Here is a 72089-nt window from a genome sequence, read left to right as displayed (position 1 = left end):
GGATTCATGAAAAAAACAATCAAAACCTCATTAAAAGCACTGGCCATAGGTGGAAGACCAGCAGATGGAGAGTCCCCTACCTTCAAGGCAAGAAAGAAATCATCCTCCAAGGCCTCAACCATAGGATTTGGTAGGGTATTGACGGCCATCATCCAGGAGGCAATAAGAGAGGTGTGAGGCAAAGAACAAGTTGGAGAGACACCTAACAGGTCATCGTTCCATGAGCATGAACAATCTAGTGAGAGAATGGTGAGTGAGAAAGGAGAACACGAGACACAGTCTAGCCAAGGAGGAGCTAGGAAGTAGCACAAGAGGACTCCCCAAAAGAAGGCTAAAGAAGAGAGAAGAAAGAAAGAAAAATCCAACTTCCTCAAGGCACAAAAGGAGTCCAAGAAGGCCAAAGAAGAGAGGAAAAGAAAGGTAGATGAAGAGGCTAAAGAGCTTAGGAGAAGAGAAGATGAGGACATGGCTAGGGCCATCCGCATGTCAATAGAGCAACGCTCCAAGGAGGAGGAGTTAGCTGCCATGAGACCTTTTAGAGAAGAAGGCCCAAGAACTAGTGTCCAAGTGCCAGACTTCATACCACCCCCGATGGCAGAAGGAAAGGGCAAGGGCTTGCTTCACCCAGTCTCCCCTGCTTTCATACCAACTACCCCGACTGGCTACCACAGCCACCCAAAGTACTATGCCCATGGTGTCTAGATGCTAGCAATCTCATAGCTTGGGTGCAGTTTCTAGTGGAGAGGGCATAGGAGACAACCCTGGATGTAAGTCCAAGAACCCGAGTGTTAATTGGAACCAAGAGACTGACAGCTGTTTGCAGACACTGAGTCGAGACAAGACTCCAAAAGGCAAAGGATAGAGGCATCCACCACTTCCATTTCCACTACCATGCCACTTTCCATAGGCTATGACGAATACATCAAAGATCTTCTCTCACAAATCGAGAAAGCAAAGGAGGATAAAAAACTAGCGATTTAGCCGAGTTGGAGGTTGAGAAGGAGATACTAGCATCCTACCAACTCGAGAAAGCATGCCAATTGGTGGGCTACCAGAAAGAGATAAGTGAGCTAAAGGTAGAGCTCAAGGCAAAATAAGGAGAAGAAAATAAGTGGTGAAAAGGGCTTGAGGAAGAGCATCAAGAACTAATCGACCTACAACGACAATACAAAATCCTCACTGTGCAAAATGAAGAGCTGACAAGGAAAAATGATAGAATCCAAGAGGCCATGGATTAGCTCGCAACAGAAGAAGTTGAGAAAGCTCAAGGAGAAAAACATCAAATACAGATAGATGAATTAATAGATAGGCTATTGATGGAGATGGAAGAGCAAGGGAGATTAGAGAGAGAGATCAAATGCTTGAAGAAGGAGAAGGAGAAAATACTAGAAAAGTGGAAAGAGCAAGAACCAACCATAGTGGCCTTAATGCAAAGATAGAATCAAATCTTAGAAGAAATGAAACGGAAAGTCGAGGAATGGGTGACGAACAGAAGCAAGGCAGAGGCCGCATACACAAGACTAGAAGCCCAACAATGTGCCTTCCTCAACATTATCTTGGATGTCACACGATCAGAAGAGGAGGAGGCCATTGAGACACTAAAGAAAAAACTAGAGATCGCCCACAAAGCCATAAGGCATGGGTTGTGTGCTCAACTGCAAGGAGAAGGGACCCCAGCCTAAGCCAACGGGATCAAAGAAATTATTTGCCAAGGGCAAGTCTAACAGTCCAAGATGTGGACCTGCGAGGCTTCAAGGAAGGAGAACCACAAGAGGCCATAAGAGAAGATAAAATGCAGAGGCCACTTCCAAAAGTAGGGTTGGAATTCAAAATGGGATAGCCAGACGAGGAGCTTGTCCTGCAACCCCCCTCTCCAACGAATAGAAACGCAACAAGAGGTGGACACCGATACTACTGAGCGAAAAGCAGAAATCAAGAAGAAGAGAATGAATATGTTGGAGTAGGCATTGAGAAGATTAAAAGCCCAACCAATAGTAGCCCCAAAAGCGCCCATTCCACCATGGGAAGATTGTTTCCCAGTGGATTGGAATGTGGAGCTCATAGTGTGGGAGCAAAAAGAAAACACCCGCCAACCCTTTGACTTCACTTTCCAATTCCCCTCCACCCTATGCAGAGTACTATCAACCAAAGTGGTAAAGGAGGTGATAAGCATGGGAGGAAGGCTTGGCAATAGGTGGAACCAAGAGAGGGAGAAGAATCCAATGCAGTAGGGAATGGAAGTACCTGATTACTAGGAAAACAAAGTCATGGAGGTGCCTAGGCAAGTGAAAGGCTAGGAGTCCCAACCAAAGTGGAGGAGGAGAATCTAGGCAGAAACATAGATGCATGGATGTCATTTTGCAACATACTACCCTTTGAGAGGAACAACCCTATGTACATGCCAAATCCAAGAAGGGTTGGGGTGGACTTCAACCCTGACATCCACAACATATATGATTTCTCGAAAGTATACAATGTAAATGCCACCAAGCCGGAGGATGCCCTACTAACCTTCACCGAGAATGACTTATGGGACTCGATCGTCCATCTTCTCAATGAGTTAACTTTTTTCCCGGATCGTGCCTTTATTATTACTTGTAACTATCTTAGATTACTTAGATTACTACTTAGACAGGATCCTACAGCTCAAGAGTACCACCTCCTACCCCTATTTTTTGATCTTAACGCTGGCATAGATAGCTATGCCATGGCTAGGTTGATGATGCAAGCTGCTCTCTTGCCATCTTTTGCATGGTCCTTTTAGAGGACATGAATGACATCTGCTTCACTAGGTGCAACCACTCATTTTTGTCTACAACTCCTCTCCAAGTTAGAATGAACCTAAAAGTATATATGCAGGGAAAAGCCTTCCTTAGCAAATCCCTTAAGCCCCCAACTTCTTCTCATGACCATGATGATGAAGATTAGTTCTTCGTTCATTTTTTTAAAAAAAAGGGAAACATAATAAAGCATAAGTAAATAGAGAAGAAAATCACACGAGAAAGTAAGAAACTCACTACATGAGCACCATAGTCATTGCACCTAGGGGTCCTCAAGTTAGGTGTGCCCGATGGCCTCAGTCGATCGGCTTCCTCCCTAACCCCCTAGCCCCTTTTCGATTCCCTAATTTTTGCTTAGGGTACATCAAGGGCAGGACATACCTAGGGAGGTCACACTCGCCTATGGTTAGATATGTCTCCCTAAGCTTCACCCATCACACCTCTATTATGCACAAACAAGGTCCTCAAGTGTGGGACAACACCCAGGCAACCGAGCTCCCAGTTCCACTAACATGAGCATATTACGCTACACGATAAGGTAGACACACCCCCTAGGCAATGCGCTTTTCTTTTCCTTTCAGGTAAAAACAAAGGTGGCCAACCACACTGACCTCGGAGGCCCCTTGACATACCCTCGGCCTCCACCACCTCAATCATTCAACAAGCTTCTCTCCCATGACCAATCCCCACAAGGCCCCATCATTGCAACCACCCTTCAACTCACCGATCCCTCATAAAAAAAGAACTGCAAGTGCCATGGGACTGGCACTCGACTAGGAGGGAGGTAATGTTAACCCCAGTGTCAGACAAGAAAAAATGAAAAGTAAGAATAAATCCTAGGAAATTCTGAAATGCGGACCCAATGAATTCAACAAGAAGGAGAAAAGAAAAAATGTGCAAAGGCAACCTTTAAAAAAATGCAAAAGATGGAATGTACGTTTTTTGAAAGATGCCCCTAAAACTTTGTAAAAGAGCATTAGGCTCCCTCCTATGCAAATAGTAAAATCTAGACGGGCATAGGTGAAGGGATAAGGTAAATAGAAGGAAATATGAAAAGAGGACCTTGGCAAGACGCCTGATCATGTAAAAAAGGGGATGGGTGCTTGTGCACAGATCGGATGCTGTATGCATGCATAGCGAGTGCCGGAATGTCCCCAAGAACAAAAGAACTCTACTTTTGCACAAAAAACAAGAGAAAAGACTTGCACGACATGAAGCAAAAGACTAATTGGGTAGAATCTCCCCCTGTGCCTTGTGTGAGAGCTCCACAAAGCATGTATCTGATATATTATTCATCTCCAAGCTCAAAAAATAGCCCAATTTACAATTAGCACGCTTTAGCTTTTGTGTTTGATTTTGTCCAACTAAAGAATCAAAGCAATTGGGTGCCCAAAGAGTCGGGCTGTGCCAAATACAATGTCCAATAACAAATATTTAAATTATACGTCCATACGCTTACAAAATAATAAATAAATGTCAAGCACTTCAATAAATAAGCACATCAAAATAAATATTGGCCCCATGCCTAAGATACGCATCCATCAAAATGATAATTTCTTCTAAATAACTTGAATACAGGTTATCGCCCAGTGCTTCCCAATGCCATCGTTGCCTACTCTACACATCAACTAAAGCATTCACAATTGTTAGAAAATAATAAAATTAAACTGACAAAAGTGAATACCTAACAGTCTTCAGCTACAAAATAAATAAAGTGGGTAGAACTCAAACCTAACCTTAATTTATTACGAGTGCGCACTCTAAACTCATAAACGTCCATTAATTTAAATATGTATTTTGCGGAATCACCCGCTATGGAATCACCCACTTGTACATTAAATTAACGAGACGCTCGAAAAGGACAGGCGTCCCCATCGACATTTCGCACAAGGAATCCACCTTGTGTATGAGCCCCGGCAACAAATATAATTTTACGAAATCCACTGCAAAACCTCACGGAATCCATCGCAGAATATGCCTCCTGGCATCATATCCCCGGGATGGGATAGCAATTGTCTTCAATTGCTATTAGCTCAATGTGGAGCCAACAGTGAGGGTAAGCACTTAGGTCTCGAGCATGCATCCATTGGGCCTCTTCAATAGGATGATTTTTAAACTTAACCAAATATCTAGAATATCTACAACCAGTTCTAGTGGTCATAAAGTTTGTATCTAGAATAGTTTCAGGTTCAAGGATTTTCGTTTCTTCTTCTAACAAAGGAGGGTTTTCATAGACAGGATGTACAAGTAATTGGCCTCTAAAAGGTCGTAATAAACTGATATGAAAAGTGTTGTGGATTTTCCAGTGTTGTGGTAATTCTAGTTTAAATGCATTGTCATTGATTTTGTGAATGATCTTGAAAGGTCCATAAAATCTAGGAGCTAACTTTACAATAGGGTGTTTGTCAACACTTTGTAATCTTCACTTTTCAATGCGTAACCAAACATAATCATCAACTTTGAAACTCATAGCTTTTCTTTTCTTGTTAGGTTGTTTTGTATATGATTGTTGGGCTTTCACAATCATATCTTTAACTTCATCAAAAATAGTAGCATGCATGTTAGCAATATCATCAGCAGTTTGAACTTTGTTTGACAATGATGTAACTGGTGTAGGTAATCTATATCCATAAATGATTTGAAATGGTGCTTTCTGTGTAGTTGTATGTGATGTGTTATTGTATGCAAACTGAAGTAAATGTAAATGTGTTTTCCATGTTTGTGGTTTTGAAATTGTGTATGCACGCAAAAGATCTAAAAGTGTACTATTAGTAGCTTCTGTTTGCCCATTTGTTTCAGGATGAAATGCAGATGAAAAATCAATCTTTGTTCCTAAATTAGCAAACAAAGTAATCCAAAAATTATTGCAGAATCTAGAATCACGGTAAGAAATAATAACTTTTGGCAAACCATGATTAGTGAAAATAATTTTCAAAAACAATTGAGCAGCTTGAGATGCAATTAATGTTTTTTTGCATGGAATGAAATATGCTTATTTGCTAAACCTATTGACAATAGTCCAAATCATATCATGATTAGCTTTAGTGTTAGGCAAACCAATGATAAAATCCATTCAAATCTATTCCCATGGTCGGTCTGGAATTGGTAAAGGCATTAATAAACCATACTATTTACCATGACGTCGTTTAACTCTTTGGCAAATTAAGCATTCAGATACAAAGTTAGATACATCAAATTCCATGTGTGGCCAATAAAAATCTTCAATCAGTGTACGCAAAGTAGAAATAATTTCTCTATGGCCTTGATATGGGGGAGAATGTATTTCATGCAATACAAATGATCGAAATGGAATAGTTACACATAATCTTTTTTCATAGAACATAAATTCATCAGTGTAAGACAATGAATCAATGGGAATCCAGTTATTTGCAACTAATTTATTCCAATCAGCTTGAAAACTAGGGTCTTGGTCATAAGTATTTTTCGTAGGGAGAAGAGATTCAAAAGATATAGAGATATTATGAATAGTCGGTCTTCTACTTAAAGCATCGGCAACAACATTCTCTTTTCCAGGTTGATATTGTATGAGTGGATGAAAACCTTGAATAAAAGCAACCCATTTAATGTGTCGGTCAGATATTTGTGGTTGACTAAGGAGATGTTTAATACTTTGTTGGTCAGTTTTGATCATGAATTTAGATCCCATTAAATAGTGTTTCCATTGACGTAAAGCTTGTACTACAGCTAGCAATTCCTTATCATAGATAGAATACTTAAGTTCAGAGGGTTTAAGTTTGCAGCTAGAGTAGGCTATGGGATAGGAATCTTGCATAAGGACTGCTCCTATTCTAGATCCACTAGCATCATTGACTACTAGAAAAAATAGTCTATTGAAGTCAGGTAATTGCAATACAGGAGCATGAGTTAAAGCATGTTTTAGTAAATCAAAGGACTTTTGTTGATTGTTAGACCAATGATACACAATGCCTTTCTTTAATAATTTTGTCAAAGGTAATGCAAGCAATGAAAAATTTCTCACAAATGTTCTGTAAAAGCTAGCAAGACCTAAGAAAGAACATAATTCGTATACATTTTTAGGTATCAGCCAATTCAAAATTGCTTCTATCCTTTTAGGATCAACTTTAATACCTTCAGATGAAACAATATGTCCTAGGTATTCAATTTATGTTTGGAAAATTTCACTCTTTTCAGGATTAGCATATAATTGATTCTCTTTCAATAATTTAAAAACCAAATAGAAATGTTCATAATGATCGTTTTCATTCTTACTGAAAACCAATATGTATTCAAAGAAAACAATGGCACAATATTGATGCTTCAAAAATATGTGCTTCATCATATGACTGAATGTGGCTGGTGCATTAGTTAAACCAAAAGGTATAACAAGGAATTCATAGTGACCAAATTGTGTTCTAAATGCAAATTTGAAAATATCAGATGTGTCCAGTGTACTTGATGGTATCCAGATTTAAGGTCTGTCTTGCTAAATATTGCAGACCCTTGTAGTTTGTCTATAAGATCGTCTACCCTAGGAATCAGATATCTATTCTTAACATTGGTCTTATTTAGGGCACGATAATCAATGCAGATCCTATATGTTTTGTTTTTCTTCTTCACTAATAGGACAGGTGCTAGGTCTAATGAGTCCTCGGGTTAACAATTCTTCAACTTGGGCTTAAATTTCTTTCTGTTCAATTTGGTTATGTCTATATGGTGCTTTACATGGTGGTTGTGATCCAGGAATTAGGTCTATTTTGTGATCTTCGGGACGTATAGGTGATAAGCTAGGTGGTAAGTCAGCAGCAAAATAATCTTGAAATTGTGAAAGAAATTATGTGTGCTTAGAATTCATCTAATTTTCTTTAACTTCAATCTCATTCACCCATATTAAGTAGGATTTGCTACCTTTTCGTAATGCACGTTTAGCTTGTGTATGACTAAGTAGTGGAAAATTATCGAAAGTGTGCATACCATGCAATTTCATTTGTTTTCCATTAGAATGAATCTTCATTGAATACGTGGAATAATCTATATCGAGATTATACTGATGACCCCAAGGCATTCCTAAGATAATATCACTAGATTGTAAAGGCACAACTAAGAAATTTCTACGTTCAACATAATCACCAATTTGTTGGGATTTGACTGGAAAGATGGATTAGGGTTTGGATTTATGTTTGATAGTAAAGCAGAACTAGTTGGAAATTGTTGTGGTCGCTTCTCTCATCCTCGAATTTTGTCTTCAACATCATGGGCCAAGGAAATTGCATCTTCGAGAGTCGTTGGCTTGAACATGTTCACCTTCGTATAAAAATGTCCAAGTAAGCTAGACATAAACTTGTGTTTATGGGTTGCCTCAGGTTCATCTTCGAGCATTCGAAGTTGCAATAAAGCATTCCAAAAACGCTTAGTATATTGTGAAACAGGCTCACGATCCCTTTGTTGCAGATGATCCCACTATTTGATTGCTTTTTCGTGGAATTGGGGTGGAAGAAAATTCTGCAAAAATTTCTCTTGGAAAGTATTCCAAGAAGTAGGACAACCAATGCTTTTGCAGACAACAATCCACCATAGAGATGCTCTGTCCACTAAATGATTAGTAACACACTTAATTTTTTCTTTCTCAGCATATTGTTCTTCATGGAAATAATCATCAAATTGACTAATAAAAACAAGTACAGTCTTTCCATTGCGTGACCCATTGAAAGTACGAAATTTGAAATTTCTTTTACTTATCTTTGTTTCTTTCCGAATAGATTGTGCTTCAAGTGTCGTATCGATCATACGTCGTATAAGATCTTCAGATTGCGGTCCATCTTGGTCGGTGGTAGATCATTGTAGATTGGCCAATTGAGCTTGCAAAGTTTGACGTGCTCTTTGTTCCTCTTGAAGCTACATCATAATTAGGTCGAGTTTTTGCTCCATTGTTGGTTCCGGTAAATCACCTTCAGCCATAAAATCTTCCATGGTTTGATCGGACATCCTGCAAAATTTCAAAAGACCTCACATACTTGAAATCTTGTTAGCGGGATGAGAGCAGCTCAAAGTCGAGTTTACAAGGCTTATTTCTCTTCTTCTTTTTAATGGCTTTTTGCAGTATTTCTTCTTTGTGGATGCTGAATTTGATATCATGGTCTTCTTCCAAGAGGATACTTCATGCGTGTAGTCTGCGTAGCAATCTGTTTGCTAGAATTGAACTCTATCAGACCCCAGGTGTGAACAGGGGTTGCAGATAAGTACGAAACTGGTTCGGGAGTGTTGCAGTGTGAACAACCTCTATAGTAAGTTTGGATTTGAATTTTTAAGCCTTTATAAAGCTTAAAATATTTAGGCTTTAAGTAATAAAAGTTTTAACTTAAATAGCTGATTTTTTAGGACATCGACAGCTTCTGAACGGCAACGGCGGCGATCAGTACATGCTAACGCCACCGATGGTGGAATTTTATGGCTAAATCTTTTTAAAGCTTTCTCTTTAAGCTTTCACACTTAATCTTTATAAAATTGCTTGCCTGTTTCTTTGAGAAGTAGAAGAGTTAACAAAGGAACTTCCCGGGTGGTCCTCCACCTGTAGAGGTTGGTCCTTCACAATCCAAGTGCGTAGCAGGGGGTTCTTTACTGCCAGGAACATGCTGGTATTGACGGATTACCGCGAGACTGACTGTAGAGCTCGATCGTTCCAGGAGCTCCACCTTCACACGAGATGGTAAGCGATTGGAAGCCCTCGATCTCAGCTTTGCTTTGATACCACTGGTGCATAGATTGGATGTTGTATGCCTACGTAGCGAGCGCCGGAAGGTCCCCAAGAACAAAAGAACTCTACTTTTGCACAAAAAATAAGAGAGAAGACTTACACGATATGAAGCAAAAGACTAATTGGGTACAATCTTCCCCAATGTCTTGTGTGAGCGCTCCACAAAGCATGTATTTGATATATTATTCATCTCCAAGCTCAAAAAATAGCCCAATTTACAATTAGCATGATTTAACTTTTGTGTTTGATTTTGTTCAACTAAAGAATTAAAGCGATTGGGTGTCCAAAGAGTCGGACTATGCCCAAATATAATGTCCAATAACAAATATTTAAATCGTGCATCCATGCGCATACAAAATAATAAATAAATTCAAGCGCTTCAATAAATAAACGCGTCAAAATAAATATTGGCGCTATGCCTAAGATGCGTACCCATCAAAATGATAATTTCTTCTAAATAACTTGAATACACGTTATCGCCCAATGCTTCCCAATGCCACCATTGCCTGCTCTACACATCAACTGAAGCATTCACAATTGTTAGAAAATAATAAAATTAAACCGACAAAAGTGAATACCTAGCAGTATTCAGCTACAAAATAAATAAATTGGTTAGAACTCAATCCTAAACTTAATTTATTATGAGTGCGCACTCTAAACTCATAAACGTCCATTAATTTAAATATGTATTTTGCAGAATCACCCACTTGTACATTAAATTAACGAGACGCCCGAAAAGGACAGGCATCCCCATCGACATTTCGCACAAGGAATCCACATTGTGTATGAGCCCCGGCAACAAATATAATTTTACGGAATCCACCACAAAACCTCACGGAATCCACCTTGGAATATGCCTCCTGGCATCATTGCCCAAGGGATTTAGGGCTTGTATATAAACTCGAAAAGTGAATGAGAGGCTCATTCTTGGTGTGTGGCAAAAGTAGCTCTCTTCTTCTTCTCTTCTCTTCCTATTGCTTGTGCTTGAGAGAGGGAGCGTGAGAGTGTGAGGGAGTGTGTGTGTGAGGGTGAGGGACCATGGTGGAGAAGCTCTCCATCTTCTCGTTTCTTCTTCTATTCCCTTCTCTCCTCTTGTCTCGTGCGTGTGGCTATGGTGGATGAAGCTTGACGATAGAGGGTTGAGCTTGCTTGAGCTCACATCACGGATCGTGGAGCTACCGAAGTGGTTGAGGGCGGAGGCTACTCATTTGGGCATCAAGGTAAGCTCGCTACACTCGTAAGATCAAAAGCACATCAGCTAGGTGAGAGATAGCCATTAGAGCTCACTTGAAATGCTTGAAATAATAAGCAATTCGTGGGTCTAGGCGGTCGAGCACGATCTCCCACTTCATAGAGGTTACGTTATCTCAACTTGTGGTCCTTGAGCTTCTCTCTTTGAGTAGGTCATCCACTCATATGTCTTTTTCAAAGACCCTAGCTTTGGAATTGCCCACGAAGGCCTTGTAAAGCTCTTCACTCCTAATTCCACTTATGAATACTCTAGAGACTACTTGCTCGTTAGATCGCTCTCTGCAGAGCAACTAGGATTCTCTTAAAGAGACTTCGCATGTGGGTGATGTAGTCTCGAATATCTTCTTTTCCTTTTGACTAATGTTCATCAATCGAACAATAAGGTTATGCAAGAACCCTACCTCAGAGAATCTCTTAATGAAGAGACTCTTGAGATTGTTGAAATTATTCCATTCGACATTGTCTAGACTAGTGTACCACATCCATCCTTTATCCCCAACGCAAAGACCAAAAGCTTGTGCATGTTGAGCAGGGTTTGTTAGGCCATTCGCCTTGCATACCTGCTCAAACTCCTCTACAAAACTATATGAGTCATTATCGGGCTGATACTTCTCAAGTTGCTTAACAACTACACGTATCTTCATTTGGCTTTTTGAATTCAGAGTAATACCTAGTCTTATTAGCAATGAAGTTCCTAGGGCTACTCCACTCTACTCCGCAATCGTGTTATCTATGAGTCACTTCACGAGAATGTCGCTCAATGTAAGGTCAACTTCAAGCACTCTTTCCCTCTCAACGTTGGGTTCTGTCCTATTTCTATTGGCAAGCGCTAAAACTCACTTGACCTCTCACATTTCTATCTCCTCCCTCAACCTCCGAGCTTGCTCTACAACATCAATATTCTAAACCCTATGTCTTCCACATCTGACTCGGTTAGTGACCAAATTTGGTAGGACTGTTTCTTAGGTGTAAAAGCTTAGTCTAGATGTGTCACTTACCATTAGAACCTCTCCCATTAATACTAGATTTGAAAATACCAAAGCCTCCCTAAACAGTCAATTGCAGCAACATGCTTCCATAACCTCCTCGTGGGTCAGACGGCCACATCATAATCATCCAGTAAGCCATACATACAAACCACACACTTTCTTTTGGTCCATACACTTTGCATATCATGCATAGCAACACACAAATACCACTAGGATCAAAAGTCCTCTTCATCTTCTTCCATAAGTCGACCTCATGAAAGCATTCACTTGGATCATAAACTTCCATGTATGTACCTTCCATAATCATGCATTCAATCCATCTATGATCATACACACAAATACATGGTTGTTTACTTTTTCTCATCCTGCTCTGCTTAGCTTGTATAGAGGAAAATCAATATCAAACACTTGTGCTCTACAAACTTCCTTTGGAGTTCAATGGAGTGGCCAAGCCTTTATAGGCATAGGACCCTCATAAGTTTTAATCGTATTCCCTCCATGTTACTTGAGCATGAGACATCCTTGCAGCTATAGGATAGGCTTCCATGTCAAGATGGAGACCAATAGGAGGCTTTTGCAGCTTTAGAAAGGAGTGATCGGAAGAATAGGATAATGAAGGCATGGTATTAACACTATGGTAAGAAGGGACATCTCTGCAAAGATTGCAAGGAACTAGCAGCATTGTGTAAGAAGAAGGAGAAGAAGAAGAAGTAGGATATGGACAACTCCAATGAGTTGTCATCCTCATCCCGATAGTGATTTAGACCCTCCAGCAAGGGTGAAGACCACGGGGCTCAAAAGAGCTTATCTTTTGTAGGGTAGGGGAAAGCCATCTTAGCCCCCTCTTTTGCCTTTTTATTTTGGTGATGGTGATCATCCCTCATGACTCTCTAGTGCCAAAGAGGGAGTGTGACAGGGTGGTGGTGAAGCTATTGAGCCTCATCCATATGCAAGTGCAAAGAACCCAGAGAGTGCCTTCCCTTACACATTGGCAAAGTCTTAAAAATTTGAAATCGTAGAGTTGGGATTTATATCTTGGTTCATGATGAGCTATTTTGTTGAACGGAGAGCAGACATTTGCTCCTAGTTTGAGTTTACATGAGGGGACACTTGGATAGTCTCAAGGAAGCCACAATCATGTATGCTACTATACAAGCATTATTGATAGACATAGAGAGTTGCTATGAATAGTTTCTATTTTTAAGGCTAGCATGATCGACATCGACATAAGGTTCTCTCTGAGGCACCTTGGTGGCAGCTCAATCATCCATTGGTTGGGTACCCATGGTCCTGTCAGAGTGTCATTGTTGTATGTACTATGATGAGTCATTATCATACATTGTACTAGATCGTCCATGATTTGAGAGAAATTGATGGCCAATCGGTTGCATTATTTGTGCCAGCTTTTTGTATTGCCAACCTACATTTATGAGATGCATTAGTGCTAGATGACCAGCTCATGTTTGGGGCCTATACTTAGGGAGAGTCTCCCTCCTCTTGATTGTTCAATCATCATCATTATACTTTATACCTTCAAGTCTTGTGGAGAGAGAGAACCAGTGTCGTAGCACCATCCATAAACTCCAACATTGTTGTCGCTACCCAATAGACTAATCGATGCCTGCCACATAAGCAAACACCATCGTTGCTGCCCAAATAGAGGACTCCGCGGCCGTTGTAGAAGCACACATAGCCTGCCATCACGTCCAGCTCACTCCGAATGAAACCACTGCCACTCGATTCACCCTGCTGCTCTTGTCTGTGGCCATCGCCTCACCCCCTCCTCTATGTTGCGGGCCGCCGCCTCCACCTCCTTATCGCTTCCTCCTCCCCTACCACCACCTCATTCTCCTCCACCTTCCTACACTCCCCCTTCACCACCCACCTTCTTCCCATCACCTTCCCTCCTCTCTCCCCATTGTCATCCCTAGCTACCACCCCTCTCACCCTCTGCTCCTGTCCCCCCCCCCCCTCCCCCTCCACCGCACCCTCATTCCCACCTAACACCCCACCAACCCAAAACACATAGTAAACCACTGCCCTTGTACCTCCACCTAAGCCCCTAATCATACCTACGTGAGACCCTCGCCTCCATCCCCAAACTGAAACTCGAAGGCACCCTGCAGACCCCACATGCCCCTGTTCTCATGTCGATTTTGGTGCTATTTGTACATGCCTTCTTGCATTGGATTTTTGTTAATCCTCGTTCATGCGCGAGGATGCATAGCCTTTTCCTTAATGTTCACGCACTAGAACGCGTGTGTGGTCTGATTGTACCGCAATGCTCATGTTCACATATTAGTACTCGAGTAGAAGTTGTGGAACCCATAAGTCATATGGTTTTCACATCTAAAAATTTACTTTAAAATACATTAAAAATAAAAAAATAATCTAAAATTTTAGAAATAATTTTCCAAAAAAAATGATAAATAACAAAAAAAACCATAAATTTTTGAAAAGAAAATCTACAAATACTATAAAAATTAACAAAAGTACTCAAAAAAATCCTACAAAAGTTTTGAAATTCCCATTTAGATACCCATCATCCTCCCCTTCCCTTTCAAAAATTTTAGAAATCCGATTGTTAAGAGAAATCACAAAGACAAGAAAATACACAAATAAAAACCAAGCCCAACCAAACAAATCCACAAAAAAGGAAAGAAAATTTAGCCATTTAGCCCATTTAGCCACACAAAAATTTAAATAAAAAAGTAACTAAAATTTTTAAAAAAGGGATATAAAATACCAACAACATTCATCATTCCACTAGCCATCATGTTTGCTTTATTTTTCATTATTAGCTCGAGTTATTTTGCTTGTTACTTTGTGGACATGTTCACCTTCATATTTTTTTATGCTGTCTGATCGTGCCAAGTGTCCCATATACCACTAGTTTCTTTTTCTTTTGTTCCTCCACATGCACTATAACACACATTTTAATTATAATGAAAAAACACACAATCATTGCACCACCTAATTAACATAATGCACCCCACAATTTTTAATTAAAATCATCTGAAAATTAATTTGTAAAAGAAACCCCAACATTGTAGGAGTACATTACACCATAATCCATATGATTTTTGTAAATTAAAATAAACCCGTGTTGTTCATACGTGCATGTGCAAACACACTACAAATACACTAATTTGTAACTAAAATTCACCCCCACCATAACATATGCATGCACTTTACACTAAATATCATGTAATTACAATAATGAATTGTGTTTGGAGAGCCCTTATTGATTCTAAGGATGGGCCGCACTAATTCCAATTCATTACGCATTAATGGGTTAGTTAAAAAAATAAACTAATTGATAATTTTCAATTGATCAAATGAATTTAGTTAGCTTGACCCAGTCACTACATTGCACCTTAGGCTATGTGTGCAAGGATGGGATCATTAGTCAAGTTTGGTCTTATCAATCATTTTCTGCCTTGTCTTCCAAACAGTGGTTTTGGTACGAGTTTATTTTGATCTGTATAGTCTGGTCTGTGTTTGGGCCTACTACTTTTTTTTTGAGTGTTTGACTATGGGGTTTAGGGTGATTATTTGTTTGCATAGCATGAAGCTTTCGATCGCATATGTCTGTAGGTCATGTCAATTTTTTAATGTAAGATGTGGGTTGTTTGGGGACGTCTAGTCTAGTCCTATCCATTGTCTCAATGGTGAATCTATTGAAGACTACTCAGCTAGCTGGCAGTTCATAGTGATAAAGCTTTCTTGGTTGATTACGTGCTAATATAAAGACAAATTAACTCTTATATCTTGTGATGGTTTGAGTTATTTGTTTGATTATTAATGGATTGGTTTATGGTAGTTTATGGTTTTCCTTTCAAATTTTTTTAGATCCCATCTATTTCTAAATATTTGATGGGATCATGGTTTTGTTTGAGCATGCTAATAGAGTGAAAATGCATACAAAATCAATAGTTGGTTATTTGAGCTATGTAGTTTTCTTTTTCCAAGGTCATAAAAAGATGCTTTCTAGTTAAGTGTGGGGATATGTTGATAGTTAAATGTGATTGATTTTTACTTATTTTTTGGATGTTGAATGGTTGATTTTATATTTGAATTATTGGGTTTGAGTTGTTTTAGAAGTATTTTATAGAGGTTTGGGATGGGTTAAATATGTTTGAGAAGCTGATGATGATTTCTAGTTGAGTTAGGATGTTTTGATAGGTTCTAATGTATGTCTGATTGGTTTTGATATGACTAATTTGTCTCTGTTTGAGTTTATTTTCTTTCTATTTGAGAGGTTGAGATTGTAAATGATTGGGTTTGAGTATGATTGAGTATATTTTGAATGGTTTTTTATGAGTCTAAATGGTTTTGGTTGAAGCTATGACATTTCATAATGTATTGTTGGCCTTCTTTACTAGGATATTGTTGAGCATTTGTATGTCTTTTGTTGGCTTTTGTTTACCTCTATGGGTGTTCTTTGGGATGAATGTTTAGTTTGGGGATGTGTTCTTGTCATTGGAAAGAAAATAATATAAGCTTAAAATTGGCTAACTTGAATGAAGATGTAGTTGATGAAGATTGGAGTAAAGAGTTAAAGTGATAGTGATGGTGATGGACTGTGAAGAGTCCCTATAGTGGCTCTTGTGCCTCTTCGGATCAGACATATCTTTTGGAGGGAAACTCCATGACCAAGAGAGGATTATTTAGGGTTATTATATGGTATTCTCATGTATTATTAAGTGAGAGTGTGTATGAGAGAGATCTTGTATGAGAGATAGCCCTTTTTTTTAATGAAGAAACATTGTATGCATGAGAGAGATTGAGAGACTGAGACAATATAATGGTAAATAATGAAGACTATCTAATGAATTCCATTCAATAATGAGTCTTGCTTTGTGTATTTCATTCTTGGTTTATGGTGGATATGAAGAATATGCTATGTTTTCTTGAAAAATCCATGAGAGATTCATTTTATGATGCTACAAGAAGATTTATTGTCCAGTGTTGTTTTCTTTCTTGTGGTTCCTTGAAGAATGAAAGATATGATTTTTGATGATACAAGATAGACTTTCTTATGGTATTTTCTATATTTTCTTAGTGTTATTTAGAGAGATCCACAAATGTTTAAGTGAGTGTGGATGTGACGGAGGATATGGTAGCCACAATAGGGAGTAAAATGGTTAGGAAGAGTAAAACCTTTTTCTACTTGGAGGAGCATGCACTTCCGTCTTCAAACAAGAGTGTTGTTGTTATTGGGGATTATATATTCATTTGAAAGTATTTTTCTAGTAGTACGAAGAATAACACATTTATACCAATACAAGATTAGATCATGTGAGTGAGACATTCTGAGAGGCAATATGTCAAGAAGGGCAAGATCACCAGTGTCATGGGCCTCTGGCTTTATATTTTTTGACCTTCTTTGTGGTGTCGTCCTTCATGGTGGTGAGCCATGTCCACCATGGGATAGACTATCAGAGGATCATGTGTGCTTCAGGATTGCCCTTGTTGCCTCCACATTGGTAAATTGTGTTGGTCAATTGTTATGGCATCATTTGTAGTATTTGTAAACCAAATGTGTATGTCATAGTTACAATAGATTGAATCAAATAATAATTTTTCTTACCTTGTCTGTTGTATTTTGTGTAGGGGAATTTATTAGTTGGGTGGAGAGGTACACTTTTATTTCTAATTTGGAGATATGTCATCAAGTGGTGGTTAACCGTGTGCTCCCTTTTGGGTGTTACAATGTTGGCAATTCCTAGGCTGAAGTTGACTAGGATTTTCCTTGTATATTTATGGATTCTTCAATATCCAATGTATATTTATATTCTATTCACCTTATATTCTTGTATTGTATGCTATTGATGTTGTTCATAGTACAATGTCATGGGATGGGCCCCAATGTATAAAGTAAAGAGCTTGCTACTTCTTGAGGCCCCTGCATGCATCCAACTGATAATGTCATGTACCACTATATGCCCACCATGGCAAGGACTAGGAGATTTGATGGTAGAGATTAGCAAGCAGGCATGGAGAGGATCCATGACTTGGAGCTTCCAAGGCAAACATATGCCTTGAGATGGATTGTGGCATTGCACACATTCTCGAGGCATGCATTAGAATTAGTTGTGTATGTGGATCCTTGGATGTGGAGAGTGATATCATTTCTTCATGTGCAAGCATTGTTAGTGCAAGTTGTGCAAGGGGAAAGTTTGGAGAAAGGTTATTTTGGGATTGGTGATGAGATGGATGAGAGAGTCGGTGAAAACCCCTATGGCTTGTGAGCATCTAATCTCTTTCATTGTTGAAGCGCATCTTTGTATATCTCTTTTTAAATGAATCTTCAGAAACTTCTTCTAGCATCTTTAACCGAAGAAGTAATATTTGTCAAAATATCTCTATATAAACCATTAGTGTATCACCATCTTGCTAAGAAAGATTGGCCCAACTGCACCTTGTGCATAAATGAAATTGAGGGGGCAAGAAAGATTCTTTCACTTTCTCTTGGAGCTAGTCCTAAATATTAGGATAGTTGGAGCTATACCAATGGACACTCCCCTAAAGTAAAGCCTTGTCTATCATGTAATTTGTTGCATGCTTCATTTTATACTTCTTCGATAATGGTTTCTTGATGAAGTATTTATCAAATTTTCTCAACCAAGATAAACAAGTTTTCCATCCATTTTTCCTTTAAGTTTATTGAATTGAAAGGACTTATGACTTATCTTTTGATCCTTCTTTAGGTGTTGAGTGTCGAACACTCTTTGTAGGATCCAACTAATGCAGTCGTATTCGAGTCAAGATGTTTGAGATTATTGTGTTCTTAAAACTCCCAAGTTAGTTCAACTAGATTTTGTTAGAGAAGTTTAATTTGTTGCTAAAGTCAGATCTTGTGTAATGAGATTTAGTGTTGGTATCATTTGTATAAGAAGGACCCGACATCTTGGAATGCATTGTAAAGCTTTAATTTTAGAATCTGCCAATTGTTGGAGCTGCTTAAAAGAGAATTTGTAGCCTAGAAGATAATGAATGTGACATTGAGGTGCTCCTTGGTAGTGGATGTGGCTTGTAGTGTGTTAAAAGAGAAGCTAGGAATGAGCTTTAATGGCTTAAAATAAAGCATAAGGAAAAGGGGCCTTCTTCGGTAGCTTAAAGCCAACTTTGAAGTTCTAAAATTTTCTCCTAAGTTTGTTTACTATTGCCAAAACTTTTGGTGGCCTATTCTTGGATCCCCCCCCCCCCCCCCCCGAAGCATATTTTAAGATGTACTTGTAAATACTTCATGATAGAAATATCAATAATATTATCTCACATTAAAATAAAGCCTAACGAAAGGCTTGTAGTTAAACCTTAATAAGGATTTTTAAAACATAGCTTGCTTCATTATCACAGAACCATCTATGTTATCATCTCTTAATTGGGGAGTGAGCAAAATGATAAGAAAGGAGACGAGAACTCATTTTGGAGCCTTTGAGGAGGCACCTACACATTTGAAATGGTAGTGAATGCCAAATTTGCATGTAAGAGAAAACCATCAACCATGAGGGACAAAACTGCTTTTTAAAGTGGTTTTTGATGGAATAACAAGTTTTCGACTACTTTGGACTTCAAAAGGAGGAATCCTTACACTAGACGAGCTAGAAAGAGGGGTATTTTTGAAGATTTTTACACTTTGTATCTCTTTTACCTAGTGGACAAAGGTGTGATGTGCAATTTTGATGTTGATGAATGTTAGAGCCTTTTCTGTATGTGGTGAAGCCTTCTCTTGATGTTGATGAGCTCTTCAATCACATGTGCTTTAGTACTAAGCTATCCTCTCTCACCATAGCTTAAATACAATCCATCAATTTGAGAAGAACAAACAAGAGAGCAAGAGATAAGAATGCATGACACAAGATTGGGTACAATCTCTCCCTATGCATGAGTGAGCATCTCCCTCATGCATATATTTAATGAATTGCATTGCCTTTTGTGCTCAAAATAGCAACATACATCCGTTTTGAACTTTTACTTTTGTTGTTTTGAATGCCATTATTTTTTAAAGATATTGTTAAGGCCCAAACAATGCATTCAACCTCACAAACATAAATATCTTTACGAAAAATAAATAGTCCCGCATATACAAATAATAACTACACTTATGAATAATAATCTACATATAAATGGTGGTAGAATAGTAATTTCCACACATCAAGGGTGTTCCACTAGTAATAAAAAAATCATTGCATCAACACTACTCTAGCTACTAGCAATCTAGTCAACAAAACCACAATAACACATCAAATCCCCATCTATCTTTGTGATATACTCAACCCTCAATGAAAAATCAGATCTCCGAATTCTCCCTCACCTTAAATGCACTCACAAACACAATTGATGTGCGCCTCTCCTTGATTTAGGACTTTTTCACACTTCTTGTGATTCCCGATTTTTCTTGGAGTGCCTTCATTATCCATTCTGCTTTTGCCTTTGCTTTGTCTTCAGCTTAAGATTTTCTGGATTTTCCACCTTGTTCGCTTGAGGGTTAACATTACCCCCCTCCTAGTTGAGTGCCAATCCCATGGCACTTGGTGGGTGATGAGTCAGACTTGTTGATGGAGTAGCCAAATGGATTTTTGATTTTGTGTACAACCCATGTTGGAAGGTGTGTTGGAGGGATTTATGGAACTATCAGGCCCTTGAGTATGGACTGAGCCCTGGTCGTGGAAAGAGGCTAGGGGACAGATCTGTTGTTGAAATTGAATACTGTGTTGGATGGATCCATCACCTGGCCCTCTGTAGTGATCTTCTTATGACTGTCCGAAATGAACTTCTTCATTCACTTTTCGATTGGGGTTGTTGCATCCACTCCTCGGTTTGGTAGGCCGGCATGATAGGGTGATTCATAAGATAGGGAGCACATTGCATGGATGATGGGGTCACTGAAGCTGGTGGTGGGCCCTTTGCTCGTACCTGGGAAGAAAAGAAAGGTGCATTACATGTGGGTGTGTGCCATTATCATGTGGTGCGTGTGTACATGCTAGAGGGATGGAGCTCAAGGTGATAGGTCACCACAGGTGACTGTTACCTCCCTGGGTGTGTCCTACCCTTGATGTGCCCAAAGCAGGAGGTGTGGGATCAGAATGAGGCTATGGGGTTAGGAATAGAGCCACTCGATCGGGGCCACTGGGCGCACCAAACTTGAGAACCCCTAAGGTGTAGTAACAATGATCGATCTACAACTTGCGTTTTTTTTTAAATAAACAATTTCTTGAATTTGGAGAAGTAATACAAGATGATAGATTCATTTTCTGGATTCATGGGCATGGGAAGGGGAAGTTGGGGGCTTTAATGATTTGTTAAGGAAGTTCCTGCTTTGCATATACATTTTCTGGCCTATTCTAATGTGGAGAGGTGTGGTAGACAAGAATGGATGTCTACATTTGGTAAATTGGCTGCCGTTCATGTCCTCAAGAAGGGCCATGCAAAAGGATGGGAGTAAAGCAACGCACAACATTAGTTAAGTCATGGCGCACCCATTGTCACTAAATTGATTGCTTATTACACATTCTCTATTTAATAAATTCATGTCAATAAATTAATGACTCGCTTTTCTTCAAGTGTTGATGATGATCTAGAATGGCCATGAGACCATTTAGAGATCAATATTCCTAGTGCATCACTTAATGGGGTGATCAGAGCACTATGACGGTGATATCTAGTACGGCAGTACAAGTTATGAAGGGGGAAAGAAGTGTTTGCCAAGTGTAAAAGTGTACACAAGAGCCAAGGAGTTACACATAAATGAAGATGTATTAAGTTCTAAGAAGAGGAAGTGCATTAGCATTGTGTATATGTATTTATGTGTGCATCTGAGGACGCCTAGGAACGTTTACTTGTGTGTAATGAGCATTGCATTTATTTGGGATCATCCTCTCCCTTACAAGTCAAGGTTTAAGGTCTTTTCTTTCATTAAGAAAGACAAGAGAGGTAATTCTCTCACTAAGAAAGACAAGAGACGTGATTCTCTGGATGTGAGGAGAGAAGTGATTTTCTCTTTCTAAGGTCTAAAAATACACAAGCTTTTGTGTGGAAGTCAATCTTAAGGTTGAGGCCCAAGGCAATTTAATGAACTCTCCTTAAGGTAGTTGCATAGACCACAAGTTAAGAGTATAGTTTGAGAAGCTGTTCTTTTTAAAAAAAGACGTGGTGAATCCTTTTTTAAAATATCTCACGATAAAAAGACAATCTCTAAAAATGGGCCACTTGGGTTATCAAAAACAACGAGATCTACAACTTTCGTGTCGGACGATTTTTTCATCCGAATAACGCACAGAGAGATATCTCAAAATTAGTGCTCCAGAGTGGGTCTTGGAACAACCACATCTTGCATGAAGATCAACTCAAGTCTCTCTTCAAGAAGAGAAGCTCTTGAAAGCCTATAAAAGAGGAGGCTCTCCTTGGGTATGAGGAGGTAAAGGAAGCATCACTTTGCATGCATCCAAGAGGAGAAGTGAAGGTGCAACTACTACGAAAGCTTTGTTGAAATCAAGTTCCAAGAGGAGAAGAGAAGGTGCAAGTGCTGCAGAAGCTCTGTTGAAATCAAGTTCCAAGAGGAGAAGAGAAGGTGCAAGTGTTGCAGAAGCTCTGCTGAAATCAAGCGCCAAGAGGAGAGCCCTACACATATTTTGTAGGAGAGAAGGAGACTCAAGCAAGATCAGAAGGTGCCAATTTCCAAGTTGTGCAAGTGTTAGCTAGTTGTATACCGTGTAAGGAACCGTGATCTTGTTTCCAAGATTTACAAGTAAGAACTAGCTTATGTGTAATGAAGGAGCTTGCTCCTTGTCAATAATATAACTCCATAAAGGGGGGGACTGGCCTGTTTTTCAAGAGCTTCGCAAGTATAGACTACAAGTCAATGCTAAGAAGAGTGAAATCTTCCTTTTGGAAATTCATTACTTGGGCCATATTCTTTCTCACAATTTGGTGAGAATGGATCCTGAGAAGATTCGAGCCATTATTGAATGGCCTACACCGACTTCTGTACATGAAGTTAGAAGTTTCTTGGGCCTATGTTCATGCTACAGAAGATTCATATGAGATTTTGCGTATGTTGCATCTCCTCTACATGACGTTACTAAGAAGCGAATGCCTTTTTGCTGGGGATCAAAGCAACTACAAGCCTTTGAAAGAATTAAGTTTCTTGTGACTCAAGAACCAGTTCTCATAGTTCCGGATCTTCAAAAACCTTTTGAAGTTCACTGCAATGCTTCTGGGGATTGCATTGGAGCTGTGCTTAACCAAGAGCATCATGTAGTAGCATTTGAGAGCCGACGTCTCAAGGATCATGAGCTACATGCTCCAGTATATGAGAAAGAGCTTATGGCAATGGTACATGCTCTTCAAATATGGAAACACTACTTACTTGGTACATATTTTGTTATTAAAATAGATCAACAAAGTCTAAGATACTTCCTCACTCAGAAGAAGCTCTCAGAGAAACAGATGCGCTGGGCAAATTTCTTGTCTATGTTTCATTTTCAAATCCTGCATACATCTAGAACTAAGAATGTGGTAGCAGATGCTCTATCACGGTGCCCTTGAGAGAATGAAATCACAATTGTTTATCATAACGAGTTCATGGATTTACCCAAAATGTATGTAATTAATTCCTACTTCTCAACCATATGGGATCAACTTAACTTAGGTCAGTCAATTACACCTTACTCAATTCGAGATGGTTATTTATATCATCATCAAGCAATTTGTATAGCATTACCATTGCAACACAAGGTAATGGATGAAGCACATGCATCTCCATATGCTGGATATAGGGGTATTCTACCCACCACTTAAGCATTGGAAAGATATTTCTTTTGGCCCACTCTTAGAGTTGACATTAAAAGATATGTCCGCGAGTGCAAGATATGTGAAAAAGTAAAGTATGACATGCATAAACCACCTAATCTACTGAATCCATTGCATATTCCCAATGAGCCTTGGGAAAGTATAGCCATGGACTTTATCATGGAGCTTCCTCGCACACAAGCAGGCAATGATGCAATCTAGACTATCATTGATAGATTAAGTAAGAAAGCTCACTTTATACCTATGTGAAAGACAATCAAAGCTGATCATATGGCTAAGCTATTCATTGCTCATATTTTCAAACATCATGGCATGCCTAAGTCCATTATAAGTGATTGAAATCCCTGCATGACCAACCTCTTTTGGCAAGCTCTCTTCAAGAACCTCGGGACAAAGTTAAATTTTTCATCCTCTTATCATCCTCAAATGGATGGGCAGAGTGAAAGTGCTAATTCTACTATTCTAGATCTTTTGAAATCCTATGTCTCTGATAATCAAAGAGACTGGGAAAATTATTTTCCTTTAGTAGAGTTTGCATACAATAATACGGTGCACTCTAGTACACGTAAGGCACCCTTTGAGATTATCTATGGTAAGCCTCATTTACCACCCATCCTTCTTACGAAGGATAAGATCTTTGCAAAAAGAATATGAGTTTGTTAGAGACATTGATACAGCTTTCACTCAAGTAAAAGTTGTTATCCAAAGAACATAAGAGAAGCAGAAATGCAAAGCTAATAACCATCATCATAAATTAGATCTCAATTTGGGACAACATGTTCTTCTTAAGTTTGAGAAGGCTCACTTAAAGAATTAGAAAGGTCAAAAGGGTAAAGTGGTTAAGCTTTCTAATCACTATTATGGCCCTTTCAAGATCACAGATAAGATAAACGATGTGACTTTTTGTTTGGATCTACCAAGTCATTGGAATATTCATAATGCTTTCCATTTAAGTTTGCTACGTCCCTCTATTGGAGAACCTCCAATGGAACCAATCAAGGAAGATTTACCTGATATAAAAGAAAAAGAAGAGTTCCTTGTGCCTGAAAGAATTTTACACCATCAAGACAATACTCTAAGGTCAGGTAAGGTATTACGAAAGTATCTGGTTAAGTTTAAGAATTATCCCCCATTGGATGCTCAGTTTATGATGACTGAGAAAGAACTACAAGACTTTCCAAATCTTCTTAAGGACTATGTATCCCCTTTACAGTTGAGGTCAACTGTTTAAAGGCCAGAGGGATGTCACTAAATTGATTGCTTATTACTCATCCTCTATTTAATAAATTCATGTCAATAAATTAATGGCTCACTTTTCTTCAAGTGTTGATAATGATCTAGCATGGCCATGAGACCATTTAGAGATCAATATTCCTAGTGCATCACTTAATGGGGTGATCAGAGCACTATGACGGTGATATCTGGTACAGGCAGTACAAGTTATGAAGGGGGAAAGATGTGTTTGCCAAGTGTAAGAGTGTACACAAGAGCCAAGGAGTTACACATAAATGAAGATGTATTAAGTTCTAAGAAGAGGAAGTGCATTAGCATTGTGTATATTTATTTATGTGTGCATCTGAGGACGCCTAGGAACGTTTACTTGTGTGTAATGAGCATTGCATTTATTTGGGATCATCCTCTCCCTTACAAGTCAAGGTTTAAGGTCTTTTCTTTCATTAAGAAAGACAAGAGAGGTAATTCTCTCACTAAGAAAGACAAGAGACGTGATCCTCTGGATGTGAGGAGAGAAGTGATTTTCTCTTTCTAAGGTCTAAAAAGACACAAGCTTTTGTGTGGAAGTCAATCTTAAGGTTGAGGCCCAAGGCAATTTAATGGACTCTCCTTAAGGTGGTTGCATAGACCACAAGTTAAGAGTATAGTTTGAGAAGCTGTTCTTTTTAAAAAAAGGCATGTGAATCTTTTTTTAAAATATATCACGATAAAAAGACGATCTCTAAAAATGGGCCACTTGGGTTATCGAAAACAGCGAAATCTACAACCTTCGTGTTGGACGTTTTTCATCCGAACAACGCACAGAGAGATATCTCGAAATTATTGCTGCATAGTAGGTCTTGGTACAACCACATCTTGCATGAAGATAAACTCAAGTCTCTCTCCAAGAAGAGAAGCTCTTGAAAGCCTATAAAAGAGGAGGCTCTCCTTGGGTGTGAGGAGGTAAAGGAAGCATCACTTTGCATGCATCCAAGAGGAGAAGAGAAGGTGCAACTGATGTAGAAGCTCTGCTAAAATCAAGTGTTGCGGAAGCTTTGCTGAAATCAAGTTCCATGGAAGTCAATCTTAAGGTTGAGGCCCAAGGAAATTTAATGAACTCTCCTTAAGGTGGTTGCATGGACCACAAGTTAAGAGTACAGTTTGAGAAGCTGTTCTTTTTTAAAAAAGACATGGTGAATCATTTTTTTAAATATCTCACGATTAAAAAATGATCTCTAAAAACAGGCCATGTGGTTATTAGAAACAACAAGATCTACAACTTTTGTGTTGGACATTTTTCATCCGAACAACGCACATAGAGATATCTCAAAATTAGTGCTCCATAGTAGGTCTTGGAACAGCCACATCTTGCATGAAGATCAACTCAAGTCTCTCTCCAAGAAGAGAAGCTCTTGAAAGCCTATAAAAGAGGAGGCTCTCCTTGGGTGTGAGGAGGTAAAGGAAGCATCACTTTGCATGCATCCAAGAGGAGAAGAGAAGGTGCAACTGATGTAGAAGCTCTGCTAAAATCAAGTGTTGCGGAAGCTTTGCTGAAATCAAGTTCCATGGAAGTCAATCTTAAGGTTGAGGCCCAAGGAAATTTAATGAACTCTCCTTAAGGTGGTTGCATGGACCACAAGTTAAGAGTACAGTTTGAGAAGCTGTTCTTTTTTAAAAAAGACATGGTGAATCATTTTTTTAAATATCTCACGATTAAAAAATGATCTCTAAAAACAGGCCATGTGGTTATTAGAAACAACAAGATCTACAACTTTTGTGTTGGACATTTTTCATCCGAACAACGCACATAGAGATATCTCAAAATTAGTGCTCCATAGTAGGTCTTGGAACAGCCACATCTTGCATGAAGATCAACTCAAGTCTCTCTCCAAGAAGAGAAGCTCTTGAAAGCCTATAAAAGAGGAGGCTCTCCTTGGGTGTGAGGAGGTAAAGGAAGCATCACTTTGCATGCATCCAAGAGGAGAAGAGAAGGTGCAACTGCTATAGAACCTCTCCTGAAATCAAGTGCTACAGAAGCTCTCATGAAATCAAGTTCCAAGAGGAGAAGAAAAGGTGCAAGTGCTGCGGAGCCTCTGCTGAAATCAAGCACCAAGAGGAGAGCCCTACACATATGGTGTACGAGAGAAGGAGACTTAAGAAGGATCAAAAGGTGCCAACTTCCAAGTTGTGCAAGTGTTAGCCGGTTGTATACCGTGAAATGAACCGTGATCTCATTTCTAAGATCTACAAGTAAGAACTGGCTTATGTGTAATAGAGGAGCTTGCTCCTTGTCAATAATATAACTCCACAAGGGGGGGGGGGGGACTGGCCCATCTTCCAGTACCTAGTGTGTTGCCTCAAGCATGTATCTTAGATCTTATAACACCCATCTATTCCCGCATTAATGCCAAAAAAGAGTGGCAGAAGATGGTATTTTGCTGATGTGGGGGGTTGCTTGAGGAGAGTCCTAAGCAATCTAATATAGTTACATGTTGTTACAAAGGCAGGGTTTGGGCAAGAGGAGAATTCCATTAGAAAATGGGCCCTGGATTTCCCATAGATCTTGTTTTTAGAAGGCGAGCACCTCCTCTGGTTTTGTGGCATTGACATTGTAGATCCTCGAGAAGTCGTATCGGCCATGGATGTCCGGGTCAAAATCTACTCCCACCCTTTGAGGATATAGTAGATAGGTCAAGTCATTCCGTTCAAAGGGAAGGGAGCCATAAAACGACATCCATGCATCCACATTGTTGTTCTAGACTCTTCTCCTCCACTTAGGTTGGGATTCATGGCCTTTCACCGTGTGGGGTACCTCCTCAACTTTGTTTTCCCAATAATACAGGGACTTTGTCCCCCCAGCTGTTGGATTTTTCTCTCTTTCAACAAGCCATCTTTCACCAAGCCTTTTTCCCATGGTGGTTACCTCTATTACTGCTTCGGTGGATAGTACTTTGCTCAAACCCGCTGGATATCAGAAGGTGAAGTCGAAGGGTTGGCGACGATTTTCCCACTACTCCCATACTGACAGTTGTTCAGAGGGAAGGGAGCCACAAAACGACATCCATGCATCCACATTGATGTTCTAGACTCTTCTCCTCCACTTAGGTTGGGATTCATGGCCTTTCACTGTGTGGGATACCTCCTCAACTTTGTTTTCCCAATAATACAGGGACTCTGTCCCCCCAGCTGTTGGATTTTTCTCTCTTTCAACAAGCCATCTTTCACCAAGCCTTTTTCCCATGGTGGTTACCTCTATTACTGCTTCGGTGGATAGTACTTTGCTCAAACCCGCTGGATATCAAAAGGTGAAGTCGAAGGGTTGGCGACAATTTTCCCACTGTTCCCATACTGACAGCTCTATATTCCAATTCATGGGTAAGTAGCCCCTTTCTAGTGGGATGGGCGGCTATGGAATTGCAAGTGGTTGTGCTTGAGTTGTTTTATGTGCTTGATCTAACATTCTAGCCCTCTTCTTTTTTGCTTCTGCCTTCTTGTTCCTGAGGGGGCTATGGTTGTGGTGAGGGGGGTGGTGGGATCCACTCCTCATCTTGTTGCTTTTCTTCTCACGGATTGACCTTACTCCTACCTCCTGGGTTTGTCGTTCTTGAAGTTCCAGGGCATCAATCTCCTCTGGTGTCAAGCCTGTTCCTAATCATTTCTCTTACTGGTCTTGACTAATCGGGTCGAGGCTTGCATCTTGGACCTAGGAGCACACCCCTTTTTTTATCACCTTCCGGGCTATTTCTAGTTTCCTTTTAAGCACATCAACTGCCTCCTCCTCCTCAGAGATTGTGACGCCTAAAATTGTGCTGAGGAAGGCACGTTGTTGGATTTCAAGGCTAGCTTGAGCGGTGCCTACCCTACCTTCTGCTAATATTCGGCCTCCCTCTGCCAAGGCCAAGCGGCTTGCTAGATCCTTCACTTGCTTCTCGCTCTTGGCTTCCCATTCCCTTACCTTCTTTCTCATTTCTTCTAGGCCCTCGCTTTGCCTTTTGACAGTGTCACTATCACCAACTCTTGCCTTTTCCATTTTTTTACAAGGTCCTCTTTTTCTTATGTTAGGAGCCCGATCTTCTCTTCTAGTATTTCTTATTCTTCCCTTTGTCGTTTGTTCCACGTTCTACTTCCTCTCTCTCTCTTTTCCATTCTTCCTGCTCTTATGCTCTCTCCGCTTCCAGCACGGTGAGCTCTTTCATGCACTCTTGAAGTTTTTTCACATGTGCTTCGAGCTCCATTTGTTGTAGAACTAGGAGCTTGTATTCCCTTTGCATTGTGACCAACTCCTAGTTCTCTTCCTCTAGTCTTTTTCGCCATTATTCTTCATCGTCTTCCTTGGCCCTTAGCTTTGCTTTCAATGCTTGGATTTCTTTGTGTTGCAAGACCACTTGGCGGGTCTTTTCTAGCTGGGAGGCATTTTCCATTTCCCTTTCCATTTCCAGTGTCGCCACTGCCACTCTCTTCTCCTCCTTTTCCCTTTCCAATTGAGCATAGAGCTCCCTGACATGCTCGTCCTGGTCTACGACTTGTGGCTCTGAGGTGGTAGCATCTACCTTTGGTCACTTGGGTCCCTGTTGCGACTCAGCATCTGCAGTAGCCGATCTTTTCACTCATGTGGTTGGGGTTCCTGCACTAGAGGTGGGCATTGGGGTATGGGCCTGATTGACTAAGAACTGCACCCATGCCATGAGGTTGTTGGCGTCCACTGTGGTTGGGGTGCCTGGCGTTGCTATAATGGTTGGGGTAGTGGGCAAGATGGTAGGCAGGGTTAGTAGAGTGTGGCTTTGCCCTTTCCTTCACGGACGGGTGGAGGCAAATCTTCTGCCACTTGGGCATTGGTTCCTGGCCTGTCCTCCTGCCTAGGTGGGCTCATTGCTGCTAGTTCCTCCTATCTGCATTGCTATTCAATGGACATGTGTACAGCTTGTGCTAGGTCCTCCTCTTCTTTCCTTCTCAACTCCTCTTCTTATTCCGCGGCTCTTTTTGACTCAGCCTTGGCTTTAAGTAGGTCTGCTTCTTCTTTTTTCTTTATCTCTTCTCCTCTTGCTTCTTCATTGTTGCCTTCTTTTTAGGCGTCTTCACCTTCTGTTTGTTGGATTGAGCTTCTTACTCTTCCTCTTTTTCACTAATCGTCCTCTCACTTGATGGTTCTTTGTTGTGACGAGGAGATGACTTCTTAGGTGTTTCATTTGATCCCTGTTCTTCGTCTTGTGCCTCTTTTATAGCCTCTCGGATAAGGGGAGTCAAGACTCCTCCATACCCTATGAATGTGGCCTTGGTCAAGGGCTTCTTCTTGTTAGTTCCCTTTGATGCTAGGGATTCTCCACCCACCGGTCTACTTTTGAGGTCGATCGTCTTGGCTTATTGGTCTATGGTTTTCCTAGCATAGCCATTCCAATCCACTTGTAATGAAAGCAATCAACCATGGAATGAAATCTAACTGAAATTGAAAATTAACTAAGCTACAACAAAGAATTAACAAATCTATTGCACCAAGACATCCTCATCATGTATTAATGGTTGGAGATTCAAGAATACATGACGGCCATGGCTGAGTGCTTCATAGGCTAGAAAGAAGCTAACTCCAAGAAAATGGTAAAGCCAAGATTATTGAATGATCAAAAGATGTCTTGCCTTTGGCCTCTAGTCCCTTTTATTCTAACCCTCTTTCAAACTTAAGGGCTGTTCACACATGTACATATAGGCTAAAGCTAAATTTACAAAGGCTGGAATTAATCCAAGGTGCAAATATTAATGTTGTATTTTTCCTTCATGACAAACCATCCCTTCCTGAAGATGGTTTTGTCCTCAAAACCAAAAAGTAAGGGCCTATATCCAAGTCAAGAATAATAGTAATCATGCCCATTCATCTTCCAAATGATAAGAAAGCACTGTCCATGAAAAGAAGACCTTTTGCATACCAAACTGTGAGAAAACTGGCTGCTGTCCAAATAGGGCTGATTCACTAAAACTGCCATAACTTTTGATATATTGGTCCAAATATGGCGTACGAGGTGTGGAAACGAAGTATACACTCCCAAGCATCACCCCATAACATCAGAATCAAATTTTGATGAAGTCAGGACAGTTTTATTGTCTGCAGAAATTTCATACAGCAAGCTGTCTCTGCACAGTCACTGCATACTGCATCATATATCATCCTGTAATAGCCAAGGAAAATTACTGACATAAGTGGATGGTTGCCAAGAAGACTCTTCAATGGGCAAATTCTTCCACTTAATAAGATACTCAATGAGAGTACGATTTCTGAGAACTTTCTCTCTCTTTCCAATAATGCTTTCAGGTTCATATATGATCAGTCCTGCCTCATCCAATGGTGGTAACTCTTCCAATACTTGTACATCGGGCCCAACATATTTCTTCAGCTGTGAAATATGGAATACATCATGTATTCTAGTGGAGGATGGTAGCTGAAGTTTATAAGCAAGCTCTCCAATTTTGTCTAGAATCAAATATGGTCCATAAAACCTATGAGCAAGCTTGTTATTCCCACCCTTTAGTGAAGCATAATGCGTCTTGGGCACTTTGAGAAATACCCAATCTCCAACCTTGAAGTCTAAATGTCTTCTTTTCTCATCAGCATAGACCTTCATTACGTCTTGTGCTTTCCTTATGCTGTCCTTGCATTGCCTCATGAGCAACTCCATTCTTTCCAACTCTTCCTTTGCTTGTGGGTTGATGTCTTCATGAAATAAAACTGATGGAAGTTGAACTTTATACCCATAAAGAGCTTCAAACGGAGACATCCCAATGCTCATGTGATGCGTGTTATTATAGCAAAATTCAGCAAGGTGGATCCAACGATCCCATGAAGCTTGTGTGTCATGACAATAATGCCTAAGGTACACTTCCACCCAATGATTGACTCTCTCCGTTTGCCCATCAGTCTGAGGGTGATAGGCCGTGCTAGGAGTGAGAAAAGTACCCATAGAAGAGAATAGACTTTTCCAAAAGTTGCCCATAAACTTCGAATCACGGTCTGATACTATTCTCATAGGCATACCATGTAGTTTGAACACAGCTTCCATAAATTGCTCGGCGACTTGTCTTGCTGAATATTGGACTTTAGTTGGGATAAAGTGGGCTGATTTGGTCAATCTATCAACTACCACATAGATACTATTCCATCCATGACTGGTAGTAGGCAATCCCGTTATGAAGTCCATGGAAATATCTGTCCATTTGCCCGTAGGTATAGGTAAAGGCTGAAGTAAGCCAGCTGGTAATAGAGTGGAATCCTTATTTTGCTGACACTCCAAGCATTGAGATACATACTCTTTAACATCTTTCCATAGACCTTTCCAATAAAAACTTTGATGAACTCTATCAAACGTCTTGAAAAGGCCCAAGTGACCAGCCATTGGCGATGAATGCATCTCTTGAAGCACCTTCAACTTGAATTTACTGCTGGGAATCAAGTACACTTTACCTTTAAACCATAAGAGGCCATTATGCACTTTAAAATTTGGAAATTCAGCATCACACCCTTGTTGTAATTTCTGTAAAATATGGGCAGCATGCTCATCAAGCACATATTCCTCTTGAATGTCTTCAATCCACTCCTTATAGATGGTGGACACAGTAGATAGACTGCATGCCCACATTCTTGATAACGCATCAGCCACCACATTATCCTTGCCAGCCATGTATGATATTTCAAAATCATATGATTGCAAAGTAGCCAACCATCTCTTTTGCTTGGGAGAAAGATTGGGCTGCGAGAGAAAATATCTCAAGACCCTATGATCGCTTTTGACTTTGAAGTGTGTCCCATAGAGGTAGTGGTGCCATTTCTTGATTGCATGTAAAATAGCAAGCATCTCCTGCTCATAAACATGCATCTCTCTCTCTTTGTCATCAAATTTTCTGCTCTCAAATGCAATGACACCATGCTCCTGTACCAAAACTGCTCCCAAACCTCTACCACTGGCATCTGCATAAATGGTAAAAGTCTTGGAGAAATCAGGGCAAACTAGTATGGGTGCTGAAACAAGCAATTCTTTCAGCTCATTAAAGCTCTTGTCCGGGATCTCATCCCAAAAGAAGGCCTCCTTTTTCAGCCGATCGGTAAGAGGAGCTGCAATATGAGCATAGTTTTTCATAAACCGTCGGTAAAAGGATGACAAACCAAGGAACCCTCTTAATGAAGTGGCACTGGTTGGTGTAGGCCATTCTTTGACGCACTGAACCTTCTTAGGATCCACTTTGATTCCATCTTCTCCCACTATATGACCCAAGTACTCCACTTCCTTTGTCATAAAAGAGCATTTAGTGGCCTTGGCAAACAGTTTGTGTATCCTCAATATGTCAAAGACCTCTTTTACATGCTGCAAATGGTCTTCTTTATTCTTGCTATAGATCAAAATGTCATCAAAGAATACCAAAACTGTTTTAAAGAGCAATGGCTGAAGTATCTTATTCATGAGAGACTGGAATGTGGCTGGAGCATTTGACAACCCAAAAGGCATAACCATAAACTGATAAAGACCCCTCTCCGTCCTGAAGGCTGTTTTGAATTCATCCCCTTCCTTCATGCGTATTTGATGATATCCCGATCTCAAGTCAATTTTTGAAAACACCTTGGCATCCTTCAATTCATCTAAGAGATCATCTATTCTAGGTATGGGATACCTATTCTTGATAGTGACCTTGTTGAGATCGCGGTAATCAATGCACATTCGAAAGGAGCCATCTTTCTTCTTCACAAGAAGGACTGGAGAAGCAAAAGGTGATTGGCTTGCCTTAATGAGACCCATTTCCAAAAGCTCTTTGACTTGGCGTTCTACCTCTTCTCTTTCCACTTTGGAGAGGCGATATGGTGGTTTGTTGATGGGCTTTGTATTGGGCAGCAAGTCAATGGGATGATCCACTTCTCTTTTGGAAGGAAGAGAGATAGGTGGCTGGAAAATATCATCATATTCTTTCAGCAAATTACAAAGACATGGGTCCATATTGTTGGTAGGAGAAGAGGGCTGATCCTCTTCAATCTTGGAAAGAAGAATGGTGAACATACATGCCTTTGCATTTATCTCTTTCTTAACCTTCTTGGGACTGATCATCTCCATTCTTTTCTTTTCAGCTCCATGTAGTGTTACTTGTTGTCCACACCATTTAAACTCCATTTCCATGTTGTTGAGATCCATGGTAAATCTGCCCAAAGATTTCAGCCAGTTGCAGCCAAGTATTATATCAATGGGACCCATTTCTAATGCAATTAGACTCACTGATGTAGTGCACAATGGAGAAAAGGTGATAGGTACATTTGGACAGCATTGATTGCTCATCTCAAAATTTCCATTTGCCACTTGGATTTTGAGTGATGTAGGCATTTCATGCGTATTCAATTTCAGCCCATTGAGTGACTTAGCATTAATGAAGCTATGTGTACTTCCCGTATCTATGAGTATATGAGCGGTCCTTCCCTTGATTTGACCTTTAAGGCGTAGGGTATTATCCCCTCTTGAACCACTCCATGCATCACTTGATATGGCACATAGCGATGGATGTAAATCAGTCCATGAATCATCCAAATAATGACCACCCGGATCGAAAGGAAACCCATCCATCGGATCATAGAACTCTTCATGGACATTCTCTTCATTTCCATGCGCCTCTTCTTGAGTTGTTGTGACATCAAGCTGAGCCAAGCTTCCTTCAATAGATTCACCATCGGAATCATCCTCGATGATCATGCTAATCTTCATATTTTTGGCCTTGCATTTGGACTTATGATCGGGTGACCATTTCTCTCCACATTTGTAGCATAGACCTTTAGCATACATATCTTTGAGCTTATCATTCGATACATGTTTGCCTTGAGTAGGAACTGAAGTTTTGGCATTTATATCAGTCCTCTTTCCATCAAATCTATTTTCAGCATTAGGTCTGAAATTACTGCTTTGTTTTGACCCAAACACAGTAGGAAAAGTGGGTATCTTGCTATAGGTATTGCTGTAAGTATTTGATGGCTTCCCAATATGCTGAAAATCAGTTTTAGCATGCCCATAATGGCCTGATGTCCTTGAGAACTGCGTAGGCTGAAAAGAATGCCCTGTTTTTGGCTGAAAACCCTTGTATTTCTGCCCATAACGTTCAGCCAATTGAATGGCAGCTTGTAGGGATGTAGGATTCATGGCTCCAACTTCAGAAGAAAGAATAGGTTCCAAACCAAATATGTATTTATTCAACTTGGCACTATCGGAGACCCCATGAACATACATCGAGAGGTTCAAAAACTGATTTGAGTACTCTCTAACCGAGAGACCACGTTGCTCAAGAGCATACCACTTTTTCTCTAACCTCTCTTTTTCAATAGGGGAAACAAAGACTTCAATCATAGCATTTTTCAATGCATCCCAAGACAAGAAGTCATGTCCCATCCTCGCCATATATCTCCACCAAGTGTGAGCATAGCCTTCTAGATGAAGGGCTGCGAATTTTACTTTGGCATTCTCGGGCCTTGGGTAAAGAGAAAAATACATCTCTAACTTGTCAAACCACTCCTCCAACTCCGTGGGTGAAGGATTCTCTCCCTTGAAGTTTGAGATAATTATTTTCTCCTTGTACTCTCTCTCGTATTGAGGAGGTTGTCCATTAGGGTGCTGCTGCCCACTATGGTTTTGTGGCCCAAAAGAATTGCCAAAAGGTCCTTGCCTAGGATATTCATTATTTCCATGCCCTTGTGCATAAGGAGTTTGCTGTCCATAATGCATACCATGACTTTGTGGCTGGAAACAATGTCCTTGAGGATGAAAGTATGTATTGCTCACATTGGGAGGTTGTCCATGCATCGGTGAATTGAAAGGTGGTTGCTACTCATTATTTTGCTGATTCCAACCATGATTTGACATGGGACTTGGCCTATTGGCCTGCACTTGAGGAGAGAAATTTTGTTGTGGCTGTCCAAAAGCATTTGGGGCTGAATTCACATGTCCATGTGGCTGCCCATAAGAGTTTGGGGTTGAATTAATATGGACTTGCTCATAACTACCAACATTTGCTTGAGGGTAAAATTGCTTGTAGAAAGAGTTGCACCCATGGATGTCTTCATCATGCTTTGAGTTTGTTTGCACTCTTTCTTGAAAATCCTGCCCATGTGGCTGAAAGTGACCCTTTTGTTGATGGAATGGTGGCTGAAGTGAAGTGGGATGAGCAAAATCCTTAGCTTTAGATGATTCTCCAACTTCAAATTGACCTACCACCTTAAGAGTAAGTGGTTTAGGTGGTTCTTCAGCCCTATGCGGGTGTGGGATATTAAGACCAGCTGTAGGCAACATTTTCTCACCAAGAAGTGCTACAAGCTTGTCAATACCCAACCTCATACCCTCGAAACCTGATTTCATATCCTTTATGTCATTTGACAATTGCTGAAAACTGTTTGAATTCATTGAGATATGAGACGTCTCTATGGGTTGATTGGTAGGGGAGTCAGTGGAGCTTGCATCGACTTCATCGTTCTCATAATGCATTCGATAAATGGCATCTTGAGAAGTGTCATGATGTTCACCCCTTTCCTGTTGATGTTCATCCCTATCCTGCTGATATTCCCTCAATTCTTCATTGATAGTATCCAAAACAGGGTCTCTCTTCTTATTTCTAGCCATGGGTTGATTTCTGTCCTGAATTTCTGTAGTAGAAAAACTTGATTATCTTTACTTCTAGAGCTCCAAATTACGAGGTCTCTGGCTCTGTTCAAATCTTGAAGAGCTCTCTATCCAATGATCTATCAAATGCAGAAAATGGATGAGTACAAAAATTTCTGTAAGGGATTTTCTGTTGCTGTCTGAAAATTCCTGCAGGCAGTGAATACCCTGTTCTAGTCAATTAATGGCTTGTACTATCAATACCCAGCATGTACCAACTTCATAACCTTGTAGGAGAGTCTCATACGTCTGCCCATACTGAAAATGACCTCAGTAACCAGTAAAATGGCTGTCTGACTCAAAGTAGACTGCAATCTTTAATGAGGGTATGTATACATACTCTGTTCCAATCTTTCAGACTGAACCATAGTGTCTTTACCATAGGATGTATACATTTTACTGTAGCCATATGTCTTCATACATTTGCCAATATCATAAGAACTCACTGTCCATACTCATGCTGTAGGCTGATTTCAAATGCCTTTGAGATTTGTACCTGCACCTAAACTTGAAAATACGTGGGATCCGAGACCCGAGGGGTTTGCAAAGTTCCCTCTCGGGCCGGGTTGCGCTCCCCTTCAGGGTCCTCGTCGGTAGGGGAGGGTCACCTCACTATTGTCCTACCGACTCGCCCGGCATCCACTTTTTCCTCGTGGGCAAGTACATGGCAAGTGAATTCTAGCTCTAAAAATCAGTATGATATGCATGGAATAGGAAGGAAATACAATTGCCTTTCATTTGCCCTTTTTCATGATATGCAAGATTGAAATTGAAAAGGCTGAAATGTAAATGAGAAGTGGAGAGGTATTTACCTCAGCAGTGACTCACTGCTTACAAAGTTTTTCTCACTTACCAATTGGGTAATGATTTTCTTATGATCAAGAGGCAAAATAGGCAATCAATTTCATGTCAGGGTTAGGCAATGAAAGATTGAGTAATGAAGCTCAAGAAATTACTGATTTCAGTTAATGGAAATAGATGGGTAATGCTCATTCATTATGGAAGAGTTTGAGACATTTAGAGATGGCCATTTCAGTAAAATTGAAGAGGTTTAGTAAAGACAATGACTGAGATAACCTATAGGCTTCATGTAATGCATTAAGCTATGAATGAAAGCTTCATTTAATCCTCTTATTTCTCTTCAGCAATTGGAAATGAGATCAGCAACAATTGGATGTAAAGAGAAATTAAGAGTGATTAGAGTACCTCATTTGATTGATTGGAGAAGAGCATTGTTGATGGAATGACCTTCAATCCATAATGCTTGACATAGGTGGGCTGAGCTTGATAATCCAACTAAAATCAGTCCAAGAGATCTTCAATATTCAAGGATAATCCCTTCCTTGATAAGCTTCAGCTCCATTAATCCCATGAAAGCTCCATGACTCCATGAATGATCCAAATGAGGGTTGATGAAGACCAATTACCTTCTCTACTTGAAGTAGCTTGCAATAGGTAATAGAGAGGGCTTCAATGTGTCCAAGAGATCCCGAAATTTGAGAGGGAATGCCAAAATTTAATGGCATAAAAGCTTCAGGCTGTCCATTGAACACCTAGACCTCCATTGGCTTCAATCACTTCAATGTCGGTCCAATGTTGATGGATTCTTGAGGGGGAATGGTTAAGGAAGCTTCAGAGATGCTTTGCCCACAAAAGCCCCTTGAATTGCTTTAAAAATTTCAGGAATCTTTAATGCTGTCCCAAACTGTTACACATAGAGTTTGCAATCTCCATATCCAAGCTCCAACAAAGCTTCAAGCTTCAAGATCAGTCAATGTTGGTACTAGGATGTATGCAGAGGCTTCAGGGAGTATAATAGAACAAAAACCCTTTGATCTTGATGAAGAAATCTGAGAAATTTGAGTGCTGTCCAGAACTGTCATAAAACTCCATAACCAGGGTTTTGAAGAAGAGGGAACACTCCAAACTAATAAGGATCTTGAAGAAATTAGTGAAAGATCACTTGCCAAAGGTTTGAAGATCAATAGCAAGGCTCAAGGGCATCATTACTCAAAATTTGATCACGCAGTATAAGAGTATGTGCTGGCAGCGCAGACAGCGTGAGTACATACTCATGTCCTGGAAATCAGCAAAGACACTAAGTAGCTACATAAGCTACTCTTCTTGAAGCTCTTGAGGCAGGGGAAAAGGTCATACAACCCATTCTCATGATAGAAGTGAGAAGAAGAAGATCTGATGTGGTCTTGGCCATGAATTCTTGTGGAAAGCTTGAGGAAATGAGGAAAGGGAAGAAGAAACCCTTTCTTCTCAAAAGTAACCACGGTTAAAATGTCCTGCAACCATTTGTTTATACACTTACCCCAAATTTTTGGCTCAATCTTGATCACGTCCTGCTATTTTGGCTGGAGCCTTCCATTTCTTCCCTTGGTAATGCCAAGAATCACCATCTTCATCCTTGTTTGTAGCAGACCTTCACATATAACTCCGGTTTGAAATCTTCATGTCCTGTCAAGTCCTGTCACTCAAATTCCTAACTATGGTTTGCTCTCTCTAGCCTAGGAAACTGAATCTAGTACTTGAAAATGACTTCTGCAAGGATCTAAGCTACAGCTCTGATACCAATGTAATGAAAGCAATCAACCATGGAATGAAATCTAACTGAAATTGAAAATTAACTAAGCTACAACAAAGAATTAACAAATCTATTGCACCAAGACATCCTCATCATGTATTAATGGTTGGAGATTCAAGAATACATGACGGCCATGGCTGAGTGCTTCATAGGCTAGAAAGAAGCTAACTCCAAGAAAATGGTAAAGCCAAGATTATTGAATGATCAAAAGATGTCTTGCCTTTGGCCTCTAGTCCCTTTTATTCTAACCCTCTTTCAAACTTAAGGGCTGTTCACACATGTACATATAGGCTAAAGCTAAATTTACAAAGGCTGGAATTAATCCAAGGTGCAAATATTAATGTTGTATTTTTCCTTCATGACACCACTTCATGCAACGAATGAGCTGCCACGTTCTCCAACACGGGCACACTGATTCTATGCATGAGAAAATTGTACCTTAGGCTAGAGAAGAGGGTGTGGATCGCATTTTCTTGCAATCTAATCTCCACGTCAGGGATGTCCTGGATGCTTATGCCATCATTCATTAAGACACTTTCCTTCTTTATCCCCAGCATGGCATAGACGTCTCTTTTGTGCCTCTTCTCCACCTTTGGTTCCAATCCTAGTGCTTTTTCCAATAACATCTTACTGAGCGGGACCTACACCTACTTAGTTTCTTCCCTGTTCGCCAAGGACGCTATCCCACTCTCCTTGTCAGGGTCATACCTCCTCAGGATTTTCACACACCTAGTGTGGTCAGGCTCTTATCCGAAATTTTTGATATATGTGGCGAGGTTGCACTGATCCACACCCCTAATAGCTTCTTCGTTGGCCACCACTCCTGTGATATTGTGGATGCTCCTAAACTTGAGCTAGTTATACGCTCGATTTTCAAGGGATAGGCCGTACTTTGCTCTTTGCTCTTCCGTGAAAGATAGCCAATGGGCTCGGTCTTGCTGTGACATCTTCAACTCCTGTCATAAGCCATGGTTTGCATTAGTGTTTTTCCACCTAGCTTTATCAAAAGACAAGACTTCATGTTAGGCAAATAAACATATTTTTAGTACATGATTAGACTTTTTCCTTCAACAGTCTAAGTCCATTGCTTTCAAGTTTTATTGCCAATTCCTCAATCACAAGTTACTTCATCCTACCATTGCTTTCAAGTTTTATTGCCAATTCCTCAATCACAAGTTACTTCATCCTACCATTGAGGTCCCTCATGTCCCGCATTTGTTATTTTCCTTTATGGTTCTTGTTATATGTTTTGGTTTATTTTACCATATCTCCCCCTCTTTGAATTGAGAAAAATCCTTCTTAGGATTAAAGGGTTAGAGGATGACAGCCGGTCAGCACCTAATGTGAGAGTTTCACCTTCACATGAGCCAGGTATAGAAATTCGGATTATACTTGAGATTAGCATAGATGTCCATGTCGAAAGGGAAAATGCCTACGTGCGTAATATAAGTGAGGACGTCAAGCAAGAAGTCACCAAAGTCCGTTTGACTAACGACATGCAATTTCTCCTCTGTGATGATGCAATCTAAAAACGGATGTCCCTCAATGTGCTCTTCTAGGGGTCAGTTACAAATAGAAGACAACACCCTATAGGAAGTTGGAGCAACATAGGTTGGGTCATATTCAAATGCCTTGACTGCGCATCGTTGTTTAGCATTGGTCATTATTTGGTATCCCACTTGCTCCCATTGCAATCGTAGAGCATACCATTTTTGTAAGAAGGAGGAGTTATGGTCGCCAAGCTGTTCCAACTCCATGATTTCTTGATTTGTGGCCAGGGTTGTAGTCTTGTTATATGACGTAATGAGACATTGCTTGATGGCTTGTTCGTGGGATATCTTCAGTTGCAATTAATTCCTGAGCTGCTTCAGAAGCCTTGACAAATACAAATTCTAACTCTTCCCAAGAGCAAGGGAGTGTTCGTACTTCCGTTGCTATAGGTTCGTCCAAGAGGCCTAAGTCTAGTCATTCGTAGCTTTTAACTAGGGTCATGAAAGTAGCGTCCAAGCGTCGTAGGCAAGAAACCAAGTCATCCTCCGTATTTTCAGCTAAGTCTGCGGTGGCCAAAGTTAAGATAATCATCGCTCATAAGAGGGTCAAAAGCCGGTGGGGGATTGAGGCTTAACACGACTAGAGAGTTCAACAGCCAATAGTTGCAGTTTGGGTTGTTCTATAGATTGGAGCTTGGCCTCACATTCGATGGGTTTAATGGGAGTTTGGTGCACAAATCGGATGTTGTATGCGTAGCTAGCGAGTGCTAGAAGGTCCCTAAGAATAAATAACTCTACTTTAAGCTCATATCAAGATAATAGACTTACACGACATGAGGCAAAAAGACCAATTCAGTTCAATATCCCCCATGAACACCATATTGGGGAATATGGAAATTTCCCATAAGTTTGGGACACGTGGTCAAATCTTTGGATTTGTCATAACTTGAACACTATAACTCCAAATTGAGGGCTCTATAGCTCAATAGATTCCATTTTTCATGTGCTTTCCAATAATAGGTCATATCATATGGTTTTAAGAAACTTATGGGCATGTTATCCGGGTGCCACCTTTTTGATATTCAAAAAATAAGAATTGGGAGATTCCCAAACTCACTAATATTGTGTTCATACCTTGTGTGAGTGCTTTACAAGGCATGTATTTATAAATTTATTCATCTCAAAGCTCAAAAATAGCCCAAATTTACAATTGGCATGCTTTAGTTTTTGTGTTTGCTTTTGTCCAAATAAAGAATAAATTGGTTGGGCAGTCCAAGAGTCGGGATGTGCCCAAATACAATGTCCAATAATGATTATTTAAACCGTGCACCCATGCGCATACAAAATAATAAATATATGTCAAGTGCTTCAATAAATAAGCACACCTAAATAAATATTAGTGCCACGCCTTTAATGATAATTTCTTCTAGGTAACTTGAATACACACTATCGCCCAGTGCTTCCCAATGCCAACGCTGCCTGCTCTACACATCAATTGAAGCATTCACAATTGTTAGAAAATAATAAAATTAAATCGACAAAAGTGAATACCTAGTAGTCTTCAGCTACAAAATAAATAAATAGGTTGGAACTCTGTCCTAACCTTAATTTAATATGAGTGCGCACTCTAAACTCGTAAGCATCCATTAATTTAAATATGCATTTTGTGAAATCACCCTCTTGCACATTAAATTAACGTGACACTCGAAAATGACATATGCCTCCCTCAACTTCTCGCACAAGGAATCCACCTTGTGTACGAGCCTCGACAAATAAATATAGTTTTATGGAATCTTCTGCAAAACCTTATGGAACCCATCGTGGAATAAAAACTCACGGAATCCACCGTGGTCTCACGAAATCCACCATGGATTATGCCTCTTGGCATCATACCCTCGGGGTGGGATAGCAATTGTCCTCAATTGCTATTAGCTCAATGTGGAGCGAGCAGTGAGGGGTAAGCACTTAGGTCACGAGCGTGCATCCATTGGGCCTCTTCAACATGATGATTTTTAAACTTTACCAAATATCTAAAATATCTACAGCCAGTTCTAGTGGTCATGAAGTCAGTGTCTAGAATAGTTTCGGGTTCAAGGATTTCAGTTTCTTCTTCTAACAAAGGAGAGTTTTCATAAACAGGGTGTACATGTAATTGGCCTTTAAAAGGTCGTAACAAACTGATATGAAAAGTATTGTGGATTTTCTAGTGTTGGGGTAATTCTAATTTAAATGCATTGTCATTGATTTTATGAATGATTTTAAAAGGTCCATAAATCTAGGAGCTAACTTTACAATAGGATGTTTCTCAACACTTTGTAATCTTCTCTTTTCAATGCGTAACCAAACATAATCATCAACTTTGAAACCCATAGCTTTTCTTTTCTTGTTAGCTTGTTTTGTGTATGATTTATGGGCTTTCACAATCATGTCTTTAACTTCAGTAAAAATAGTAGCATGCATATTGGCAATGTCATCAGGAGCTTTAACTTTGTTTGACAATAAGGTAATAGGTGTAGGTAATCTATATCCATAAATGATTTCAAATGGTGCTTTCTGTATAGCTATATGTGGTGTGTTATTGTATGCAAACTGAAGTAAATGCAAGTGTGTATCCCATGTTTGTGGCTTTGAAATTGTGTATGCACGCAAATGATCCAAAATTGTCTTGTTTGTAGCTTTTGTTTGTCCATTTGTTTTAGAATAAAATGCATATGAAAAATCAATCTTTGTACCTAAATTAGTAAACAAAGTAGTCCAAAAATTATTGCAGAATCTAGAATCACGATTAGAAATAATAACTTTTGGCAAACCATGGTTAGTGAAAATAGTTTTCAAAAATAATTGAGCAGTTTGAGATGCAGTTAACATTTTCTTGCATGGAATGAAATATGCTTGTTTGCTAAATCGATCTACAATGGTCCAAATCATATCATGATTAGCTTGGATGTTAGGCAACAAACCAATAATAAAATCTATTAAAATATGTTACCATGGTCGTTCTGGAATTGGTAAAGGCAGTAACAAACCATATTGCTTACCATAGTGTCGCTTAACTCTTTGACAAATTAAACATTCAGATACAAAGTTAGAAACATCAAATTCCATCTATGTCCAGTAAAATCTTCAACCAATGTATGTAAAGTGGGTGAAAATAATATCTCTATGGCCTTGATATGGGGGACAATGAATTTCGTGCAACACAAATGATCTAAATGGAATAGTTACACAACCTTTTCTCATAAAACATAAATCCATTAGCATAAGACAATGAATTTATTGGAATCCACTTATTTGCATCTAATTTATTTCAATCAGCTTGAAAACTAGGGTCTTGATCATAAGTATCTTGCATAGGGATAAGTGAATCAAAAGATATCACTGAGGTATTATGAATAGTTGGTCTTCTACTCAAGGCATCGACAACAACATTTTCTTTTTCGGATTGATATTGGATAAGTGGGTGGAAACTTTGAATAAAAGTGGCCCATTTAATATGACAGTCAAAGATTTATGGCTGACTAAGGAGATGTTTGATACTTTGTAGGTCATTTTTGATCATGAATTTAGATCCCATTAAATAGTGTTTCCATTGTCATAAAGCTTGTACTATTGCTACCAATTCCTTATCATAGGTAGAATACTTGAGTTCAAAGTACAAGAATGAAAACTTGCTTACTAAGTTGCTTAGAGTACAACTTGGGTACACTCTCCCACACTTGATAGTGACCCATAGGCTATTTATATAGCCTTTGCCAAGCTAGGGTTAGGGTTTTCCCTGCCCCTAGGGCTATTCACACTCATCTGCCCTTATACTCCCTTGCTTATAGTGGGTTCCTATGCCTGCCTTCTAACACCCCCCCTCAATGCCAAGGTGGCATTGGGTTACAAAGCATATAAGAGGTTCCCCCCCTTCTTGGGATGCCTTTATAAATCAGGCTTACAAGGTTGTTTTAGGTAGATGATTTAAATAGTCAAAACAACCGATCTTCAGATGGATTGGAGACATAGTTGGCCACCAATTCTTTGGGTATATCAGGAGTGTTGGGGCATTTACTAGTGATATGCCCTGTTTTCTTGCACTTGTTACATTTCATCTTCTCGGGATACTTCTTCCAGCAGTTGTTTACAAGATGTCTTTTTTCTTACAGAAAGAACATCTAGTGAGAGCTATATGAACCAATACTTGATCACGGGAATTTGAAGTTGCCTGATTGTTGCTACTTTCTTTGTGGTTCCTCTTTTCTTCATCCAAACATGATTGAATGGTACTTGCCAATGTAGGATCTGGAATGTTGGTGAGAGTGGTTATAAGAGTAGAAAACACCTGTTCTACAGCTTTTAGGAGAATAGCAATAGCATCTTCTTCATGTATTGGAGCTTGTACAGAGGCAAGCTATGCCATAAGTCCCTTCATATGAGAGATGAATTTTTCCAAATCTTCTCCTAAACGATATTCCAAGCTAAAGAATTCAATTTTAAGGAAGATTTTAGTATTTTTTCAAGTGGCTCCATAGAGCTTTTCAAGCTCATCCCATTTTTCTTTAGCAGTGTTTAGTTGATCAACATGGTGAATCAGGGATTCATCTAAGTGTAACATTATGATTGCTTGAGCACGTTGGTCATCCTCTATATCAACCAGATTTGTAGAGTTTACAGCTCTACTACCTTGAATGAGAGGCCAATACCCTCTCTCCATCATTTTGTATTTTATAAGTACTTGCCATGGGTGGAAATCTTTGCCATCAAACTTTCGAATTTGAGGACGGTGTTGTGGTCATTGGGAAGGTCTTACCACTTGTTAGGACAAGGGCAGTGTCTAGTCCCTTACAAACTTTCCACTGAATGCGGAAGCAAATCAGACAATTTGAAATCAAAGTTGCAATGAAGAGAAAGGCTGAAAATCATATAAACGTAATATTTCAAAGTATGACTATGGTGGTCCTTTCTTATGTGCAAACTTCTTCCGAGGTTTAATAGTTTTTTTAGGTTTTAATGAAGTAAACCTAGACTAGACTTCAGGCTCCTCCTTGTGGTATGGCTTAGTGGATGAAGCTTGTGTTGGACAAGGTTAGACTATGATCTCAATGCTTGTTGCTGATGATTTCGAGGAGAGTACAATGACACTCATGCTTTTGATTTCATTGACCAGTGTACTTGAAACAAAGTCACTCACGGTATGCAATACACTTCTAGTGTATGATGGTCTATGTGTTAATTGTATACATAACCTTACAACAATATACGAAGAGGAATAAAAAACTCACTGGATTTTAGTGAATGCCCAACAAGAAATGATTAGATGATTCATGATTAGTGTTTAGAAAACACTATTGTCAAGCTTAGTGAAGTGCTTGAATGGAACCCAGTTGAAAGTCGGCTTCCCAATGCTTAGTGATATCCATTAAGCATGCCCAAGAGCTTTAGAATCTGGAATAGGCTTCAGAGACTCTACTTCAGTTATTAGAATCACTGTTAATGAAGCTTAGAGTGAAAAAATGGCAAAATATCAAGCTTGGAGCTTGTTGGCTATGGCTGCCTCAAAATACACAATTAGGGTTTGGCAAAGATCTCTCTCTGTGAGAGGAATTTCTAGGAACCCTTGCAGATGAGGATAGCCCACTAGGGGGGCTATCAAAGCCCCAAGATAGTTGCTGGGATCGCGTCGCGTGCTACATGTACAGCAGCAAGAATTTTGCGCTGTCAAAAACTGCGCTTGTTTCTGGGAATCATGCAATGCCCGCCTCACACGTGGACAAAGTCGAGGTTAGACCTGACGAGGAGCTGCGCCTTGATGTGGAGAAGAGAACTCTAGAAGAAAGCACATGCTGATATGGCCTCCTTTGTCCTCCCCAAGTCCTTGAATGGAGGTAGGTCGCAGGCAGCTATGGAGGAAAGAAGGATAAGATATAGGAGGTAGAGGCTCATGTGCACTTAGTGATAGCTGAGGCTGAGGAAAGATGAGGAGATGAGAGATGGCTCTGATACCATGTTGAAAACCAGAGTTGCAGCATTGGAATGTGTGCATAAGAGGGAGAAGAGAGCTCAAAGTACAAGAATGAAATCTTGCTTACAAGTTGCTTAGAGTACAACTTGGGTACACTCTCCCACACTTGATAGTGACCCATATGCTGTTTATATAGCCTTTGCCAAGCTAGGGTTAGGGTTTCCCCTGCCCCTAGGGCTATTCACACTCATCTGCCCTTATACTCCCTTGCTTATAGTGGGTTCCTATGCCTGCCTTCTAACAAGGCTATGTGATGTGAATCTTGCATAAGGACAGCTCCTATTCCAGATCCACTAGCATCAGTGACTACTAGAAAGAATGGTTTATTAAAGTCAGGTAATTGCAATACAAGGCAAGTGTTAATGCGTGTTTCAATAAATCGAAAGACTTTTGTCGATTTTCAGAACAATGATACACAATACCTTTCGTTAATAATTTTGTCAAAGGTAATGCAAGCAATGAAAAATTTCTCACAGATTTTCTGTAAAAGCTAGCAAGACCTAGGAAAGAATGTAGTTCATGCACATTTTTAGGCATCGGCCAATTCAAAATTGCTTTTATCTTTTTAGGATCAACTTTAATATCGTCAGATGAAACAATATATCCTAAGTATTCAATGTGGGTTTGGAAGAATTCACTATTTTCAGGATTAGCATATAATTGATTATCTTTCAACAATTTGAAAACCAATGATAAATGTTCATAATGCTCTTTCTCATTCTTACTGAAAACCAATATGCCATCAAAGAAAACAATGACACAATGATGATGCTTCAAAAATATGTGATTCATCATACAACTGAATGTGGTTGGTGCATTAGTTAAACCAAAAGGCATAACAAGGAATTCTTAATGTCCAAATCGAGTCCTAAATGCAGTTTTGAAATTATCAGATGTATCCAGTCGTACTTGATGGTATCTAGATTTAAGATCTATCTTGCTAATTTTTGTACAGCCCCTTGTAGTTTATCCATGAGGTCGTCTAGCCTAGGGATCGGATGTCTATTCTTGACAGTGATCTTATGTAGGGTACGATAATCAATGCACACCCTATAGGTGTTATTTTTATTTTTAACTAATAGGACAGGTGCACCAAAAGGAGAACTACTGGGCCTAATGAGTCCTCGAGTTAATAAATCTTCAACTTGGGTTTGAATTTATTTTTGTTCAATTTGATTATGTCGATAAGGTGCTTTACATGGTGGTTGAGAACCTGGAATTAAGTCTATATTATGATCCTCAAGATGTGTAGATGGTAAGCCAGGTGATAAGTCAACACAGCAAAACAATCTTTAAATTGTGAAATAAATTGTGTGTGCCTAGGATGTATTTGATTTTCCTTAGCTTCAATTTCATTCACCCATACTAAATAAGATTTGCTACATTTTCTTAATACACATTTAGCATATGTGTGACTAAGCAATGGAAAATTATCAAGGGTGTGCATACCTGCAATGTGATTTGTTTCCCATTAAAATGAAACTTCATTGAATATGTGAAATAATCTATATTGGGATTATATTTATGACATCAAGACATTCCTAAGATAATGTCACTAGATTGCAAAGGCACAAGTAAGAAATTTTTGCACTCAACGTAATCACCAATTTTAATTTCTAAGTCATGCACTTCTTATGTTCCATTGTATCTAGTGCCTAAGAATGCAGCCTTGATGCGATAATGAATCAAAATAGTATGTAAATTTAGTTCTTTGACCAACTTTGCAGAAATAAAATCGTGTGTGCTTCCGTCATCATGTAAAACAATCTTTTCTTTACCATGCACAAGACATTTCGTTGTTAATAAAGAATGAGGATTTGGCATACCTAGTAAAGTATCTGAAGTAGTATCGATATCGTCATCATCTTCTATGAAATTTAGCATTTCTTCATGGTCTTCATCTTCAGTCGCTCCCAAGTTGTTGATGTGAACAGTTGGCTTTTTGGATTGACAATTCATTGCTAGATGTCCAAGTTGATGGCACTTGTAGCAGACTATGGGTTTGTCTTTGGAAACATTATTGGTGATAGCGAGGAGTTTAGGAATGTTGGGATTTGGTTGGAAAGATGGCTTAGAATTTGGATTTGTGTTTGTTCGTAAAGCAGGGGATCGTGTCCAAGATTTATGGAAAGAAGATGAAATAAAGCGGTTTTGATTGAATCTTCGAAAGTTAGAATTGAATTGCTTTGTATCGAAGTTACCATTAGTTGGGAATTGTTGTGATCACTTCTCTCGTCCTCGAATTTTGTCTTCTGCATCATGGGCCAAGGAAATCGCATCCTCGAGAGTCATTGGCTTGAATATGTTCACTTCTGCATAGAAGTGACCAAGCAAACCAGATATAAACTTGCACTTATGGATCGCCTCAGGTACATCTTCGAGCATTCAAAGTTGCAATAAGGCATTCTAGAAACGCTCGATATATTGTGAAATAGACTTGCGATCTCTTTGTTGCAAAAGATCCCACTGCTTTATTACTTTTTCATGGAATCGAGGTGGAAGAAAATTCTGCAAAAATTTCTTTTGAAAAGTCTCCTAAGTAGTAGGACAATCAATACTTTTGTGGACAATAGTCCACCATACCAATGCTCTGTCCAATAAGTGATTAGTGACACACTTGAGTTTATCTTTTTTGACATACTGTTCTTCATGGAAATAATCATCGAACTAATTGATAAAAGCGAGAACAGTCTTTCCATCATGTAACCCATTAAAAGTACAGAATTTGAAATTTCTTTTACTTATCTTGGCTTCTTTTCGGATAGTTTGTGCTTCGAGTGTCGCATTGATCGTGCGTCATATAACATCTTCAGATTGTGGTTCATCTTGATCAGTAGTAGATCGTTGAAGAGTGGCCAGTTGAGCTTGCAAAGTTTGACGTGCTCTTTGTTCCTCTTAAAGCTGCATCCTAATTAGGTCCAATTTTTGCTCCATCTTTGGTTCCGGTAAATCACCTTCGACCATAAAATCTTCCATATTTTAATCGATCATCCTGTAAAATTTCAAACAACCTCACTGTCAAGAATCGCGTAGTGGGGGAACTTGCTCAAGATGCTGCGCCGAACACACACAGAATGCACAAGGATAAGCTCACTCAAGAGACAAGAAGAGAGATGGAGGCCAAAACGTTTTCTTGCTGGTTTCTTCTTCTTCTTCCACACACTTTACAATATATACAAAGTATAGATAAGATACAACATAATTAGGTCCAATTTTTGCTCCATCGTTGGTTTCGGTAAATCACCTTCGACCATAAAATCTTCCATATTTTGATCGGTCATCCTACCAAATTTCAAACAACCTCACTGTCAAGAATCGCGTGGTGGAGGGACTTGCTCAAGATGCTGCGCTGAACACACACAAAATGCACAAGAAGAAGCTCACACAAGAGACAAGAAGAGAGATGGAGGCCAAAACGTTTTCTTGCTGGTTTCTTCTTCTTCTTCTTCCACACACTTTACAATGTACACAAAGTATAGATAAGATACAACATAAAGGAAAGTGGCCTATTAAGTCAAACAATGCATAACCGACTACACTAATCGACTGGCGCTATAACTATGCCAGATGTAAAGAGGTGTAACAACCTGAATATAATAAGTAATGAGTCAGTGGCCATGTGAGAGTCATAATGACCACCGACGTGCTAAGTGTAGATGTATGGACCCATCAAACTAGGCGGTCCATCATTAATGTCTGCATGTGTTGAGCTTGTCATCTCAACACTCCCCCTCAAGCTCAACTGCATCTCTGCAACTCCAAGTAAGCTTCGAAACTTTTAAAGCTTCTCTGTACCCAATGCCTTCGTGAAGATGTCAGCTATCTGATCCTATGTGCTGACATATACCAAGTCAATCTCACCTGCTAGTACCTTCTCTCTCACAAAGTGGTAGTATACCTCAATATGTTTTGTCCTGGCATGGAACACACGATTCCTAGCCAGCTGTATACTGCTCATGTTGTCAGAATAAATGACAACTGGACCTTTCACCTGCACATCTAAATCAGCCAATAACTTTTGCAGCCATACTACCTCACATGTTGCAATAGCAACACCTCTATACTCAGCCTCTGTACTCAATAAAACAACTGTAGATTGCTTTTTGCTGCTCCAAGTAAGTATTGCATTACCAAGAGAGAACATGTATCCACTGGTAGATCTTGTATCAGACATACTACCAGCCCAATCTGCATCTGTGTATCCAAACACTTGTACATCTGTACTTGCCTCATAGAAAAGTCCATAATGTAATGTGGACTTCACATATCTCAATATGCGTCTGACTGCATCCAAATGTGGCTTTCTAGGTACTTGCATAAACTGACTCACAAGACCAACAACGTAGCTCAAGTCTGGCCTTGTAATGGTCATGTAGATCAAACTCCCCACTATCCTCCTGAACATAGTAGGTTCTTCTATCTCATCCCCAACATCAACACTCAACTTTACATTCTACTCCAACAGGACTGAAAGTGGTTTGCATGCTGTCATACCATACTTGGACAACATATCCAAGCCATACTGTCTTTGGGTTAGCCATATACCATCATCACATTTGATCACCTCAATGCCAAGGAAGTACCTTAGCTCACCTAAATCCTTCATCTCAAACTTCTTCTTCAAAAAGTCCTTGACTTCATCAATCCCACGATCACTATCACCTGTAATAATCAAGTCATCCACATAGATGACTATGATGACCGAACCTGCATCTCCTTTGTCACACAAAGTGAGTGATCAGCATCAGAAACATAAAAGCCAATATTGACAAGATACTCTCTGATCTTGTCAGACCATGCTCTAGGTGCTTGCTTCAACCCATAGAGCGCCTTCTTCAACTTGCACACATACGTGGGACGCTCTAAATCTTCATAACCTGCTGGCTCATCCATATACACTTCTTTCTGCAAATCACCATGCAAGAAGGCATTCTTCACATCCATTTGCTGCAATCTCCAACCTTTGGCTGCTGCCAAAGCAATCACACATCTGACAGTTGCCATCCTAGCAATTAGATTGAAGGTTTCTTCATAATCTATGCCATATGTCTGGGCATAGCCTTTTGCAACCAGCCTAGCTTTGTACCTACTAATAGAACCATCTGCATTGTGCTTAATCTTATAAATCCACTCACATCCAATAGCTTTCTTGCCCTTTGGCAATGATGCTAGATCCCAAGTCTTATTGGCCTCTAATGCAGCCATCTCCTCTATGACCAACAACATCCTCAAAGCAAGTGGGCTCAACATCCTCAACTAGTTTCACCATATAAGCATAATGGTGAGCTGCATAACCTTCAAAACCAAATCTTTTAACAGGGTATTTGACCCTGCTAGATCTGTGTACCACCGGATCACTCAATGGAGCCTTTACATTACTATGAGCTCTCTGTACACCTGGTGTCCTGACAGAAGGAATACCAAGCTCATCATCCAAGCTCTTTAAGCCACTAGAGTCTCCATCAAGAACTTCATCAATGCTATCTGACACTTTATTCTTTCCTTTGTCTTTACCTGTAGTGCTACTAGATGCCTATAAAGATGTAGAGCTACTTCTTAGTCTCCCAGACCAAGAACTACCAGATGATGTCTCTGGTCCACTAAGAGTCCGTGATTCTTGCTTTTCAGCCTACACATGAGTGTCATGATCATCATCATCATCTAATGCATCATCACTAGATGCATACCAACTGCTCATTTCATCAAAGATGGCATCCCTGCTCACTCTGAACTTACATGTGACAAGGTTATAACACCGATACCCTTTCTGCTCTAAAGAGTATCCAATAAAGATACATTTTTCTGCCTTTGGATCAAGCTTCTTCCCTAGCTCATGTGGCACATGAACATATGCAACACAGCTAAATACCTTCAAGTGCGATACATCAGGCTTCTTGCCAGTAAAGCATTCTTCAGAAGTCATCCCATGAACTGCAGCTGTGGGAGCTCTGTTCATAATATAAACAGCAATATGAATAGTCTCAGACCAAAAATGCTTAGGCATATTCTTTTCAGCCATCAAGGCGCATGCAACTTCTGCAATATGCCTATTTTTCCTTTCTGCAATCCCATTTTGCTGTGGAGTATACCTGCATGTGAACTGTCTCTTTATCCCATGAGACCTCAGAAAATCACTGAACTCATTCGAGAGGTACTCTCCCACTCCATCTAACCTCAAACACTTTACTTTCAAGCATGCTTCTCTTTCAACTGCAGCCTTGAAAGTTCTAAAGTGCTCAAACGCTTCACTCTTTTCCTTCATAAAATATACTCACAGCTTTCTAGAACAATCATCAATGAATGTGACAAAGTATGAAGTGCCTCCAAGAGATACATTTTGTGTAGGCCCCCAAATATCTGTATGCACAACATCATGGATATTTCTGCTTACATCTCTATCTTGTGAAAAGGATTGTCTTGCCTACTTACCAAACTGACATGCTTCGCATACCTTATGAAATTCTGCAACTCTAAATGTAGGCAAACCTGTAACCAACCCTTTGGACTGCATTAATTTCAGCCTTTGTACATTTGCATGTCCAATGCATTTGTGCCAAATTTCAATATCTGCAATAACACCTTTTCCTTTAGCATACATAGCAGCATTCATAGTAGGAATTCCAGCATCCATATAAACATACGTCCAACTCTACTTTCCTTTGCAACCAACCTGCACTTGTCATTGAAGTCTTCTACAAAGCAGCCCTTTGCATTAAATTTGACTTGTAGCCCTTGCTCTACCATCTGACTGACTAACACCAAGTTCTTTGTATAGATGGCACATGTAATACATCTGAAAGACTCTTTGTCTTACCATCATGTAAGGACAAGGAAACTTTTCCAATGTGTGAAATTAGGTGGCATGAATCATCACCCGTCTGCACATAACCTGCATTTTGCAAATCTTGCATCTCTCCAAACCATTCTGCATGGCTGGTCATATGATTGGATGCACCTGAATCAATATACCAAACATCATCATGTGTTCCCTTTTTCTGTAATAGCATCCAGCATATGTTGCATAACAAACAGACGTTCATTTTTGTCTTCATTCTGTCATGAAGACAATGCATAGTTTCCTTGCTACAACTTACCACAGCGAATATCATCTTTCTTAGCATAACATTGGGCTGCAATATGACCTGTTTTTCCACATTAGTGACACACAATACCAGAGTTGTTAGAACCTCTGTTCTGCCATCCACCTCTTCCTCTAAAGTTCCCCCTGCCTCTAAAGTTACCAGACCTCCTGAAACTTGCATATCACCAAATTGCTGATTCAATCTATTTTGCTGGTTGTCACTACCATGTCCTGTACCACGGCCTCTTGAAGAGAACCTGCCACATCCCCTTCCTGAAATGGAGTAGAAAGCTTGGACCTATTCACCACTTTTTTCAGATATCTCACTCTGCATGTTGATCTCTTCAGTGATCATAAAGAAGACCAACTCATCGAAATCTGAAAATGGTTTTCTGACATATACGGAAGTTACAAAAGACTTCCAAGCCTTTTCATTGTTAAGTCCACCCAAGGTAGACGACACCAAATCATCATCATCGGGCATTGCATCAATCGCTGCCAAGGCATCTGCAATGCTCATTACCTTCAATGCATACTCATTGATAGACATCTTCCCTTTCTTCAATGTATTCAACTCTTACTTGAGTTGAATCTTTCGTGCCTTTGTATTTATGGAAAACATATTTTCAAGCATGGTCCAAGCTGCATATGAATTCTCTATATTTCTAATATATCCCAGCATATTATTGTCAGTTACTGCAGACAACCAATACATGACCTTTTTGTCTTTTGCATTCCATTCCTTTCGTGCCTTTGTCTCTTCTACAGTTGGAGGATCACTCACCTCCGGCTCCTTTTCTTCACCTGACACAAACTCGTAGAGGCCTTTTCCAATAAGGAAGTTCATGACACGGAACTTCCATGAAGGGTAGTTGTTCTTGTTAAGCTTCTCAATGATGGGGTTTCCACTGTTCTCTGCCATTATCACAAAACTAATACCAAACAGCAAGCAAATCTTCTGCAACCCTTGACTTGTAGTACACAGCAATACACCAGACAACCTTTTTCACTGTCTGCTCAACAATACATGCAATCTACAACTAGTTTGCAAATAAACCTTGTGTTTATTCACTATTAAACACCTTTGAACCTATAGATCTGAAATCTGTAACCTGGCACCCATTTTCAGTCAATATAGCCGGTCACAGTGTACCCTAAAACTGTTGTCCGCAACCTTGCAGCTCTAAAATGTTGGAATATCAAGCTCTTTCATGTGTGTTTGACTGACATGAGCTGGACATAGCTAGTCTAGCTAGATCAGTTAGGCACATTAAATAAGTCGGTTCTACTTCTGGTGTGAATAGTCTTCATTACCTTAGGTTGTATATGCACTAAAGTGTGTGTTGAATGAATAATGAGAAGAATGGAGAGAGGAAGCATATTGCTTCACTCTGGGTTGCTCTCTTTTTTGCATCCATGAAAGTGAACATGGTATCAGAGCCATGAATGGGCTCACTAGTGGAATGCACTAAAGAAGAAGACTTGAAGACTGACTTGAAGGGCTGGAAAAAGAAGAGGACTGACTGTCATTTCCATCAATGGTCACACAGAGGTATGCATTGTTGAGCATTGGATTCCTATTGCTTGAAGCAGGAGTTGTGGCTTGCTGAGGAGCCTTCCAAGACTTGATTGAGTATTAGTGTGGGCCCTATCATGATCATTATCATCGAATGGTGCTGTTGTACACTCCTGACAGACCTGCGTGTTTGTGCCTGATGAAGGCATGACTCCTGTTGAAGCCAAATCGACATGAGTGCTATATAAGAAGTCATCAAATGCTTGTGAGCATACATTGGAAGGTAGTTCAAGATTACAAGAAGCCATTGCTTGTGTTGGAGCTCTGTTATGAGCTAAAATTAGAGTACACAGACCTAGGATAGAAGGTTGAACTGATGTATACAGAGTATACATAGCATATGCAACACTTTGGAAGAACCTTGAAGTTCTCTGACATGCATTATGGACCTCATTAGAGCCTAGAAGCACTCTGGAAGACATATGTATCAGTTCTCATGCCTTTGAGCTGAAATTCCTTGAAGAATCTGTCTCAAAATAGTGGGTAGCAAGCATTAGCTTCCATTGAAGCATTACATAACACTTGGCTGGCATTTGTCATATGTATGACATGGGATATGTCTGCTGGAGGTTTTATGGATTGAGTTGTGCATTAAGTGATCATGGAAGTTGAAGTCCAAGGCTGGTAATTACTGCAGTGATATTGTCTTAGTGGTTGCAAGTAGTAAATGCAATCTATGACTTGGATTCATGAAGACAGGATGCCTATAGTTACCCGAATGCTCATGTATTGAACCTAACACTTCAAAGTGAATGTCTGACATGATTTGAGGCTATTTTGGCGCTAGATAGACTTTGGTTTACTGAGAAGTTACTGATTGCAATCTATAAGCAGAAGTTTTGACACTTATACCTGCTATCTATGCACTGACTTGTGCCCCATTGGTTATGCTTGGACTACTACATGTACTAGAAGATGTCTATGAAGGTTTGGGACATGTATGACATGTATATCACTCAGTTTTGGGCTTGAAATCACTGTTGGTCATTCACAGAATTACAGTTTTCAGACTACATGTATGTATCCTGGCAGTGAGGTTGGAAGAGTTTCAACTGAAGTAAATACATTGTATCTGTATTTGACTATTTTGCCTACAGGTTAGGCCACTTGGTTGTGGGCTATTTTGGATTGTCAGTGGGCTGAAATACCCTGTTTTTTTACTGCAATTAATTGCAGAAAACTGTCATAAACAGTTGCGGGTTGAAGTCAATCAAGTTGACTTATTGGTTTGCAGGTAGTCAGGTAGTGTCTATAAAATGGCAAATGCAGATAGAACTGATAACATAACCCAGATTGTGGGAGAAAAGTTTGATAGCAACAATTATGCAATATGGAAGTTCTGCATGGAGAACTTTCTGATAGGCAAGGGATACTGGGACTTAGTGATAGGTGTTGAGGCTGAACCTGAAGTTCCAGAAAGGAACCCTACAACTGATCAAAGACGAGGGCATCGAGCTTGGACGGAAAGAGCTCGCAGAGTTTTACATTGGCTGTCATTATGTATCTCAGATGCTATGGTGATGCAGATCATGAACTGTAAGAGCCCAGCAGATGCATGGAACATATTGGTCAAATACTATGGCACAACCACAAGTGCCAGGAAGATACAATTGAAGCAAAAATTCAACAACATGGAGAGAAAGAGCAGATCCATACAGGATTATGTCACAAAGGTTAAGACCATAGCAGATCACTTGGCATCTATTGGTTCACAGGTTGAAGATGAAGATATGGTTGCAATGACCTTAAATGGCTTGGGTCTTAAGTACAAGTCTTTTGACACTTCAGTGTCTGTGCGGGTTGAAATGCATGCCTTTAATGAGCTGGTTGCATTATTGATTCATGAAGAGGTGAAGCTTGGCTTAGCTACAGGGTCAAGCAGTTCAAAGAATAAGGATGCGGTTTTTTACTCAAATCAGCGCGGCCATGGCAGGGGTTATGGATCTGGCAGAGGAGGCCAGCATAATGCGTCCTATGGTAATAGCAATCAACAGTCATCAAATGCAAGAGGTGATGGAAATTTTCGAGGCAGGGGGAGATCTAACTCCCGTGGCAGAGACTCATGGCAGCAACACCGTCAGTCAGACAATCCAAATAAGGATAAGGATTTTCATTACTGTAGAAAGTATGGGCATATTGCAAAGTACTGCTGGAAGAAGTAGGGAAACCAAAAAGGTAAACAACATGGACACTATGCTACATCCAGTCAGGTAGATGACTCTAGTGATAGACTTTTTGCCATGCAATATGTCAAAGATAAGGCTGTTGAAAAATCATCTGATGATGCAGTGTGGTACATTGATTCAAGGGTATCGAACCACATGACCCCTCACGGTGACTGGTTCACTGATATGGTGGCTGAAAAGCATGGCTATGTATGCATAGGTGATGACAGGCAGCATAGCATTGAGCATAAAGGCAAAGTGCCTCTTGTGGTTCATGATGGCAAGAAGAAAAATTTGCATGATGTCTTGCATGTCCCTTCAATTACGAAGAACTTATTGTCTATCGGGTCAGATGACGGAGCAGAACTTACAGGTTAGATTCAATAAGCATGGCTGCTTTATTGAAGAGTTTGGCAATGGCTGCAAGTTGATAGCTCGTGGTCAAAGGAATGGCAGAATGTTTACTCTTGATGCTTCTTTGCCAGAGCTGAATTCAGCTATGTTTGCCCATATTTCTGGCACTATTAGGGATTTGGAAATAAGGCACAAGAGAGTGGGGCATGTCAATTTGCAAAGGCTACAAATTATGCAAAAGAAACAGCTGCTTACAGGTTTATCCAAGTTCCAATATTCAGATATTGGTCATGTATGCGAGGCTTGCCAGTTCGGTAAGCTGTCACGATTGCCGTTTGTCAGGCATGTAAGACAGAGTACACGTCCATTGCAGTTAGTGCACTCTGATGTTTGGGGACCAGCTCATAATGTATCTATGGGAGGTTCTAGATATTATGTATCTTTCATTGACAACTACAGTCGTTATACCTGGCTTTACATATTGAAAACAAAAGATGAGGTCTTTGCTGTTTTTCAGCAATTTAAAGCACAGATTGAGAAGGAGTTTGAATGCTACATCTCTTACTTGAGATCTGATAGTGGTGGGGAGTATTTATCAAATGAATTTGATGATTTCTTGGCTGAAAATGGCATTCGTAGGCAGCTCACCGCAGCTACACTCCATAGTAGAACGGAGTAGCTGAAAGGAAGAATAGGGTTCTGATGGAAGCTGCTAGGGCCATGATGAACGAAAAGCATATGCCGCTTTATTATTGGGAAGAGGCTATTACGACAGCCATATACATTCTGAACAGGACTCCCACTACAGGTATTCATGAGATGACGCCATTTGAGAGGCTATATGGCTATAAGTCGGATGTAAGTCACATGAAAGTCTTTGGCTGTCTTGCTTATGTGCATATCCCAGATGAGAAAAGGAAGAAGCTAGATCCAAAAGTGCATAAGTGTGTTTTCATTGGGTGTTCGCAAGAGAAGAAGGCATACAAATGCTATGATCCCTCTACCAGGGAGACTTTCAAGAGCAGGGATGTCATCTTTGATGAGATGGGCTCTTGGTATGGGTTACCAGTTGCAGTGCCATTGGATATGCCTTCCATTCATGTATCTACAGTTGATTTGCAGCAGAGCACTACTATGACAGGACCTAGTAGTCAAACAGTATCCCCATGGACAGGGAGATTGAGGAGCTCACCGTCCACTGACACCAGTATGTCAGTGAGGGGGAGACATAATGTCTTGGACAACAAAGGAAAAGAGAAAGCTACTGAGGATGCATCTAATATGATGACACCTGGCAGAATGGCCTATGGCTATGAGTCTCCTGATACTTTGGACAGCGAACTTGGTATTCCGACTGTCTATACACTTGGCACAAGGCAGAGCAGGTATATTCCGCCTCATGAGAGAGGGGAATCGAGTAGTGCACCACAGCAGATGCTCGCAGAGGGTCAGATACCCTGTTGACATACAGTGGCTACTATGCAAAGCATTATGCTTACATGACAAAAGTGATGGAGATTAAAAAACCAGGTACATATGCTGAAGCAGTGAAAGATGAGAACTGGTGTGTAGCCATGGACGAAGAAATGAATGCCTTGGCTGAAAATAAAACATGGGATTTAGTGCCACTACCTGAAGGGAAAAAGACCATTGGCTATAAATGGGTCTACAAAATCAAATGCAAGTTAGATGGCAGTGTGGAGAGATATAAAGCTAGGCTGGTCACAAAGGGGTATGCCCAATAGTATGGACTTGATTATGAGGAAACATTCAGCCATGTTGCCAAGATGGTGACCATACGCACTGTGATTGCCTTGGTTGCTGCTAAAGGCTGGAAATTGGAGCAGATGGACGTTAAGAATGCAATTCTTAATAGTGACCTAGCAGAGGATATCTATATGGTTCAGCCGGAAGGGTATATTCACCCTAATTTTCAGCATTATGTATGCAAGCTGAAAAAGGCATTGTACGGGTTGAAGCATGCTCCGAGAGCTTGGCATGCTAGGATCAGTAACTACTTACAGAGATTGGGTTTTGCTATTGGCAGGGATGATCAGAGCCTATTTACAAAGAAGACTGACAGTGGCTTGGTAGTGCTGGTCATATACGTTGATGATTTGATAATCACTAGTGACGATGACTTGGGCATACAGTATGTTATGAAGATGCTGAAATCTAAATTTGACATGAAAGACCTAGGAGAACTGAAGTATTTCTTGGGCATTGAGGTAGTTCCAGTTGAAAATGGTTTATGGCTGATTCAGAAGCACTATGCCATGGAGATGCTGAAGAAGTATGGCATGGCTGAATGCAAACTGTTGGATACACCTCTTGATCAGAATGTCAAGCTAGACATGAACACTGGGGCTGAAGTAGAGGATGTGACTATGTATAGGCAGATGGTTGGCAGCTTGATTTACCTGACCACCATCACTAGGCCTGACTTGAGCTATGCTGTAGGGCTCATAAGCCAGTTTATGCAGAAGCCTAGAAAGCCGCACTTGGATGTAGTTAGACGCATTATGAGATATGTTAAGTCCACTGTAGAGTATGGGCTGTTCTATGTCAGAGATAAGCCCTTGATATTGATTGGATACACGGATGTAGATTGGGCAGGTTGCTCATATGACCGTAGATCTACGAGTGGATTTGCATTTGTATTTGGTAGCAGCATGAATAGCTGGAGCAGCAAGAAGCAGCCTACGGTTGCTTTGTCGAGTACTGAGGCAGAGTACAGGGGTGTTGCATTGGCAGCATGCGAGATTTCATGGTTGCTCAAACTTATGGCTGATTTGGACATACAGGTAGATGCTCCAGTGAAGTTACTATGTGATAATCTGAGTAGTGTGCTCCTGGCTATGAATCTAGTCTATCATGCCATGACAAAACACATAGAGGTACACTACCATTTCATCAGAGAGATGGTTCTTACAGGATGAGTTGATCTTATGCATGTAAAGACAGATGACCAGGTTGCGAATATCTTTACCAAGTCCTTGGGTAAAGATAAGTTCTGTGGTTTTAGACAGCTGCTTGGAGTACAGATACTGTCTTGAGCTTGAGGGGGAGTGTTAGAATATCAAGCTCTTTCATGTGTGTTTGACCGCACACAGCTAGTCTGGCTAGATCAGTTAGGCACATTAAATAAGTTGATTCTACTTCTGGTGTGAATAGTCTTTATAACCTTAGGTTGTATATGCACTAAAGTGTGTGTTGAATGAATAATGAGAAGAATGGAGAGAGGAAGCATGTTGCTTCACTCTGGGTTGCTCTCTTTTCTGCATCCATGAAAGTGAATATATAACGGGGCCTGAAACGGCCTCAGATGCCCAAAATAACTGCAGGACAGCCCTAAAAGGTCTATCTGCAGAATACACAATGCTCTTCGCACACACCAAATCTCACTGCAATCTGAGATTTTTGCTCTGCCTTTCGGTGTCTCCACAGGCACTACCCAAGAGAGAGAGTGGAAGAATGGGAGAGCTTCTTACCCGTTGCTTGCTTGCTCGAACCTTGCTTCTTCTCCTTCACTTCAGCCTTCAAAATCAGCCTCTCTCAGTGGTGCAACTCTAATACCATGTCAAGAATTGCGTGGTGGGGGGACTTGCTCAAGATGCTGCGCCGAATACACACAAAATGCATAAGAAGACGCTCACTCAAGAGACAAGAAGAGAGGTGGAGGCCAAAACGTTTTCTCGCTGGTTTCTTCTTCTTCTTCCACACACTTTACAATGTACACAAAGTATAGATAAGATACAACATAAAGGAAAGTGGCCCACTAAGTCAAACAATGCATAACCAACTACACTAGTCAACTGGCGCTATAACTATACTAGCTGTAAATAGGTGTAACAATGTGAATATAATAAGTAATGAGTCAGTGGCCATGTGTGAGTCATAATGACCACCAACGTGCTAAGTGTAGATGTGTGGATCCATCTAACCAGACAGTCCATCATTAATATCTGCATGTGTTGAGCTTGTCATCTCAACACTCACACACTCGGAATCTTGTTAGCGGGATGAGCATAGCTCAAAGTTTGGTTTACAAGGCTTGTTTTTTTTTAAATGTCCTTTTTTATCTTTTTTTCTTTGCGGATACAGAAGTTGATGAAATCCTTCTTCAACAAATACTTGGCAATGTAGATTGTGTATAGCAATTTGCTAGAAATTATCTCTGTCACAGCACGGGTGTGAACAGAGGCTTGCAGGGAGGTTGGAAATGAGTTCAGAATTATCTCAGTGTGAACAGCTGAGAAGGAGATTAAAAAGTGAAATCTTTAAACTTTAGTAATGCTTAGTTTTAAGCTTTAGTAAGCTTAAAACTTTAAGCTTTTTTTAAAAAGCTTGATTTTTTTAAAAAAAATCAATCGCAGTATGTTGGCGGCATGGCCTGGATAACATCAATGACCTTAAGTTCATGCAGTCATCGCAGTCAATTGAACTTTTTAGCTTAAGCTTTCTTTTAAGCTTATTAAGCTTGGTAATCTCAAACTTAATGAACCTTTCTTATCTTTTTCTCTGAAGAAAAAAAACGTGTTGATGAAGAAGCTTCCCGGGTGGTCCTCCGTCAACAGAGACTGGTCCTTAGCGATCCAACAGCACATCAGGGGGTTCTTCATTGTCGGGAACATGCTGGTATTGATGGATCATCGCGAGACTGACTGTACATTCCATTCATTCCAGGAGCTTCGCCTTCGCACGAGATGGTAATCAATTAGAAGCCCTTGATCTCAGCTTCACTCTAATACCATTGGTGTGCAAATCGGATGTTGTATGCGTACGTAGCAAGCACCGAAAGGTCCCCAAGAATAAAGAACTCTACTTTAAGCTCAAATATCAAGAGAATAGACTTGCACGACATGAGGCAAAAAAACCAATTGGGTTCAATCTTCCCCCATGCCTTGTGTGAGAGCTTCACAAGGCATGTATTTATAATTTTATTCATCTCAAGGCTAAAAAATAGCCCAATTTTACAATTAGAATGCTTTAGCTTTTTTGTTTGCTTTTGTCCAAATAAAGAATAAAGCGGTCGGATGGCCCAAGAGTCGGACTATGCCCAAATACAATGTCCAATAATGAATATTTAAATCGTGTACCCATGCGCATACAAAATAATAAATATATGTCAAGCGCTTCAATAAATAAGCGTGCCTAAATAAATATTAGCACAACGCCCTTAATAATAAGACGTGCGTCCATAAAAAATGATACTTTCTTCTAGGTAACTTTAATACATGCTATCACCCAGTGCTTCCCAATACCAACACTGCCTACGCTACACATCAACTGAAGCATTCACAATTGTTAGAAAATAATAAAATTAAACCAACAAAATTAAATACCTAGCAGTCTTCAACTACAAAATAAATAAATAGGTTAGAACTTTGTCATAAACTTAACTTCATATGAGTGCGCACTCTAAACTCATAAACGTCCATTAATTTAAATATGTATTTTGCGGAATCACCTACTTACACATTAAATTAACATAACACCCGAAAAGGATAGGCGTCCCCATCAACTTCTCACACAAGGAATCTACCTTGTGTACAAGCCCCAGCAAATAAATATAGTTTTACGCAATCCACTACAAAACCTCATGGAACCCACTATGGAATAAAAACTCATGAAATCCACCTTGGTCTCACGAAATCCAACGTGGAATATGCCTCCTGGTATCAGAGTTGCGATTGTCGTGCGACTAGGTGTCTTCGAGATGTGAAAGGTATCGTAAGCGTTAGAGCTAGGAATTTTGCTAGTGGCAGGCTACGATTTTGGGTAGTAGATTGGTTTAGGTATTTTTGAGCTAGACTTTGGAGGTTCTACGGACTTAGCAGTCTGATTCTCTTATGTTGTGAGTGTCTCTAGCATGATGTTTTGTATGGTCAAGTTTGAGGGTGGTATTTGAGTAGGGCCTTTGGTCATTTTGGCTTTAGGTAGCCAAATCTAGGTGTTACCCGCATAGTAGCCTTGCACTTGCAATAAGGTCTTGGGGACCCATTGCGGTTTAACTGTGCGTCGACGTTTATGGGGCAAAGCCTTGGCTTCCTAGGTTTTGGGTGCGGATGATGAGCTTTGCTAGGCCATGGGTTTCTATTCCTAGGTGGCGCTCCCTATTTAGGTACCCATTTGAACCAGGTTTCATGGGCTTCAATGTGAGTTCTAATGGGTTGCTGGCCCCAAGGCTAGGTAGGCTGTGATGAGTCACGACCCCCTTCTTAGCCTTGCCGGTGGGTTTCTCTACCTGTGTCTTTGTGGAATTGGAAATGGTCACACCTCCCCTGCTAAAAGCTGTAACTATGCAGACATTACCCATGGCGAGGTGGATGTGCTACGACTCATAATCGACATTGCAACGAGGTTGCTTCTTAAAAGTTTATCCCAACAACAATTCTGTGCTTGCATTCTTAGTGTTGGGCAATGCATAGAAAATTATCTATATGCTTTCAGACTCAATAGAAACTAAAACCTTGCACTTTCCCAAAAGTTTGGAGGGTTGGCCTCCATAAAGAGTGAGACTAGCATTAGAGGGCTATTGCAATTGTGGTTTGCCAATTTGGGTCTAATGGTCATGAGTCAAGATATTAAAATCAGCTCCCTTATCGATCAGTGCACTAATGGTGCATGTGTGTTTGGTAGTGATCGTCATGCATAGGTAAGCTAGTGGTATTGCTTCCTCATCCTCACTATCCATCTCAGTGATAGTGGATACCCGTACGCTGACATATAGCATTGGCATTGGGGGCTCATGCAATGGGTGTTTGGGGGGAAAGAACTTCTTTATGTGGCTGCTATTGAAGAAGCCTATGCCTCACCCTCTAGGGTTTCAAGTTCTACATTGCCAGTTTAGCTAATGGTTTGGACCTTGAAAGGTCCTAGCCCTCGAAATTTCAGTTTTTGCTTATGTCCTTTGACTGAGTACAACAGTCACCTTGTTCAAAGTTGCACTGCTTGATATGCTTGTCGAACCAGCTTTTGGGTCTTGCCTTCTTGCATATGAGCGCATGGGTGGCTAAGCGTTTGAGTTCAATCAAGTGTTCAGTCCATGCCCCATTCCCATCCCATCTTTCTTGAAGGGAGATTCTAAGGCTAGGTATGAAGAATTCCAAGGGAAGGATTGCCTCTATGCCATATGTCAATCTAAAGGGGGTCTGTCCTACCACTGTCTTGTAAGCTGTGTGGTAGGCCCACAAGGGTGCCATCAATTTGTTATCCCAATCACCGAGTGATGCGGAGACGACCTTGGTCAGGACGTTCACTAGGATTTTATTTGTTGATTTAGCTTGACCATTTGCCTATGGGTAATATGGTGAAGATTTCCGATGAATGATTAGGAAGGAGGACAGGAGGTGAGCTATCACTTTGTTGATGAAGTGGGTGCCTTGGTCGCGAACTAGTTTGATGGGGCAACCGAATCGTCAAATCACCTGCTCCCACAGGAACTTAGCAGTGGTCCAAGCGTCATTCTTTCTTGTGGCTCGTGCTTCTGCCCGTTTGATTAGATAGTTGGTGGCCACAATGATGTATTTAGTCTGTGAATATTGTGCTGCAAGACTAATGGGACCGATGAAGTCAATCCCCCATTTCTCAAAAGGTTGTCGTGCGATAATTGGGGTTAGCTTCATGTGATCTTTACGGATAGGTACTATAGTTCATTGGTACTCATCACAATGCTTCATGAATCACATCGCATCTCGGAAGAGGGTAGGCCACCAAAGCTGGGACTGCAATACTTTGCGGGGTGTCGTGCCTCCGTTGAAATGTTCTCCTATGACTCTGTCATCTGCCTCTATTAGTATGTCATGCATCTCATTCTCGCACATGCATCTGCACAGTAACCCATCTTGTCCCACCTGTAAAGTTGGCCAACTATCAACTGATAAGGTTGGATTTTCAGGATAAGCCACCTAAGTCGGGCCTTTTCTATCGGTCGTTCCGGTAGTCTGTGTTCAAGCACTTGAACTATGCCATTTTCCCAATAAGGTATCATGTCAGCTTTAAACAAATCTTTTTCGTTGAACAAGAGGATTAGATGTGCGTCTGGCAATTCATCCACAATGCCTTGTCCAACAGCTGGCTCTCCCCATCCACAATGCCTTGTCCAACAGCAGCTGGCTCTCCCGTGGGGATGCGAGACAGATGGTCAACCATCTAATGTTGTTTCCCCTTACATGCGCACCGTCACGGAGAAATCAAACTCCAAGAGCAAAAGAAGCCATCAAGCAATGCCTTTTGTGGCACATTATTTATTGACCAAATACAACAAAGCTTGATGGTCAACAAAGAAACTAAAAGGCATAGCCAAAAGATAGTGCCGGAATTTCTTTACAACAAACACCATGGCCAAGCCCTCTCTCTCGGTTGTGGAGTAATTTGTTTCAATGTCTCAACGAGTTGTCTACTAGCAAAGCTCACTAGATAATCGAGGTTGTGCTCACCAGGTTGGCACAATACAGCTCCTACGGCGAATTTCGAAGCATCGATGTGCATGTGGAACGTGAGTGTCTAATCTGAGGCTCATAGTATTGGAGCAGCGGTTAGAGCCTTTTTTAGTTTCTCATACGCATGTTGGCATTCTGCGGTCCATTCGAATATGATCATCAGCTTGTATAGAGGCCTAGCAATCAATGCATAGTTTAATACAAGCCGTCGCTAGTACTCGGTATGTCCTAAGAAGCACTAAACACCCTTGTAATCAGCTGGGGGTGGAAGATTGACAATGACCTTGATCTTCGAGAAATCTATGGCAATGCCATTCTTTGACACCATGTATCCTAGGATACATCCATGCTTCACCCAAAACTAGTATTTCAAGGGGCTCAATGAGAGGCAATATAGCCAACATTGTTCAAAGATTGATTGGATCCTATTTAAGTATTCGTGCCAAAAAGCAGAGTGAATGCACAAGTCATCCACAAAGACTTCTAACTCCTTCCTCAACATTTCTTTGAATATTGTACACATCAATCGTTGGAAAGTGGCTAGTATGTTAGTCAATTCAAAAGGCGTGACAATGTAGGCAAAGACTCCCCATTCAGTGGCGAATGACATCTTATGCCTATTTTTAGGATACACTAGCACGTGATATTGTACCCAGAGAACCCGTCTAGAAAACTGTAGGCCTCCTTTGCCAACTACTCTCTCAAGCATGTGCTCTGTGTACGACAGTGGGTAAGAGCTCTTCGTAGTTGTGTTTACCTTCTTGTAATTGACACACACTCTAATCTTTCCATTATTCTTTAATACAATGATTGTGGGGGAAACCCAATTCATGTGTTCAATTTCGTAGATGAATCTTGCTCTCATTAGCTTGTCGATTTCTTCCTTGATAGCATGGGCATGCTTTGGATTCATGGGGTCACTGTTTGACCGATGTTGCATCAGGTGTCATGGGTATGTTGTGGGTCACCACGTTAGGGTCCACCCCTTTAAGTCCTTCTAGGGACCAAGAAAACACGTCTATATACTCTCGCAAGAGACTAATGAGAGCCTCATCTTTCTCAGCCAAATCATCGACTATAAAGGCAGGTCGTGGGATTTTTTCCTCCCTGGCTAAGTTGACCTCCTTGACCTTGGCAGATCCCTCGATTGGTTCACTTACTTTCCCCTTCCATTTGGCTCCGAGCAAGATCACCACCCTATCTCCCTTCTTGAACTTTGCAAATCGTTTCGGTAGGTCTTGTGATTTTCGTTGTTCGTCCATCCGCATTTCTTTGCTCGTTGCATATCGTTCCTCCTTTAACCATCAATGTTGTAGGTGGACGGGTAGGTCCCCCTTAGTGCATGTGGTCTTGGGAGGCTAGGGTATTTTTGGGTCACTATCTGAGCCAAATTCTGATTCGAAATCAAACTCTCCGTCTTCGCTAGAAGAGGGGATCTCCCCTCGTGGTTCTAGCTCAGAAGGTAAGTTTGTTCACAGGAGAAGGTGAGTCTGTTCACAGCAGTGGTGCATCATGTGGCGGAGCTAGGCCTTCCTGCTCATAGTCAAATGTACTCGTATGCTCCAACCAAGCTCGATCACAACCCTTGTGTCTGACTCCTTTCTCCGCTCTAAATGCACCTTGTTTGCATGGTCTGGGGTCTACTTGTATTTGTTCAATGATGTGCTCCCCCCCCCCCCCCCCCGGTGTCGTACTCTAGGATATCGACTTCCTTTTTGCTTTCTTCACTGAAGGAACATCAATCCTCATATTCGTCATCTAAGTTGTCTCTATATGGTCACTCGTCATTTTCATGATCCTAAGAATTCCCTTCTTGTTGGTCGAGAAGTAAGGCCCAATTGTACTTCAAGTTCAAATCGTGCACCTTGGACCATCACCATTCAGGCTCATCCAAGAGATCTTGGAGTGGCTTAAGGTTCATTGGATTGCCAATCAACTTATTGGTTAAGTATCCTAGGATCTCCTAGAGCTTGCGTCTATTACTTGGGACTTTGAATGCAACCTGAGTGGGTCTCCCACATAGATTCTTAGTCATCATGCAGACTAGCACTGAAGGCGTGTCCTTGAACATGTTAGTTACCTTGATAGTCTGTTTGTACTCCTCAGTATCTAAGAACACTAGGTCAACAGTATCAAGAATGTGCATCTAGTCTCGCTCGTCCTCAGGGCACGGGATATACTTGGTAAGATCTCCATAGGATCCCCTGGTCTGTCCATCACCCTTCAGCATGGTGAAGATGGCATCTAGGTCAACTGGCGTAGTTTTCCAAGTGTCCATCTCTACTCTCATAGCTTCTATTCGATTGCCTAAGAAGATAAGACTGTTTACCCAGTCTTCTATGACTCTCGTGTTATGCATCCAAGGTCGGCCTAGCAGGATGTCGTAGTCTACTCCCTTCATGACTATGAGATCTATAGAGAACTGAATCCCTACGATCTTCACTGGCCAATGTTTCAACACTCCAAATGGCTTCACCTTCATTCCATTTGCTAGTGTAACGTTAAATCTAGCAGTCTCGATCAGTGGGTTGCCCCAAGTTTGGAGTACTGCATGACTTAGCACACTCACTCTTGCCCATGTGTCCAAGATTCCCCTCCTGTGACGTCCCCTAGTGCTAAGACTGGTAGGACTGCATGCATTTTCATGCCTTCCCAAAAGGCATTAACATATAGGGATTTGGGCATGGAGTGCAGCGTCAGACTCGGTATTTAATTTTTTGCATCGTGCTCAGGTAAATCTGTGGTAATTGGCTCATTTGGTTCTTCGACCCACTGCTTAAGCTCCTGCCATAGCATTGGGTGCTACCTAACCAGGTCACCTAGGCTCAGAGTTACTAGAGTGGTCTCACCAGTGTATTAAGAAGCTTGCTAGTCACTCACCTCTCTTCTAGGTCTATGGTTCTTGGCCAATGGCCTTGATTAATTTACCGGCTTGGGGTAGTTAGACTTTGTCCAGGTGGTCCAGCTTGTGGTTTCCTCATCTCTCTTGGTTTTGGTTGTAGGAGAGAGATTGGGGTGCCTATGCTTGAGAGATTGATGATCTCATCCTCCAATATGGGCTCAACATCTTTTAGGTGCTCCTGGGCCTCCCTCACCCATTCTTTTACCTTCTTGATGGCTTTGAGTTGGCACTTCAGGTTGGGGTACTCCCCAACCTTAACACTTCCCTTCTCAATCATCTAAGGCAATGACATCTCTTCTTCTATGTCAATGGCTTTCCCTCCAACTGACAAAGTCATGGCACTTTCGATTTTGAGGGTGACCTTAGCATTTGGTCTCTTCTTCCTTGGTCTCCGATTGTTTTTTCCAACTGAGGTTGCGTCAAGGTTGCTAGGCCTTGGCAACGATATGCCAACCTGCTTCATTTGTGCATGGCTCATGACATGCAACGGGATAGGTGTAGCCTCCCCGTCGTCGAGTGTCTTGACACCAAACAATCCCAATGGAACCGATGGCTCGTTTGCTGAACTAGAGGATGGTCTCCACCTAGGGCAATTGACAAAGAGATGAGTGATTCCACACTTAGCGCATCTCAGGTCAGCCTTATCTCTGTTTGCCTACTCCCTCTTGGGATAGTGTGAAGAAATATGTCCTGGGTGACCGCAAGTGGCTCTTGGGCTTGCCCTCCTAGGCCCTTGCCTCTCCCTCGTCCCAATGCCATCACCAGTATTGGTCTATAGTCCATGAGGATAGCATTTCCTTCCTCATTGTATGACACGTATGGGCTTACATACGGCTCATCATTGATTGGCTCGTCCACATAGTGGACTAGAGTATCACTCGGTGGATGGGTCATGTAGGGTCCAGGTAGTCTAGGGATACCCGTAGGATTTATTTCCATCCTAGCGATTGTTGATTTAGTGTCATTCAGTGCTAGAAGAGCCAATGGGGCTCCCCTCCCAAAGATGTTCAATGGCCTATTAATAGGGTGGGGTTGACCATAAGGCTGTGCGTATGGGAGCCTCCGAGGTAATCGATTATGCATGGTGTCATGGAAAAACCTACCACAACTAGCACAAGGTCGTGACCTAGGGTCGTGGCACTCAACTAGCAAGTGGTTTCTGCCACAGTGCACACATTGGATGTGTGGGCATGTTGGTCATCTCATCATCTCCTGTAGTTTGGCTATGTCCATCCAAATCTTAGCTAGCTCTTGTCCCGACTCAAAGCCCTTCCCTTTGTCTTAAGTGCTTGAGTATGCTCTCTCACCCAGTGCTAAGGCTCTCTTAGAGCTCCTAGCACTAGACTCTTCTTGATTTGAGCCTCTGGAGCTTCTTTCCTTGAGCTGGTTATCCACTCTAATAGCTTCTTCAAAGACCCTTGCCAGTGCGTCTCACTGCAAGCTTGAGTTGCCGGTCGAGGCTTTCTAGAGCTCCTCGCTTCACATTCTATTGACAAATATAGTGGATAACGCCCTTTCGGTTGGTCTCTCACCCATTATTTTGAAGAGGCTCCTCACGTGGGTCACGTAATATTGAATATCCTCTTTCTCTTTCTGCTTGATGTCCATAAGTCGCACTAGCTGGTTATTGGAGTATCCAAGTTCGGAAAATCTCTTAACAAATAGATTTTTCAAGCCATTGAAATCGGTACGCTCTGCAGCGTCTAGACTTGTGTACCACGTCATCCGACCCTTGTTGCCTAAGCAAGCACAGTCCAAAGGTTTGGGAGTGCTGAGTAGAATCAATGAGGCCATTGGCCTCACAAACCTACTCAAACTATTCCACGAAGATGTATGGGTCATTGGTAGCTTTGTATTTGTCTAGCTATTTTGCTACCACATGGATTTTCAACTGGCTCTTAGAGACTTGGTTGACTCCTAACCTTGTCAGTAGTGATGCTGCCAATGCTGCATTGCTTCATTCTGCAGTTGTGTTATCTACCAACAGCTTTGTCAGGAGCACACTTAGTGTGAGATCTTCTTCTAGTGTTGTCTCGTTCTCTAACTGATTCCTGCCTGCTAGGACTAGCAATCTCTAGATCTCTCGCATTTCTAAACTCTAGCGTAAGTTCCTAGTTTGTTGGTCCTGGTTGTACATGACTAGGCCTTGCAAAGCCATGCAGGCTAGCTTCCTCTCCTCCTCTAGGTCTACTATTATGTCCTCTACCAATCTACCGCAGTGTTCTAGGCGGGTTTGAGCGTCATATTGGTTCATTATTGTTGCACAACCTCAGGAAAGTCTCCCAAGCTAAGCTCCTTGTTGCTTCTATGGCCTGAGCTGCCTCCTTCCATGTCTAGGACCTCCCGTTCTGCCAAGTTGTTGATCAAGTTGATAAGGCCAAGTAGATCCACTTCCATGATATTGCCTGCCCTTGTTTGTTTAGATTTTAGACTGTGTCCTTCACTTGGTCCTACTCTTTGGGAACTCGATCTCTCTTCTATGTCCTTGGGTATCCTCTTACTAGTGGGTTCCTTCGAGCGTTCAAGTCTGGGTGTGTTCCTTGTTACAATCAATCGTCATTTTACCCTCACTTCGTACGTGTGTGCTCTTTTTTGTGTACTGTGCGAAATCAGGCTTTTAGCTTTTCTCCATCGTACTTTGTGGGTTGGAAATCTGAGTGAGTGAGAAGACAAGTGCCTAAACGACTCCATCGCTCTTGTCGTGGGTTTAACATGATAGGCTCGTATGCCCAGTTTTTAGCTATCCTTGCTGATTTGTAGGGTTCGTTACTAGTCTCGCCGCCCAATCACAACTCAGTAGTGCTTTTAGACTCCACTCTATGCTGCGATCAAGTAGAATCACTAGATGGTTGGCTAGTGTTGCTTCTATGCTCGAGTCTTGTTGATCCCCTTGTTCCTTGTGCCAGAAGGGCTTCTCTAGTATCTGTATGGTCTTCAGATGTCAGGACAGCCAATGCCTAGGTGGTCTGGTCCAATGTTCAAAAATTTTGAAAAATCAAAGTCAGCCCAACAGGTTCGACTTAAGGGGCCGAATGTCT

The sequence above is a fragment of the Lygodium microphyllum genome, chromosome 4 (genome assembly GCF_053477565.2).
Source record: "Lygodium microphyllum isolate KBCC chromosome 4, Lygodium_microphyllum_v1.1.10, whole genome shotgun sequence".
In the NCBI taxonomy this organism is placed as follows: Eukaryota; Viridiplantae; Streptophyta; class Polypodiopsida; order Schizaeales; family Lygodiaceae; genus Lygodium; species Lygodium microphyllum.
This window is presented reverse-complemented; position numbering follows the sequence as displayed.